General features: G+C 36.9%; 1 long non-coding RNA gene across 3 annotated transcripts; it reads left to right on the top strand.

Moving 5' to 3' along the window:
* Positions 1–24,420: 24,420 nt before the first annotated feature.
* On the top strand, positions 24,421–34,803 carry LOC106920116 (uncharacterized). 3 transcript variants are annotated; one of them, XR_015762696.1, is made up of 3 exons: positions 24,421–24,889; positions 31,744–31,874; positions 33,471–34,803. It is a non-coding gene; the product is annotated as an uncharacterized LOC106920116 (long non-coding RNA). The 3 variants fall into 3 exon arrangements; XR_001418764.2 differs by lacking the exon at positions 24,421–24,889 and adding an exon at positions 31,010–31,612 and having other exon boundaries at positions 31,744–31,814; XR_015762695.1 differs by lacking the exon at positions 24,421–24,889 and adding an exon at positions 31,010–31,612.
* The last annotated feature ends 26,390 nt before the right edge of the window (positions 34,804–61,193 follow it).

Here is a 61,193-nt window from a genome sequence, read left to right as displayed (position 1 = left end):
AATAATTCTTCATTAGTTCGGAGAGGGCTGAAAAGAAATGAAAGAGTTGCTTTGTGAGATGCTCCCAGTGAGCCAAATGACATTGCCTGATTTGTGTGATGAATGTACATCGTCTGTTCAAAAACACTTGTCAGTTCCTTGAAAATTAAGGCTTCATCTCAAGGTTTGGGAATTGGGCTTAATGAATTTACTCCAATTATTGCACAATCTAATTTGACTGAGAAATGACTTGAAAAATATACAAGTATGAGTTTTTCCCTCTAGTTACTGCTTTCATTATTTGAGGAAATTAAGTGCAGAAGCACCTAATGAAAGCAAAATAATGCAATTTTTATGGAATATGTGCTGACTAAACATCTCAATTAAAGTATTTAAAAGCCCATCTATCAGGTTACACTTTTCTTAGGCTTAATAAGTTAGCTAACTGGCAGTTCTGATGGTAAAATGACACTTTATGCTGGCAGTAAATGAAACCTGCTGAAAAGTGCAATTTACTTTGAGCTCCTAATTAGGAACATTTGATTTAAAAATAAGTACAGCACATTCTTCGTGTTAGTTTTTATTTCTATTTGCTGTTATTTCCTGGTGTCTAAAAGCTTCTGAAGCTTTTTTAAATCTTAAAGCAGAAAGAGCTTCTGCTGAAAAGTTAAAAAAAAATCTTGTCGATAATTTTATTTTTTCTTATTTATTATGCAATTCATTCCCATATCTTCTTTTTGTTTCCTGTAAAAGTATTACGTAGTCAGTTTGTTTGCTGAGTTTTATGCCAACAAAAACAGTTGTAAAGTTTCAGTGGGAGGCTTATAATAACTATGTCGTCTGTATTACTGTTGCTAATCTGAATGCTGTTTACTCTACCTAACCTGCTTGATTAAGATATATCTTCAGCAAAAATGAAGATGTCTATAAATACTAAATAATTAGAATATAAAATCAGTGTTGTCTCTGTGTATGATATCCTTGTTTTGCAAAAGTAGTGAGAAGCATTGCTCTATATTTCCTGAGAAAAGATGTCGAACGTCTTAAATGTAAGCTATTTATCCCAAATGGGTTCCAGAGAAAGAGCTTCTGCTGAAAAGTTACATTTTTATTGCAAAAGGTGCAAATGTGGACCTTAATGTGCCGAATCATTTGTACATTTCTCCTTATACATCAGTGCTGAAACAGGGCGTCAAGAGAATTAAGGTCTGCAGAAATCGCAAACTTGTTAATGTGGCATTCCCGTTTTGGACTGCAGCCGGTTACAGAGGGGGTATTACACAGCAACGCCTTCAAGCCTGCAATTCTCACAGCAGCCGTGAGTTTACTGCAGACCTCTTATACAGCAAATGCCTCAGTCTTTCACAGATGTCGGCGGCTCCTCCTGAGACCCCTTTAAAAAAATCCATCACTCTGCAGACGTGCAACAAAATAGGACCAAACCTCTGCAGAGCTATTTTTTATTGATGGCTACGTCTTACCCAACAGTGACAAAACCAGGTCACTGTGTGTTTGGGAATCCTCACTCATGCTTTTAATGAGCTCAGGCAGTAAATGTGCTCCGAAGATGTGACTGGATGCCTTGTGGTGCAGCAGCTACACATTTAATGTATCATCTCTGCTGATGACACATAGATGTGTATATTTAGTAGTTTTTAAACTATACTTTGCTGACCCAGTCTTGGCCCCTCGCATGCTTCTTCCAGTTTCTCTACTCAGACAGAATCTGTGTGTATCAGTGTATTTATAAAAAATTAGCTTGTTACCATTTGGCAAAATTGCATAAAATGAAATATTTTTTGACCTGAATACTCTGTTATTTTATTTTTATTTTTTCCATATGTATTTGGAGATTTATGGTAAAACGAAAGTTTTCACATGACATTTTTTCCACATTCATTTTGTGCTAGGCCAACTTATTGCTGCTTTATTTGTGGCTCATTATCACACACTTTTTCTACCCCTGCGGTAACAAAAAGAGGTTTGAGAAATTAATTTTAAACTGATTACTTTGGTTTTCTGTAGATCTTAAATCTTTCAGTAAATAACTTATGGAAAAGTGCTCCATACCACTAAAAGTTGCCATGTGTGAAATAAAAGGATTTTACTTTTGCTTATGTTAAAAATCAGCCGTAGAAATTTTAATTTTGTCCAAACTTTTTGTTACGTCGGCCAAAATCATAGTCGAAAATATTTGTGGGCCAAGAAAAAACAAAGTCGTCCATTTTTTAAAATTATTTTTTGTGAGAAAAGGGCATTATCCTTTGTAAATCTAAAACTTAAAAATGATTTTGCACTTTTTCTGTATAAAAAGAAAGAGATCTAGTTTTGACTGAACATATTTTTTTAGTTATAATGAAATTTCTTTCAAAAACAGTTGCTATATTTAGCCAGGTTTTAATAAATTACCTAAAAGCTAGTTCAGGTGCAGCAATCTCTGGATTAATATCTGTTTATCCAGAGATTTTTACTCAATCTCTGGATAAACACAGTTCTACTTATTATTAACGTTTTTCTATTACAGTCTAATAATTTTACGCTGATTTAAAAAGAAAAAGTTTTATGAAGAAATTGATGTCTTTCCTGAACTGGAGTTGAGGGCCACAGAAAATCAGTCAGAGGGCCACAAATGGCCCCTGGGCCACACTTTGGACACCCCTGCTGTAAAACATGAATTTAACCATGCAGTTGTTAAAATCTTAAACAAGTGTTAAGAAAAACCTTTTCTTGTGCGTTAACAATTGACCATGTGGCTTGTATTACACTGACATTTTATCTCTTAACCTTTGATGTTTTTTAATTATTACGTTTTTTCCTTGAAAAATGAACGACTCCGAGGCTTTGCGACTGTCAGCTAAACCCGACCCGTGTTATCTTGGACACTGTGTTGTCGCTCCTTATCTGCCTTTTCGCTGCTGGTGATGAGTGGAGTTGGGTCGAGCCAGTCTCTGCCAGCTCGGATCTCGTGAACGCAGCATCATGGTGTGAAGAGGCATAAAAGACCTTGTCATGAGAGCACGATGCACCAGATCTGCTCTAATGAATCATCAGATAAAAGAGGAGTCTCTGGGCAAAGGTGCAGCTTCGGTCCATTCTGCACAGTTAAAGTGATCCGTTTGTTCCTGTCTTCCTCTAAGGATTCGTTTCTCTGCTTCTCAGTGAGGGCTGAGATGTGGGGTAAATGTATGTTTTCTTTAGGAATCAGTTATTTCTCCACTCTCATCTCAGTCACATTCAGCAGGTGTAGACTTAAACTACAAAGGAATTCAATTAACAATTTATGCTTTAGTGTACGAATGGACGCTCAAAACTGACAAACATAGAGTTAAATGATGTCACATCCTAATAAGGAGGAGACATTGACTGTTATGGATGTGAAGATAAATATAAAACAGTAAAATTTTTTCCTACAGCTTAATTTCTTTAGAAAATACGGACATGGGCATGTTACGTTACCTTGCAATACTGCACTAATCAGTTCATGCGGCATAATTGAATACTGTAAGCCTTTCTTACCGTGGCCGCTGTACCTCCTGCTATAATGTAAGGCTTTTGTGAGGTTTTTCTATGTATGTAATATCTCGTTGTGAAACATCTGACATTTTATATCTTCTTCTTTAGGATAGAAATGCACCACAAACCTATAAACAGAAACTTTCCATAAGTAGAAAAGAAAGAACAAAATACATCCAAATTTGGACTATTTCTGGGTTATTGTCGCGGGGTAATAAGTCACCTGACAGTTTTGATCGTGTCTTCTGAATGGTTTAAAGAGATGTTTTCATGTGCAGTTCCATCACAAACGGACAAAAATATGCAGTGAATAAATCAATTTTAAATCAGTTTTTTGCACCAAAGAGTTAAGAATAAACACTGACGCTCTTTAAATGTGCATATTTTTGAAATTTTAAATTGACATTTGTAACTGTATACAAAATAGGCCAGCAAATATTGCAGTAAACTTATTGCGAGGTAACGCAAAAAAATATTTGGCTCCATAAGAAATCACCAAAGTTACCAAAGAGAGAAATTTTGTAGAACAGCTCCTTCAAAATAAATCTAAAACGGGTTCGTTCTAGGTTTTGCTTAATTACATAAATCAAATATCAGTACATAACAGTTGTAGATAATATTATTAAAGATGTAAGTGTAGAAATAGAAGACACTTCTTCTGTTTGTTTCTTGCAGATGTTTCTCTAAGTCGTGGAGAAGAAGTCCAAACGTCATGTCCTGCATTAATAGATGTTAGTTTTATCAAAGTGATGTATTATTTAAAAAATATTAGAAGCAATAGTTGCTGTTGCTTTTTAAAATAAAGGCAAATAGAATATTTTTGCGAATTCTTTATCAAAACACAATGTGGAACTGGAGTGTTTCGACTCCATATTATCATGAGACAATCATTCAGAACTCTGCGTAATAAAAGCACACATAGTCTAGGCCTCATTTTGGATTTCTAATTAAAGTTTTAAATAACTTTCTCACAGCTACATCATAGCAGGTGATAAAACCGTTAAAAAATGGAAATGATGTTCCTCCAGAGAGGGAGAAGAAGTGCTCTTCTATGCATCCCAATTTAAATGTGTTACTTTTTCAGAGATGGGAGAAACTAGCAAAACCTTAAATAAATTTTTTTTAATCTAAAAATAAAACACAAGCTTATCTGCAGAATACCTCCATATGAAAACCATACCCAACTTGAATAATATCCAATAATGTTACACTGCACAGCTTCCAAAACCAGTTTATATTTCTGCAGATGGTGGAAAGAGAGCACAGCAAAAACACAAACTCTAACCAGGTGTTTTTAGTCTAGTTTCTTAGAGCACTTTAAATAAAACAAAATTAACTTACAAGTAACTTTTCAACAAGATATAAGAGCTGGTTCTACGGCCAATAATTTCTTAATAATGGTGAAAAAGTACTAGTTCCACTTTTTAAAATCAATATTAAGGAATTATTTAATAAGATATTTGCACCAGAAACTAGACAAAAATACTTGGTAAACTTTGTAGTAAAATCAGTTCAACCAAAAATAAGCTATAATCGTTATACAGTTCTGGAAAAAATTAAGAGATCACTTAAAATAATTAATTTCTCTGATTTTACTTTTTATAGGTTTATGTTTGAGTAAAATGAACATTGTTCTTTTATTCTATGAACTAATGACAACATGTTTCTGAAATTACAAGCAGAAATTTAGTATTTATTTGCAGAAAATGAGAAATGGTCAAAATAACGGAAAAGATGCAGCGCTGTCAGACCTCAAATAATGCAGAGAAAACAACACTAATGTTTTAACTCAGGAGTTCAGAAATCAATATTTGGTTGAATAACCAGGAGGTTTTCAATGGGGTTCAGCTCAGTGGGCTCTTATGTTTTATATTTAATAAGCTGACTGTTTAGAAAAGCAGTTATTTACAAATAAATCTCCAGATCTCCAGTGTTTTTCTCAAACTGGGGCAATTCCTCTTGCTGACAAAGTTGTCCATGTGAATCTTTGTGTCGTCTTGTGGGGAAACACGTCCAGTGATCTGTCTTCCATCTGCTTTGCTGGCTTCATTTTAAGAAACATCTTGTCATTCTATCACACCTCCAGAAGCAGAAATCAACAAAAGAAACAGCTGCAGACATCTGGAATATCTTTGAATGCTGCAGCATCTCTTATGGCTATTTATATAACACGTGGTAAGAGTGTGAAAGAAAGAGGAAAACAGAAAATACACATAAAAGGCTGGCAAAGTTTCCTTCCTTACTTTCAAGTCTGACCAAAACTAAAACTTTCTGGTCACTGAGCTCCATCCATCAGCTCTTGATCCGGTCATCTATGAGCATCTCTCAGACACATCTCATAGGTTCTGGATGTTTCAGAAAAAAAAGAAGATCGTTAGACCCTTTAAGAGAGAAAAATTGCTGCTTGTTTGAGACTCAATGAATTGTGGAAAGTTACAGGAACAACCAGGGGAATTGGTACTAAAAACTGAATATGAAAAAAGGGAAAAACGAGTCGAGAGCATGAAGGTTTGGATTTGTGAGGTCAGTAAGGGAAGGTTGAGCCTTAGAGGAAGAAAATTAGGTATTAGTTTTAGATTAGATGAGCCATATTGTCATTAAGTTGGAAATTTCTTTTTGATTTCTCCTTGTTTTTTTTTTTGTTTTTTTTTTTTAAAGCAGAGAGAAAAAACACGAGCAAATTGTCAGAGTAAGAATGAATTATTTTCAAATGCTGCGTTCGATGAAAATGACAAATATACAGTTCTGGAAAAATTAAGAGCCCACTGCACTGAATCCCATTGAAAACCTCCTGTTATTCCACCAAATATTGATTTCTGAACTCTTCCTGAGTTAAAACATTAGTGTTGTTGTTTTCTCTGCATTATTTGAGCTCTGAAAGCATTGCATCTTTTTTGTTATTTTGACCATTTTTCAGTTTTTTGCCAATAGATACTAAATTTCTGCTTGTAATTTCAGAGACATGTTGTCATTAGTTCGTAGAATAAAAGAATAATGTTCATTTTACTCTAACATATTCCTATAAAGAGCAAAATCAGAGAAACTGATCATTTAAATTTTTTTCCAGAGTTATATTTCTGCATATGCACTATAAGACCCTTTGTGAAATAAAGAAAATTCACACTTGTAGATGCAAATGTTTTTAAATGTTTTTGTATTCAGTTTATCTATATAGCACCAATTTACAACAAACGTAGTCTCAAGTCACTTTATAAAAAAAATCATTTTAATTCATAATACATGGATTGCAGTTTGTCCGAGTTACCAAACAGAACTAAATGTCCAATTAATCAACGTAGGTTAAAAAGTTTCTGTCTAAGGAAACCCAACTGATTCCATTGAGTTTTATATGTTTTCTATTAAATAGACAGCAGATACATGCTTCACGCTAAATCCTCCTAAAAAGATAAAATTCGCACAGAGCAGGTAGAGTCTGTTCTGATGACGCCTGATCAGCAATGGAAAACAAACAAACAAAAAAACCCTGAATGGTATTTGAGCCAATTCCACCGTTATTTCGGCAGGAAAACGGCAGCATATACTCTCCTTAAAGGAACCAGGCAGTGGAGAAAAACATGCCTTACAGATACACAGATGTGAACATCAGATTGCATCAATATCAAGAAAGGGAGAGTACAGCCCTCCAAGTCCTGCGGGGATTCAAAGAGACTGTTTTAGTTGTAAAGAGAAAACAAACATTCACCATGTGAGTAAAGCCCCGCGCACCAAAAGCGTCAAAACAGACGTCCTCCTTCTGTTCAGCACACACGGAGACAACTTCAAAGAAACGCAGTCAGGGTTTAAGTTTTTCTGCAATAATATTTGAATTAATAAAAAAAAAAGATAATAAATTCAAAGCAATCTTTCTCGCTTGTGATATCTACTAGAAGCTTCTCACAGCTATAAGTGCCAGGTTGCGAAATCTCTGTACCGCTCCAGTTTTCTACTCTGCTGAACTATTTTATACATTTTCCCCCAAGATCACACATTCACTGTTGTGGTTTTATAGTTATTAGATACAGTTTCAGACATTTTAAAGTCATTTTGTGATCTTTAAAATGTCTGAGAGCTTCTACTCATAATAAAATGTTGCATTTTGATCCCATTAAAACAACCGTCTTACTGAAAATCTATTTTATGAATCACTTTTACGTATGTTTCAGTATATATCTCCTTAAATATACCTTCCCTTTATAAAATACAAATCATAATTGCTCAGCTTAGCTCACAGAATATAAATAACCAATAAAAGTTGAGATAAAAATAAAATAAAATGGACTTTTTCTTTTTGTCAAATATGCAACATTAAAAACAAGGTTATTTTAGTCGAGTAATGAAAGTAAAAATATAAAAAAATAAGAGTGAGCAAGCTAAACATTAGGTATCTTAGAACAAGATCCCTTCTTCTTTCATTCTGTTTAATTTCAGTTTTTTTCTGAAATTATCAGGATTTCAGGACTTGAGCAAATTCAACGTTTGCAACTTCTGTTTCATCTGCTTGTTCTTGATGCTGCTGCTGCTAATTATATTGTTTTCCATGCATCAACTCTGGGTATCCTTCAACAAAGCATGAAAGAAAACAAACAGGAAAAGGCAGCCAGGAACCTAAAGCTAAAAGTGATGGTGATTCACAACATAATACATCTGCAACACCAACAGCAAACATTCAAACGCAGCACAATTGCCATCCAAGACAAAAGTGATGATTGCAAACTCTGCTGCTTGAATGTGACTTGAAGTGGAGATTCAAACACTGACCTATTCAATGACGAGGGTAAATTGGCGAAAATGCTGTCTTTCAACTGCGATTTGAAGATTTAATAAACCATCACCCACCCAGTGTCTAAAAGGCACGGCGTGACAAGCCCACTCTCCCTGTAATTTGCTGCACTGAAGACTGAAATTTCTGGATAAAAACTGTAATTTGAATAAGTAAATTCTGGCAGCATTCAGGCAGATGTTGCCATTCCTGCTCAGCTCCTGACAAGCTTCGCCGGTAACAGGCGCTCCCATTTCTCCAATCAAATGCATCACCAAGATTCCCTGCAATACATTCCTTTGAACCTTTCAGTGACTGTGCAAGTCACTTTTTACCTCATAACCACTCTGTGTTTTACATACTAAAGTTGAACTCCACTACAGTAATTTAGCTTTCAGAAAGTTATTTTATCTGTTATGCTACTCAGTTCATTCAACAGTAAATTTTCTTAAAACCTATAGTTAATTCTACACATATAGTAGCTGAAACAGAAATGTTCAACACACAATCACAATTCACCTCTATTCCAATGCTTTTTTCCTTTATTTTGACTCATAAAATATATAACTGAGCACAAATATTGATAGAAAATATGAACATTTGGAAAGCAGTTATTAATTCAATGTGGATTCATGTGATGTTTTACATTAAAAATGGATGAGCAAAAATAAAAACCAAAGTTCATGGAGGTACTTTCTTACCTGATGCACTTTATGCTAACAAACAACACCTTTGTGGTCTGACTGCTGACTCCATGCTTCACCTATCGCTCCATTGATTATGAATCATCACTGGGCCTTTTCACGGGATTATGATTAAAAAACAACATAGATGAAAAATCAGTTTTCTTCTACAGTATGGTTATTTAAATCTACAAGTCTAAATACTTTACAAAAGTTAAGGGGTGAGTTGATAAATATTTACAACTCTAGTTTGTTTGTATACCAACAAATCCATCTTTGTTGGTATACAAACAAACTAAAAAAAAATCACAAACTTTCTTATATTTTTTGGCAAAAGTTTGCATAAGCATTAACACAAGTGGTGGTAATAACTGTGCCACCAAACAATGTGTTTAAAACAATTATTTCATTATTTCTTCTCCATTTAATTTTTTTCTTTTGGTGTGCCATTATCATAAAAATATGACGGATCAGAACTGAGGATATTTTGTTAAATGCAACAAACAGATGTTGTGTCTGAACTGCACAGATGCAGTGTTTAACAGAGTAGATGTTTGGCAAATTAATAAAACGAGTAATTACATTTCACAGTGGTTGTAAAACAGAGACACTCTCGTGCTCTTAATTAAATAACTGTGCTAAATGTATCCCTTAACAAAGCTAATTGATACCTGCTGCAAATGCGAACAGCAGGAACACAGTGGAGCTCTAACTGGTAGATGTCATATTCCAAAACAAAATAATCAGAGCACTGACAAAAATCCTCGTTTCACGGTTTCCTCTTCCTTAGCCTTAAGCTTTCACAACCTTCACTTACTGCTGTTCAAACTGAAAGTTAATATCTAAGTGTTAAAACTTCAGTTGTGAGTTTATACCTTTGAAGAGTTGGTGAAAGATTAGTTTTTTTTTTAAAGATATTTTAGAGGTTGGAGAGAGAGCAACTCTATGTGATAAATCACCCAAACTGTAGATAAGATAGCAAAAAGGCATCAGCTGCCGCTTTCCACACATACTGTGCTGGGAGTGAATATCACTGCAGCAAAGACTTGAATTATTTACTGAGAGTGAAACATCAAAACACTTTGCTAATGAGAGAGCCCACATGTTCAGAAGCGCTTTGAAGGTCATATTTCATGTGATTATGTTTTAACATTTATATTCCTAGCTTCAAAAGTGCCAGTCTCTCAATCAGCAGCCCATCTGGCATTCGTGTAGCAAATCAGCCAATCACAATTAGCGCATGAATCGTTAGGCTTATGAAAACGCGCTTCATCTTGTTCTCCTGTCACTGTGAATATTAAACCCCCCTTTGTAAAATGCTAACCCTAGCTGAAGTTAGAACTTGGCAGGATGCTAATAAGTGCAAGATGGTTTGCCTGCTTGGGAGAATTTGAATAAGCATCAGACCCCTGCTCTGTCTGTCTCCCAACACCTCAGCTCTCTCTACGAGAGATGGTGAAGCTAATGGGAGCCAATATAGGCCAATGGTTAATGCATGAGAGGCAGTACTTTAGACTAATGGCTGCTGCAAAGTGCAAAATCAGGCCGGAAGAAGAAAAAGAGGTGAAAATAAATAAAAAAGGTAAGCAAGGGGAGAAAAAATGGTGGTGAAAGATTGTCCAACGTGAGGAAAGGTGAGCTGACATGAAGCTTGACCACAGGTGGGCTGGAAACAAATAAATATGAAAGGTCAGGTAACTGAGTTTGCATCTTGTTAATTGGGTCTAATAAGTAGATAAATGCATCAAAATATTGTTCTATGCATTACCGTTTATAACAACTGACAAATCAACTGACGTATTTCTCAAAAATATCCAGACTGTGTTGAAATGCCCAGAGAATCAATAACGCATTTAAATCAACTTGATCCTCTTCAAGAAAACAGACAAGAGTCAGGTGTTAACACGCATTGTCATTTTCTCTGCTCTTGCTCTCGAAGTGGATATCTGTAAAACTTGTTACTGTTTCTCAAATATACAGTATATATATATTGGGAAGATAGTTCATTGGGGTCCGGGTTGTGAATTTTTAAATCTTCCATGCTGCATTATTTCCTTCCAATTATTTTTATCACTCAGAGATTCCCTCTGCTTGGCCTCCAGCAGCAGCTGCAGGCTTTGCCATGGCTGCAGCCTGAGGCTTGAGCAGAAACGGCTCTGAAGCTCTGTGGTAGCCACTGACTTTGAGGATTTTTGAGAGAGCACCAGAGTCATGCTATGTTATGGCTGTCTCTTATTTTTCATTTATACTACAAACCGGTTTTGTATAGATTCTCTATACTGCCTGTACTCATTTTAGCTTCTTTTTATAAAATATTATACTTAAATTAGGGTCAGATGAAACCACTTCAGGACGTGACTGTCTGTAAACGTCCTCCAACTCTGGAGAAAGAGACAGACTTTGGGGGATGCAGGGGAGTTAAAAAGTAATTGCCTGCTTGCAGATTTCTTCTCTTTTTTAAATGTTTCAGATCATAAAGCCAATTTCAATATCAGACAATTTGATTAAACGTTTTCCAATTGTAACCAGGATAATTTTTCCATATTAGATTCAGTTTATTTTATTTTCCATTTTGTTAGATTTAATTTTATTTATTTTATTTAAAGATTTAATTTTAAAAAATCCTCCTTTCCTTAATTTATTGAATACAAACCGCGCGAGAACAACATTGTTCTCGCGCGGTTTTAACGTCATGTGACAGCTGCACGTCAGCGTCCTAAATTGACAGCTCCCGCTTATATGGCTGCTCATTGGCACCCTAGGTAGGAGACGCTGTCGGACTCTGGTATGCAGGTAGACTTCTGGTCTGTTCCAAAGCAGTTAAATGTCTGTTGTGCATTCTTCAATCGTGTGCCTCTGTTAACTTGCAGACGTGTAAGCATTCGATCAAACGTTGTAGCGATCACTGTTTGTCAAGAGGGAACTGTAGCGGAGTAAAGCTTCTTCTCAAACAAGACGGAGGCTCGTATTTCCTTTACTGAACCCTTTTGTTCAGTATTTATTGAAGAGGAAAAAAAGGGCTTCAGCCGATAAAAACAGAACAACAGCAACCACAACTGCTCGTAACCAAGCAATAAAATCAACAAAGCAAGATAGTGACTAAACAGTAACAGATCCTTAAGCATTCTTCAAAATAAAAGACTTCCTCTATTCAAATAAATCATGTCTTACACTGAAATATATTTCACTTCGCCTTTGTAATTGTATACAATCATATTCAATATAATAATAATAATCATCATGTAAATTATGCTTAACATATAATTGTAATCAGTCACTTATCATGCAAATATACTGAACAACATAAGTGTAAAAAAGTCACAACATCCTCCCACCCGATGAACAACTGTTCATCTGTGTAGGATTTACCTTTCATTTAAGATACTTCTAAAGGGTACAATAACTGAATAGGCCTGCGTAACAAGCCACCAGTCGAAGTACGAACATTGCATGAACGTATGAGACCATCCCTGCCTGGGAAGACCTCTACAATTCTACCCATTTTCCATGTCTGTCTGGGTGTATTGTCGACTTCTGGTTTAGCTTCAGATTGTTCACAAACTGACAAGTGGTGTTTTCGATTGCACTGTCTGCACAAAATCTTCACTCTGCAGTATTTCGCAATATGTTTCGGGCCCAGGCAGACAAAACACCGTCCAAGCCTTTTCAGTTTCTCCCTGCGTGCACTTATTGTAAAACCAGGACAGTTCTCTGGTTTATGGTCATTACCGTCACAAAACACACAGGTTTGTGGCACGACGCTGGCTGTGTGCAAAGCAGTCGCTGATGGAATGCTCCACTTTCTAGGTTGATCACAGGCATAGGATGGCTTACCCACATGCTTGTGTTGTGGGCTCGGGCTCTTCAATGTGTGGCCTGGTCTGGTCAGCAGAAGCGCCCGTTCTCTGCTTTGCACTTCATTTTGCAGAAACTGAATCAATTCTGGGACTTTCCATTCGTTAGTTGAGTTTTGTTGCCGTGTATAAGCAAGTGCTATGTCTTCTGGAATAAGCTGTAGCAACACTGGACATAGGAGACAGCCGTAAGTATCACTTTGCACTCCAAGAGACTCCAAGCTGCGTATCTGGATCTCACATTCATCATAAAGGTGCCTCAAAGCTGCAACATCAGATGATCTTCTCACAGGTGTCAAGTTCAGCAATTTAGACATATGAGCACTTATCACAATATCCTTCCTTCCAAAACGATTCTGGAGCAACTCTATTGCAGCATCATAGTTGACATCTGTCATTGTCAGTCCTGCAATAGTCCGAGCAGCTGCTCCACTTAGGTAAGATCTCAGGTAAGTGAACTTGTCCGTCTTACATAGTCCATCATTTCTGTGAATGGCTGATTCATACTGTGACCAGAATTCCTGCCATTGGCTTATTTCTCCATCATACTTGATTATCGTTAGTTTGGGCAGTTTAACCGTCTGTTTGGATTGTGATGAAAATGAGCCGTTGTTTACGTCACTCACACGCGCTCTTAGGGTGTCTGTAGCGGTCTCCTGCAATCCAATAACGTTGGTGGTGCGAACCTTCCAAATGAGAATCCGGTCCGTGTAATCCTGTGAATTCGTTATCTCAGTGTCCAAGTCTTCAATTGACGTTTCATCTTCTATGCTCTTGTCCAAATCCAATAAAATTTCCTCCTTAGAAGATAAAACTGCCAGGAACTCACGCAGTCTATCCATATCGGGACTCTCTTTGCCCACCTCATCCTCTAGTCGAGTTAACAGCTTCGTCGTTGCTGTTCGGATAGTCGACCGTTTCCTCTTTAACCGCTCCAGTCCTTCCGTCATGTTGGCTGCTAAACTGAGCCTTAGTTTCACTTCGTTCAGAAAAATCAAAAAAATTCTTATTCCCGGGTTTCGGCACCAAAATGTAGCGGAGTAAAGCTTCTTCTCAAACAAGACGGAGGCTCGTATTTCCTTTACTGAACCCTTTTGTTCAGTATTTATTGAAGAGGAAAAAAAGGGCTTCAGCCGATAAAAACAGAACAACAGCAACCACAACTGCTCGTAACCAAGCAATAAAATCAACAAAGCAAGATAGTGACTAAACAGTAACAGATCCTTAAGCATTCTTCAAAATAAAAGACTTCCTCTATTCAAATAAATCATGTCTTACACTGAAATATATTTCACTTCGCCTTTGTAATTGTATACAATCATATTCAATATAATAATAATAATCATCATGTAAATTATGCTTAACATATAATTGTAATCAGTCACTTATCATGCAAATATACTGAACAACATAAGTGTAAAAAAGTCACAACAGGAACTGGTGAGTGTTGTGTTTGGGAGCTAGCATGCTAGCACTAGCCTTCCCAGCTCGTTGAGTTGGTTATACACCGATCTAAATATAGCACTTTCAAACTGAAATGTTTACCGGTATAAAACACTACTGTTGTATAAAAAGAAATTGAATTTGCATAATTATGTAAACTCATTTAATAAGAAAATACATGTACATGTGAACTGATTATTTAGGCCTGTTTACACAGGCCAGGTGTGTTACAGATTCCCATTCAAAGGACTTTGCTGCAGGGATAAATCATGGATTGTCTGGTATCATGCTGACCAGACTGGCAGCTAACCAATTGGCGGATTCGGAAATGTCACACCACCTTCTATCAAAGAAAACTCTTCCGAATTGGTTGGAGACATCCGGCCATAAAATCTTCACTCTGGACTGACCTGCTCCAGAAAGAATTGGATTATTTTTTTGTTCCTTTCATCACCAGCAAGAACTGTTGAATTCCTTGGATTAAGGAACCATTCTGGACTTCATTAACTGTTGACTAACCTGTATATATTGTAAATATTAATACAATTCACCAATTTTGCACCATCTGGTTGTTTCCGTTTTTCATTTTGCCACTTCCTCTAGCAGATGAACCTAGTTTTTAGAATCACTTGGACTCACTCTAACTTGGATTATTTCTTTAATAGTCCTAGAATGTAATTTAGGTTACACAATCATGGCTATAAAAGCAGGTTTGTCACTCAAACGGTTTTGCAACTATTGTTGGCAAAAAAGGTCATCAAGCTTTTGTGATAATGGACCTCTGTTCTGAGTCACTCTCTTTTAATTTAATAATTGTTTTAAATTGGCCCCATTGGAGGTTTTTTGTCATGAATGGTCTGTTTAAGGTCAAGCCATGGCATCTGAATCACATTTAAAGCTGAACTTTAACTATGTCACTCCAAAAACTCATTTTTTGTTGTTTTTTTTGAGTTGACTTGCTGGTGTGTTTAAGGTCACAGAGTGATTGTCTGTCACTACAGGATATTCTTTTAGAGGGCAGGAGCCATTATTCTCTAAATTATGGCAAGTTGTTCAGGTCCTGGTGCAGTAAAGCAGCCACAAAACCTTAAAGTAGCTCCACTTTGTTTTCCTTTAGTTCTGTTCGGTTCTAAAATGCAGCTTTACTTTTAAGTCAGATGTAACGGGATCAGCACTTAAGTTAATCGTCTATTTTCTTCTTGGTTCTCTTTGGTCCGTAGTGGCCTTTGACCTCTCTAGGATGTGTTTAGATATTATATACATAATTCTGCTTCTTGAAGTGTTTTGAGTTTGCAGTTTAGAAGGTAACCAGACATGGGTGGAAGTAGTGAAATTAAACAGTTTTTGTGGTTAATCACAGAATTTTTGATGAAACAGATATGATCATGTTGGTTTAGACAGCTTTTTTCCTTTTAATTTCAAAATGTTTCTTTTTGTATTTAACTTTAATCAGGTTATCACTGTGTAATAGAGATGTGCTGATCAGGATTTTTTCCCTGCAGATTCCGATTCCGATCACCCATGAGGGCTGATCACCGATACCGATCACATAATTTTTTTTAATCATAAGCACTACCAGTTACATTATGTGGAAAAAGGAACCATGAATTCACCTTAATTTAGACAAAAACTTGTTTTTAATAACTTTGTCCAAGAAAAAAAACAAAACGGGCATTGTGCAAATTGTACTGCTATTGTCATACTATCTTTAAGAGTCTGAAAACATATGAAGGCTCTGAAGAGGCTAAATAATGTAGAGTCAAAATTAAACCTCTCAACATTGCCAAAAAAAAAAATCAAGTACAAAACTTAACATTCAGAGGCACAAACAGGATCCATTACAATAAATAATCCTGAGTTACTGAATGAAAACTTCCTGATAGCATGGTGGCTAGCTGATTACTGCTAGCTCTGATTGGCTGTTTCTGACTGAGCGGAGTGATTATGCAGAACAGGGAGGAGATCGATTATATTATACCCAAACTCCGTCAAGTATGGCATTGTTTTTATGCCATATTAGATTCGTCGTGTTGATGCATTTTGACGTGCTAAACCCCGAGGTAATTTTCCGCCGCAACATGCAAACTTCCCCATTCACTCAGTGCGTTATAGTTCCACATCGCTTAGGATTTGTTGCTTCGCGTTTGCGCAATGTGAAGGAAAAAGGAGACCAGCTGAACAGGCAGGCTGCGAAATGAGATGCAGGTGATCGGTTTGCGTGATCGGCAACAAGAGACCGTGATTGGCGATCACCGATCATACACTTTTTAACGGAAATCGGCCGATTATGATCGGTCGCCGATATATCGGCACACCTCTACTGTGTAACATAAAAATTAGTTTGATCTGAAACATCTAATTATGTAGAAAAAGGCAAAATTATAGACATTTTTTAAAAGGGCAAATATTTCTTCACTGCTGTGTAATTATTTAAAAGGTCAGCCCAAGCACAGTATTTGATGTAAGATCACAACTCATGAACTTATAAAGTAAAGAGATCCAAAACCGTTAAGATGAGACATTTTGTTGTCAATGTACAATGAAATGGAAACGGGACAAGCGGTTCCGATAAAACTCCTAATATTTACAGCAGTGAGTGTCTATGTAACCCAATAAAACTGTTCAAAGTCAGTTTTATTAATATGAGTTTTCTTTATGGCGCAAAGTGACCGGTGGAGGACTGGCCTGTGGTTAAAGTCAGTGTGGAGAAGGGATGTGTCTCTGTGTTCATGAGGTAGAAAGCTCTTAGATAAAAGCTGTTCTTGAGCCTACATGCTGCACCTTTTGCAGTTGAGCGAGTGAGAAGGGTCCTGATGATTGATGTGGCTTTCTGAGTGCAGCGTCTTATGAAGAGCTCTTGGGAGCCTGGAGCTCCTGATCCTCTCAGTTGTTGTGATAGTGCCCTCAAGAGACTTTATATATTTTTAAGGTGCAGCTGGAGTACCATGCTGTGATGCACTAGGTGATGACAGGCCCAGTGGCTCACCTACACAAGTTCACCAGCAGCATTTTTGCGTTTTTCAAGCATTTCAGAAAAGGACCGCCTGGATCCATTTCTTGACTACTGTTGTGGGTTTGTTTGGCCAAGTCAGGTTGTTAATGTATGAGCTTGAGTCTGATCACGTTTCAACGACCGCATTTTGCTGACTACAAGTCACTCAGGAGTATAAGTTGCATCAAAAAATGCATATAAGTTGCACTAATATTTGTTTAGAAATTGTCAAATGTGAGGAGGACCTGGTCCATTTCCATGATATGGAAAACAGTGACACGTTTTGTTCAGTTGCTTTTCAATAAACTGATTCAAAATGCCGACTTTGGCTTTAAAGTTTGGTGGTAGTTTTTAACACGACACCCATGCGCTAATTCAGGATGGTCAGGAACGACTGCACTCCGCCGGTGAAGTGCGAAGATGAGCGGAGACGCATTCAGCGTAAGGTCCATCTTTTTATGCTCCAATCAGACACAGTCTCCGACTCGACGATCTGTCAACACACCACTAGACTTACAAGAGCAAGTACACATGAATACGTATCAGAAATCCTGCCAGCGTAAACACAAGCTGGTCTGACAGAATGCTGCACTGATCGCTGTTTCACTCTTTTATTTTTTCCTGTACTTCTGAAGTTTTATCAGGTACAGTACTTTTTTTGCGAGTAAAAGATATTAGTTTATATTTTCCTCCAAGTCAGATGTGTTTTCCTTTGCCACTGCAGTTCAGTTCCTGTCTGTCTCGCAACAAATTGCTGTGTAGCGCCAAATAAAATGGATTATCTTTGTCAGACTGTTGGAGGCAAAGTCGCAGGGAATCTTGAGCGTTCTGCAAGGTCCCATTAACTTTGACATGTTCTAATTGCAGCAGCTTTTGGATTCTCAATATGTAGGCAAGCCTGCACCTTTATTGAGGTAATTTTGGGGGGTTTGTTTGTAGTTATTATATATAAACTCTGTAATCCCATGGCTTCCATTTTTTTGGTTGAATGCCTTAGCAGTAGGTTTTCATAAATGTATTTAACTCCTTTAATTCCTTAGGTGCCTTTTTGCTGCATCTTTTAACATCTAGAAGTGATTTCTTTCTATTTGTGGTCATGTGACATATTCCAACATAAAATATTAAAGCCTGCTTTTCTAAAAGTAACATTCCTTGTAGGCCTGTTTAGTATTCCATGTGGAAAACTTCTCAGCCAATTGCTTGGTAGCTTCTGCCTCTGATAAGAGATGCCAGAGGTTGCCAATCAGATTTTAACTGAGTCTATGGCTTCTCGTCCCCCCCATAGGCTCTTCTCTGTAAGTTTAGTGAAAAGAAGACAGGGAAAGATATGCACGATGTCAGTCGCCAGCGCTTTCCTCAATGTGCTTATATTTAAAAGATTCATATATCTCTGGGCTGAAATTAGAAGCTGGTGTTGGGACTGTATCACAACTATTTTATGGTAGATAATAGAGCAGAGCGGACCTGCAATAGAATCACGTTGCCGCCTTATAGGCAGAAAATGAGGGCCTATGACAGGTTTGAAGGGGACGGAAAATATTCATGAGTCTGACCAAATGACTTTAAGGGGAATCTTTTTTTTTACACAGCAGCGTTTGTGCAGTCTTAATGAGCATGCAAACGCAAATGCAAACTCTAGAAATGCAAAACGAGACAGACAGATGGAGAGATGGGTTGTGATATAAGAGAAGGAAGGAAAAAAAGAGAGGCAGAAATAGCTATCATCACTATGATGAATGAGGGTGGTGGCAGAAACCCCCGCGGCGACCACTCAGTCACTGATACAGGCTTCTCTGGGCCAAACTTCATTATCATGACACGCACACATCAACACACTCCTTCAGATGAGCACATGTGAAAACGCAGCGCCACAGAGGATCCCTTTAAATGGTTGATGTTTAGTGAGTTCTCACTGTTGCAGAAGGACAACTCAGGCTATAGAGGCACATTGTGAAAGGTGTCATTTACTGGGCTCAAAAACCGAATTGGATCATCTCATTTTAAAATTTCACATCCCACAGCTAAATAAATCCTGTTTGGCAAAACGGGGAGGAGATTGAATGCTGTAAAACTATGTTTTATGGCGTTCAACTTTTTATTTGTAAAAAGCTTTGAAAACCACGAATCGTTTTCTTTGCTCTTGACAGCTTAGTGGTAATTTATATTAGTCCATCACATAAATCCCCATAAAATACACTGAGCTTTCTGTTTGTTTCAAAGTTCAAAGAGAATGAATACATTTGCAAGTCGGTGTAAATGGTGATGAATGATGACTATTGGAGAGTGGTTGCAGCAGCAGTATATATATATATATATATATATATATATATATATATATATATATATATATATATATATATATATATATATATATATATATATATATATATATATATATATATACACACAAAAAGAGAATAAATAAAACTACAATCATGCAAGGAGCATTATAAGAGCACCATTCCTACAGTCATGCACATTGAAAAATGCAAATAAACACATTTGTAACCAAATGGGTCAAATTTGGATCTAACCAACCCTGAGTAGTTTTAGCTTAGCAGCTTTTCTCCAGCAGCCATTGGATGAGAGGTAGGCTGTGAAATATTCTAAATGATGCTTTAATTTAATCTGAGATAGTGGACTTTTAATTAATGATGTCATTAATTAATATGACTTTAATAGGTTCAGGACTACCCAACAAAGCTCATGATTACCTGAGGTTTTCTCTTTGTTTGATGCAAAACATACTTACTATTGTGCCTTAAATACAGCAGATAAAGAAAAACAAGTTAAATAAAAAAAATACTCTGTAATTCAAAAAATACCTGAATAACCTTTGGCAAAGTTTTTGTTGAATTTTATGAATTTTTGATCAGTCGATCAATATGCAGGGGCCAAAACCTCTGCTTCCCTGTAAATAGTTAATCTTTGATTTCCACCTGTTTTTATCAAGCTGTTAGTTCTTTCTTTGCATTTCAAGAGGGGGATTAAATCAAGCATCATGTTAGCGTCACTGCTTACAAAGAGTGAAGGAGCAAATTTACACGAACAAATGTCACCACTGGAAAAGAACATTTTGTATATAAAACCATAAAGGACATTTCCTCTTTTATGTCTTTCAAAGAATCCATTCCCAACAAACGAGCCTATATGCCTGGAGTCACAGTATTTATCATAATCGTAATTCATATCCAATTTTGCACCAGTTGTTTCATCTTTGTCAATTTGGTCCCAGGAGTAATTTTGCCATACATTGATTTCCGTCCTCTTGGGCGATTTGCAGCAATCTGAGTCTGATTACACAGAGTTTGATTGATGATGTGCAGTGGCTTTCTGCAACTTTGGTCTTTCATTGAAACTGATGTAGTTGCCCCTGTAAGATATCTTGACATTTCAAACAGTGGACACTATTTTGAGTACCACAACATATTCTGCGGCTTTTTATGGACTGAGTTGGAGTTTGCAAGGTCAGCCGTTGGGTAAACCTACTTTTAGTGATAATTTCTGAGGGCTGATTTCAAGAAATCCGAACAATGATTACAGAAATAATCTTCTGGGACACTGAGCTAAAAGAATGACATCTTTTACAGTCAATTGAAATGTTGAAAGTTGGAATATAAAAGGGCCATATCAAATATTTACACAGTGAATTAGCCTCTTCTGAGATATGAATAAGAACATTACATCAAAGATGCATGAGAAGACGGATCCCTACAAAGCAACTTTGATCCCTTATTTTGTTATTACAGAAAACAGTAAAATAAATTATACTCATAGGCAGGATATCGTAAAAAGGAAAATGTTAAAATTGCAGGTTACAATATGAATATTGAAATAATCCACAAAGCCATGTGCCTATTTCTGGGGCACTGACATAAATTATGCACATTGCCAGGCCTCATTGAAGGCCAAAATGCCCTGCAGGGATGAAATTAACCACATGTTGCAGCCTTCGTGTCTAGAGTGTCTCCTGACGAATGCTTTCTACATGCAAATGCACGAGAAGTGAAGAAATGCCTATTCCTTCAATTATTCCTTGTTGCAGCAAAAATAAATGACAGTAAATCTTGTACTGTTGGAAAATCTGTTGCTATATTTGTGATGTAGCAACACATCCGTGGGTTAAGCAGCAGAATTATATATGTGGATTAAACAAACACAAAGATATAATAAAAGCTGCCAAACCTTTTTTATCATGTCCAAATTGTCTATTGTTCCCCTCATTAATGCTTAGTGTTATTGGCTCTTGGTGCTATTTAGTAAATTAGGTGAATAAAATTTCAAGAAACTCTAAAATTTAAGTTTATTTACAGAAAGGATTGCATGAGTTCCAGGGGAAACTGCTCACAACCATCACCAGCTTGGTTATATACTGAAGTTGGATGACATCCCAGGCTTTGATCACCATTTTCAAACCATACTAAAAGCCTGCACAGCTGATTACACAAGTGTTAAACGGTACTGAGGTCAGGACTAAAAACACACCGTTACATCCTTTCCACCCCTTAAATTACAAAGCCAGTCTCTGATAAATCCAGCCTGAATGTGGTAAGTTATGGTCATCTTCTCCTCATTGCAGATTCTCATATTGAACTCTCTCCCTATTACTAATTTTCCAGTCGGGAAAGGGTTTCCACCATCAGCAGCTACTTGGCACTGGTAGAGACGATTTAGCAAGTTGCAACAACATACTAAACTCTGCTGTTCAACCCACAAATTTTCCTTGGAAATGTGGGACCATTTATGGGGAGACGAGCCAGGCTTTCTAGCAAAGTTACATTTATTGCCAAGAAGAATTGTTACAACAATGAAAAACATCAACTAAACTCACAGTTCCTTCGTTTTTATGCCAAATCATGCTTGAATTCACAAAATTTGTAAAATTGAGGAAAGTTTGGCCTGATCACCACATCTTGGGAGATGCATTAACATGAATTCATACATCGTGTTATGATTTATAGTCAGTTTAATCACAAATCTGAAAGAGAGCGAGAGAGAAAACAGAGAGAGAATGTAAAATGGAGGTCATAGCAGCAGTAATGCCGTCGGCCCCAGTATATAATTTTGATTAGGACCCCACACAACCACAGGCAAGCTCTTAACATGACAAAGTCTATTCCATGTTTTATTTTGTATTACATAAACGAGACTGTCTCCAAGTGGCAGCAACACACTGTAGTCGAATATCCAGACCTGTGTTAGCCGTTTGAGCATAAAGACCGAGCGGGTCTTTATGCTGTTAGCCTCCTCACAATTAGATTTGCAAGAACTAACCATTCGTTCATTTGTTGTGTTTGTTCATTTGCTTTGCCTGGCTCTAAGTGGAAAGTTTTTGGAAACATAAACAACATCATGTCCACTCCTCATTTAACTGAAAAAGCATTCAATGGGATTTCCATAAGCAAATATTTAAGACCTAACGCCCAAAAAACTCCCAACCTAATTACTGACATCTGTGCAAAGCGGAGAGGGGGACACCTTAGAAAATGCGATCTCCATAAAGCCAATGAGGCGCTCAGACCTCCCAGCTTACTTGTGGGGCAATATTAGAGTTAAAATGAATCGGTTCCATTAAGAGCAGCTGTTGTTTGTAAAAGCTTAGAAAATTAAGGGACTCAGAGTAATCCAAGCAAGCTCTGCTGAGTGAGGAGAACTACTGGGACGTAGTTTACAGTTTTGCTGGAAGTGTTGTGTTTCTGCTCTCTTAGTAAATAGCAATAAAAGCCATTGTTGGGAATCAGAAAGCACCTGTGATCACAGAAATGATATGTTAATTAAAGCTATAAGTCTCAACAATGGAGAAGTAATGCAGATTTTTTTCCGTTATATCTTCATAAATCCTGATGTATCAGTTAAAACTGGCTCATACTATTTACTTTCTCTGGACCAGTCTGATGTTATAGTATACCAGTTCTAATCTGCAGAGCCTTGAAATGATAAAAACTGAGCGATATCTCCACCCCGTCGTGTTCACCGCCGCTAGTTTCAGGAGGTTTAGGATTGTAGCTGATCTCCAGAGGAAAGAAAACACTTGAAAATAAAACATGAAAGGTTTTGAAGGAGTCCTCTTTGTTTCAAATATTGTCAATATGTTTTGTTTCCATCTGATGTTAAATGAAAATTACAAATATACAGCTCGGGAAAAATTAAGAGCCCACTGCACTGAACCCCATTTAAAACCTCCTGGTTATTCCACCATATGTTGATTTCTGAACTCTTCCTGACTTAAAACATTAGTGTTGCTGTTTATAAGTGATTATGAAATTGTTTTCTTTGCATTATCTGAGGTCTGAAAGCACTGCATCGTTTTTGTTATTTTGACCATTTCTCAATTTCTGCAAATAAATACACATATTTTGCTTTGAATTACAGAGACATGTTGTCAGTAGTTCATAGAATAAAAGAACAATGTTCATTTTACTCAAACATATACCTATAAAAAGTAAAATCAGAGAAACTGATCATTTTAAGTGACCTCTTCATTGTTTCCATAGCTGTATTTGTAGAGAGAAATAGGTTCACTGTTGTGTTTCTGTTCTGTTTTTGGTAGAAATGAACCCACATGCAGAGTCGGGGACAGGAAGTGCAGTAAAAAACAGGGAAGTATTTTAATAGCAATAGGGAAACCAGGAACAGACAGTAAATACAACTGAAGGGTCTGATACTGGAGCAACTGAACCAAGAGTTATTTATTCTGTTGAGTGAAATAAGTAAACGCAACACAGGCGAGCAAACGGTGGAGTAGTAAATACAAAAAAAATTCAACATACTCAAATTACAGAAACTAAGAATTTTACTAAAATGACCAAAGTGGGCTCTAAATTATGTTAAAGCAGGAAAAATACGATCTACAATACAGTAGAGCATGATGGAAAGGTATGCCTGTAAAACTCAGAGACAACAACAACAATAATAATAATAATAATAATAATAATAATAAAATAACAGATTGTTTATTCATTCTAACATTTTGACCACAAAAAATCTGCTCAGATGTGCTCAAAATCTGCATTTTTGTTAAAATGCAGTGAAACTTTAAATAGCCTTGAAGATCAACAACTGGGGAGAAACATGGGTGACCAAATGACAGCAGTTCTCATGTCATATATAAGACAAAAGAAAAAGATATTCATCATCTCAGTAATGAACTGAACTGTGGAGGCTATTTCTGCCCGGTTCAAGTGTGTTTGATAAATGTTATGTCTGGAATAAATAAAATAAACAAGAGAGCGAGGCCGAGCTTTTAGATTGGGCTGGTGTCACACCTGAGGTTAATGAGCGTGATGCATGACGGGAGCTGCTGCAACAGAGCAGCTAGGAAGAAAAACGAAACAAATTACGGTGCGGGAAGGCTGACAGAAAAATAAGCTTCACCTTGGGACGGATCAACCCGGAGGGGAGTGTCCGGTTTTTGCCCGAGCTGAATTTTTTTTATTTAAATTTTTAATTGTTATTGTTTTGTTTTTGGAGAAAAGCAGTCTGGGCTGTTGGATTGCTGCCCCGGGGAGTTTGCGCGTCTGCTAGCCACAGGGGAAGTCCCGTTTGCTGCGTTTTTGGGAAAAGAAGAAAAAAACTACATGTAGAAGATGAAACTTTTGAACTAAGCGTCTGGTGGACTGAAGGGCTGGTGAACTTTTCAAACAACCCTGAACCGACACAGAATAAGGTACGTACCACCTCTCTGTGTTTTCCTTCAGATGCTTGTTTTGTTTGCTACTTTTTTTCTCTTTTTCCTCTAATATACACACCTGTTGTTGCTGCTCTACTTCCGGAAACAGTCAAAGTTGAAAGCGGTAAACCAGGGCTGTCCAAACGCATCACGACAGAATTATTTATAGACCAAAAAATATTGAATTTCTAAAATCACAAAGAAGATTACATTGTGACCTTTTTCACCTGCTGAACAATGAACTAAGCATGAAATAATTAAAATACATAAAATAGTGAGATATTTTGTATACCCAAAAATAATAAAAAGGATTTTCCACATTTCTCTTATTAAAAAGGGAAACATACATACTACAAACTGGATTTGGGACGGTTTTTGGATAAAATTTTGTTTAATTTTATTAAAAGCAGTTTTTGAGTAAAAGTCACTAAACTATATCTCCATCACATCCAGCGATTAGACAACTGAGGAGGCTCAGGGAAAGGTAGACGGCACACGTCTGACCCAGTAAGGTTCTGTTTTTCTTCTGTATCGGAGTCCTGGTGCTGAAAGCCGACGTTCAAAACTGGTTTCAGTTCTGTCTCAGTTTTACCTGCCCTTTTAGATTAAAGTAGGCCAGATGTCTTAGAAATAGGCCACAAAATCCCAAACTGTTTGCTAACACACTAACAAACCCTTGATAATTTTAGATTTTAATCAGTGGGCTAACGGTTATTTCTTAAATTTGTAATTGTGGGTAAGTGATTAGCTCTTATCAGTCTTTTTCCCTGATGATTAATCTGTTGTTGCAGCCTGGCTCAATGACTGTAGGAAGTAGGACAGACAACACTAGGCGCTAACATTTAGAAAAATATCATTTGCATAAGTATAAAATAGCATGTTTGAATTAGGACCATAATTTATATATTATACTGTGATAACATTCTTGTTTAAAGCAACTGTAGGACCTTTTATTATTCAGCAAGAAGGTGCTGATGCATCCCAAGGAGAATGTGTGCTTAACAGGACATAGCAAGCACATGAAAGTGTCAGAAGAAGCATTTAAATTATTTTTGTGAGCAGTGCTTCTCTGCTTTAAACCCTGTCTTTGTTGAAGGCATCCAAAGCAGATCTGCCTCACTTCAGAGGTATAAATCCTGCTTAAACCTCGCAACAAACAAGTGGGGACCAGCGAGACATTTTCTCATTTTTTTCCCATGTCTGTGACAGCAACAGGAACATGTACACACAGCCAGGCTGAGGAGGCACATTGTGTGCAGCTGCGTTTTGCTGTCTGTCTGAGAAAATGGTTGTAGGCCAGTCAATGGATTTCTGACGGCTAACGCAGAGCCTGTTTTCTCCTTAAAAAGAAAAAAAACATAAGATCAGCAGAGCCTCTAATCAAGTATTACTGTCAGGCTGAGGGACAGAGTCGAGACAGTTTCTCCTGTTGCATCTCAAAACTTAACAGGGCTCCTCTGACATGTTTAAACCCAAAGTTAGAGCTTTTGTTGAATTACTAGCAAGTCCAAATGTTGGTAGCAGTGAAGCAGGTTTAAGCATTGACCACTTCCTGGTAGCGAGGCATTGTATCACGATATAATCGTTTCTTCTCAGCCATTATCAATAATTATTGATTCATTTTTTTTGTTTTTATTTAATTATCTGAAATATTGCCAAGCTGGTGGGATGAGCATTTTGTAAAACTGCTAAACTTTTCTCTTCTGCCTCTCTGATATGCTTCCAATGCCTTTTGATGAGATGCCAGAAATCGTTCCAGAGTGACTGGAGTTTTATTATTACAGTTGATCTGGTATTTTGTATTTTTATCTTTTTATTATCTTTTTATTATCTTTTATGTTCTTTGATAATCATTCATTTATTATTTTATTATTCATTCTTTGATAAAACTGCTCAGGGTATTGTTCTTTATAATTTGATCTTTCTTTGTCTGATAAAACTTATTCTGCTCAATGTATTATGCAAATTGAACATGCTGCATGTTCGTGCAGAGCACGTGAACAGGGCGTGCTTGGCTCTGGTTGACTTGGGTTGGGCTCTGATTGGTCTGCTGGTTCACGCTCTCAGCCCATGATTGGCTCATGGTCGGAGAGCGGCTACCTCTGATTGGATGGCTCGCCTGCAAGGATGGAGATGGCCACTCCCCCTTTGCACGTGAACATTCTTTTGTTTAAGAGATAAAATACGAAAAAGCCCACGGTTTTGGTCAGAGTCTGCTGTGGATCGCGTTCGAATGCCCAGCTACGTTGATGCTACCGCTCTATCTCTAGGCCGAAGGCTCTCCGGCCACGTTTCACGAGGTAAGCGCTGGTAACTTGAATGAATCGAGCATCACGTGTTTAGTCAGAGTGTTTTGTACTGTATTCTGTGGGGAATAAATCGAGCATATTTGTTCTAGCAGTAACAGTGTTTGATGCATGTTATTTCGCTGTATTCTGTGGGGAAATAAATCGAGCACATTTAATTCTAGCAGAAACAGCGTTTGGTTTCGTTATTGCCGCCGATCTCCTTCGACCCTGATTTAAAATTTCATAAAACAGTAATGCCACGTTCCTCCCTGCTTACCTGTTTCTTGTCAAACACATTCAGTGAACAGCTTGGACAGCTTCAGTTGTATGACTGATGGTCAAGGGCAGTGCTGGTGCAGTGAGAAGAACTCACCTTTGGAAAAAGGAACACTAATTAAAACGTTTATCAGTTTTGTGTTGCTTTTCTAGTACAGTTCAATGATACTGTTGGATCAGATGAGACTAAATCAGTGCTACTAGTACTCTAGCTTTGGGCTGTAAATTTAATTCTTGTTTGGAATCACTCGGCAACAGGAACTTCAGTGGACACAGTTTCAGTGAAGCGAGAAACAATATAATATCCGGCACATCTTTTGGACTGGGACAGTGCATGATTAGTACCATAACTGCAGAAAACGTGTGCTGTGATGACCCAAAACTGGCCTGTAGGGACACCCCACATTATGCAGGTGCATGAGAACAAGAGATGTCTAAACGCTGAATTTTACATTTTAAGTATGACGATCCTTTTAAGACGTACCGAACCACAGGAAGCTTAAATTTAGCATGTGCGTCAGAGTTTATTGACTGTTCATTGCATGACATGGGCTGGCTGTAAAAAATATGTTAAAGGCATTGCAGCTCAAATTGGGAACCCTCTGGATGGAGAGGATTGCAGTAAGCTTTAAAAACTAGAAAAATAAATGGTTCTGTGCACATTTTGTTAAGGGGAATCTGTAGTGTTACAATCTGTCATGTAGTCTGTGTGTGGCGTGGATGAGGAATTTGCACAGGCCCTGAATTTACAGCCTCTCAAGGTAATAAAGTGTACAGAAAAAAACTGAATCAAGCATGAGAGGAAGGTTTTATAGAAAGGATTGTCCTGACCCTCGATAACAAAGGTTACTTTGTGCCTAACTTGCTCTGTCATGCAGGGTTGGTTGAGGTCAAGTTTAGTTTTTCATTTAAAACTCTTGAGTCAATGCAATCAATAAGAGTGTGATCCTGCACCTCAGGTCGTTGCATTATTTGAATGCAAAATCCTAATGCAGATAAATCTGTGTTGAACGTTGAGGTTATATTAAACCCACTCATCATGAGCCGTGGTAAGTGGGTGTATTCATGTTTACGCTTCGTCTGTTTCCTAAAAACAGAAGGAAATCACTAAAACTGCTGTGATATTTTCTATGCTGCAGCATAGCAGTCAAAGATTATCTGTAGCCAACACTGCAGTCACTTCTATAATGTCTCTTCACCTGATCCCCTTTCTGCAGAACCTATGCTCAGGTTACAACCATGAAAAGACCCTTGAGTGAAACACTGACCCATTGGGTCCACAGCTGAACAATTCCTCATCCCTGAAAGAAGTGAGATGAATTCTGAACAGGCAGGGCTGCGGGGGTTTGTTGCTGCTATCCAAGGTGAAAACAGCCAGAAGCTGAGGTGGGTGCATTTAGTGCTGCTCAACTTGTGTGCACCTCCCAGCCTCCCCTCTTCTTTTTTTGACTTGATGCCAGTTTTAGAAGAATTTTTTTTTTTCTTTTCAGCTAAGGACCGTGAAACCCAAACACTTCAAAATGACAACAATGTAAGACGTCCTTTGGTTTAATGCTATATGTGAGGCTAAATGAGATGAAAACAATCTGAGTCCAGCCAGAACAGAGATATATCCAGTACAGATTTAGAAAAGATGCAGAGAAATAAGTTTTCTCTTGCCTCATGATAATCATAAACTTGTGCTGATGCAAACTGACTGAAGGAGAAGTTGAACTCTAAACAACCTCATACATAAAGCAAACATTTACATATTTAATCTTGTTTTCCCAGCTAAGATATATATTTATGTTTTTCAAGTATTAAACAGCAGTGTAAACATACTGGCTTATTATGCCAAACTTTGAGTGCTTGTCTATAGATTGTTGCAGTATCAAAATATTAATATTAGTCATTGATCTCATTGATGAAGGGTACATAAGAGAAAGTACACAAAGAATGCAAATGCAAATAAAAAGTATTTTCCCCTTACAGATTTAGCTTTTTGGCAAACTAAAATGTTTCAGATCAAATTTAAATGTAAAACACATAAACTAACCTTATCAATACAAGAAGTATTTGTCATGTATTTTATTTATGAAGGACAAAAAGCAGTGAAAATGTCAAAATACAACGATCCCTATTGTTAATTCAGACGGTGCCTCAATTATTTGTAGCACTGACTCACAGCAAATGTCTCAATGGAATCTACAATATAAACAAACACAATCTATAGATCTACAGACAAAAAGGATCAATCACATGCATAGATTTGAAATCAATTACATGTGCTCCAGTTCGATCCTCGTTATAAAACAAGTTTGTTTTATTATTCAAACTGATATAAAAATCGACAAGGTTCAAACACTGTTTTGTTTATTGTTCACCTGAATAATAAACTAGGCTGGAGCAACAGCTGATGCTTTTTACAGGAACGGTCAGAGCAGAGGAGACTTTTCTGTGATTATCTATGTTCCCATTTACCAATTTGCTGCAGTGACGCTTGAATTTCCCCACTACAATAAAGGATATTTCTGTTCTACACTTCTGTTCCATATTTGGTTAATTACAATGCTATTAAAAGGCTAATTTATTCTAGTAATTAAATTTACTACAATAAACGGATGTTGTTGAGAATCATCAGCTGTCACCTGATGATTTCAGCTGATGTAAACACAACATTTAAGAGTAGCATATTGCATCAGAGCTGTTGAAAAGCATTTTTAGTGCAGTCATTCATGTTTACTTCAAATTCAGAGCCGGCTTCACAAAAGGTCTGCTTCCTGTTCTACTTTTATAATAACCAACCTCAGTTTCTGGTTAAATTTTACTATTGTGAATTCACCAGTGTGTTTTTTTTTAAATGGCTAAATATTATTATTTTCTGTTCACATCCCACATAAAATTATTTTTAAACAGTTTGATATCCCAGACCCACCATAACAATTATTATGCAACTTTACAAATCCCAATAGCTGGAAATGAACTTTGATATCTGCAATATTGCTGGACTAAATACTTTTTTTTTTTTTTACATTTGTAGATCATTTCATGCAAAAAGGATTTAAAACTAATGAGATTGCTGCACAAGCTAGAATTACATAATAACATTGATGGTGGGAAATTAGTCAAGACACCATTTTAGTGCTCTCACAAGGCTGAAAGCACCGTCATACCTCTGAGTGATGGCCAATTTAGTTGAAATTATTTAAATTAGCTGATCTTGGTGTGGAGATTTTACTGTAACAATAATTTTGTGTAAGTTGTAAAACAACCACTCATCATGTTATAATTAAAATGTGATGGCCCTTTCAACTTCACCGCATGATGAACAGTTGCTGCCACAGTATGGATGTGAAAGTCTGGCTCCTCCACACCACACTATCTGCCTGCCTGACATTCATTTTCTGTGCCCAACATTCATCTTGCCGTCTTCACTTTTCTATCTCTCAGCTGTCAGAAGCCTCCAGTCAGCCGTCCCATTACTGTACATCAGCATTCATGAGGTCGTTTGCATGGACCATTTCTGGTTGAATGTGGGCTTTTAAAGGGCACGACATAAAGCAGTGAACTTTTCCAGGTGGCTTGGTACTAAAGAAACGAACGCAGAACATGAACATGTGCACGAGATTTCAGCAACCTGCTTGTTTATTCATTTATGAGTAACTTGTGGAAAGTCGTTTGCCCCACTGGACACAGATATCTGGAATGTTTTATTTTATTTGCAACCCGTGTCCTAACACCTGACTTCACTTCACTTTGTTGTAGAAAGTACTGACTGCTTAAAATTTAAATGCAGTTATGAAGACCTTTGTTGTACACTTACTGGTCACTTTATTAGGTACACCTTGTGATTACTGAGTTGGATCCCCTTTTGCTTTCAGAACTGCCTTAATCCTTTGTGGCATAGATTCAACAAATGTTCCTCAGAGAGTTTGGTCCATACTGACATGATAGCATCACGCAGTTGCTGCAGATTTGTTGGCTGAACATCCGTGATGCGAATCCCGTTCCACCACATCCCAAATGTTTTCTATTGGACTGAGATCTGGTGACCGATCAATGAACTCATTGTTCAAGAAACCAGTCTGAGATGATTCACGCTTACAACATGGTGCTGGAAGTAGCCATCAGGAGATGGGTGCATAAAGGGATGGACATGGTCAGCAACAATACTCAGGTAGGCTGTGGCGTTATCAAACTCCAGCGTGGATAAATCACAATACTTGCATCTAGAGCTTGTTTTCTGATGATTGATCATTAACTAGCAATATTTCACCTTTGATGTGTGGATTTTTTCTGTGTGTCTAGGTAATGAAATCTGAACGGATGAAAGGTCCTGGAGGACAGAAGGAGTTTTGGATGTTCTCCTTTATAACAAGGTCAGCAAACTTTGAAGTCATGCTCTGAACAGAAGCCCTGAGGCTCGTGCTTCATTAAAGGTGAGGCGCATCTATTTTTAATGTCACCAGAACAGTCAACAAGGAAACCTTTTGATGTGAGTCATCAGAGTCTTGTTTCCAAAAATGTAAATGGTGAGCAGAGGCTGGCCTAGGTAAATCGCATCACACTGGATTAATGTCTTATTTAACGGCTGGGTTCATAAATTGTGCCACATTCTGTTTTGAGCATTTTAATGAAAAATGCTGTGCCTCAAGTGCAGCACAAAGTAACCCTGCTTTGTTATATCTCAGCAAAAAAAATGTTAGAACCCCCTGAGCACTGGTTGTCCAAACTTTTTGTCATGTGGGACAAAATCAGAGTCAAAAGTATTTGAGGACCAAGAAAAATCATCAAATCATGAAATTTTTTATTCTTTTTTTTGTTGGAAAGGGATGTTAATCTTAAAAAATATTTTTCACATTTTCTGTATAAAAATAAAGATGTCTGGTTTTGATTGAACAAATGTATTCAGTTGTAATAACAGAAAACAAATTGCTATATTTAGCAGAGATTAATAAATTGCATAAAAGCTGATTTGGGTGCAGCAATCTGGATAAATCTCTGTTTTTCTCAGGATAAATCTCCATTTATTCACATTAGTTTGGTTGTAAAAAGACAAATTATTTTTCCATTGCAAGAAAATTACATCTAGTTTTCTGTACGCTGATTTAAAAATAAAACATTCAGAAAATAAATATTTTTAAACTGGAGTTGAGGGCCACAGAAAATCAATCTAAGGGCCATAAATGGCCCCTGGGCTGGACTTTGGACCTAAGCCATTTTTAAGCAACACACTATTAGAATCCGTTGAGCTTTTATACTCATTTCTTTCTACCTGATGCCTGACAGTATCTTATAAAACAATATCTTCATTTTTCACTCTTTTTCTTTATTTTAGCTACATGTTGTTATTTCCAGATGATCAGGTAATGCTGATCTAAAGGCCTAATTTTTATTATAATTGCTCTTGGCAGTTATTTGTAGTTATTTATAGCCAAACCAAACCTAATGCTACGCAACACCAGAGGGCAAAGTTTAATAAACATCAGAAAGTTTTATTGGGGTTTCAGGTGTTCTTGATTGTGTTTTTTGTAATCAAAATCACAGATTCTGTGATGCTAATTTTATTGCAATATTTGGAAGAAATTTTGACAATATTTGTGCTAATGTGACTTTTTCTTAAGTTATAGTCCGTATCGATCACGGACTATAACTTGACATCAAGTAAGGCTGATGCAGCAGTCACTTAGTCCAAATGTTTTTGGTCAATTTTGAGAAAAATTTGCATTAAAAATCAGAAAAAAATGTGGGGACGTGTTGATTTTGTGTGGATTTTCTGCATTTGTGAAAAACTTGAGAGACTTATTGATACAATTTGGAGTCTAGAGGGCCACATAAAAAGCCACGGCGGACCAGATTTGGCCCCCCGGCCTTGAGTTTTGACACATGTGATGTAGGACAACATTGAATAATTACTGGAAAATAAACAGACAGGCAGCAGTTCAATGTTTCATTTGGCTTTCAGAATAAACAGCAGGGTTATTGGATTTAAAATAAATGTCTAAATAAAAGCCACTCCTTCTCCATTCCCACAGGACACACCTGTACAGGGTAATACAGGTGTGTGATGCCTCCTCAGCGATTCTGTGAAGCTGGATATGTGGTCCATTGTTGCACAGAAATGATGAACGTCAATCTCAGCCTCCTCTCCAACACCAAAGAGTAAATTTTCTCAGGGAGATTGAGAAGCACTACACCATTTCTCCAGTCCCCGTTGTTTTGTAAGTTATGATCTCAGATCTGCAGGTAGTTTTTTTTTTTTTCCTGACTGCGTCAGACATTTGGTCATTGTCTCCCAGTTCTCCGTCCAAACTGGAATCTTACATCCCGGTCTTTATGCGACAGCGGCCTGTTTTGTTCAGCCTGCACCGCGGGTCCTGGCGGCTTCATGAATCCAGAGTCTGCTGTTTTATTCTCATGATCAAAGCCTCTGTAATGTCCATGGTGAAATATTCTTTGACATAATGCATACAGCACGACTGTGCAAGCTGGCTGTAAAAAAATTCAGACGTTCGAATGCTCTTTTTAAGATAATTTTCTTGACAGTACTTTTGATTTGCCTCAAAGCCATACTTCTAGAGTTTTTATATTTCATGGCATTCGCTGATTTCTTTTCATCCCTGATTAATTTATTCATTTCATCAAATAAATGCTAATAATTTATTCTCTTCTGTATTCTGCGCGTGACATTTTCTGTCCTTTTCAGAGTTTCCACTCTGCTAAATCAGGTATCTGCCTGCTGAATGGCGGAGCTAAAAGACTTTGTGATGGATAAAGAAAGGAAGAGCAGCATTATCAGCAGACCGGGCTGCAGGTCCTTTGTATCTGCTGGCAACGCAGAGAAAATGAGCCCAAGTTTGACAGACAACATAGTTTCTAAGGTTGTTCCCTCAAAAGGCCTTCGCTCTTGTACTATTAATACAGTTTTGCACATTTCTCATCTGTTTTAAGCTTCTATGGCACCAACACATTGATGTATTTGTCATTATTTTCCTCCTACAGATAATACTTTGTAGTTCTGTGCAACTTTCATTATTTCCTTCTGTTATGTGGTTAAGTTGTTTCCATTTAGAGAGGTCGCCTTCAGTTTGATTATTCTAGTTATTTCCTGAGTTTCCCTTTCTGCTGTTGATTTTTTTTTCTTTTGAGTCTTGCTTGGATTTTACTTTGGCTTTCATAAGTTTACCTCCTTTCTTATCTCCTCCACACATTACATTGTGACAGCAGCTTTACTTTAATATTTTCTACATTGAATCACCTTTTTTTTAATTTTGTCCAAAAGAAAGTTTGCTTTGGTAAATAATAACTTAAATGCTCTAGTTGAAGGAATATTGCTTATATAAATAAATAAAATCAGATTATAATACATAGTGTATGTGATTTGTGAATTTCTTTATGAATTTGAACACCTACAACTACTGGGGTTTACTGGAATCACATTTTTCAAGTCTTGGAAAAAAAACTCTGCTGAAATATGAAATCCAAATGTGTAAAATCTGTACCATGAAACTCATGCAGTGTCTGGAATATTGTAGATTTATCACAAGTTTTATTGCAGTGGCATTCATTGTTGATGTGGAAACTCTGAGCTGCTTTGATCACATCACATATTTTTCTGCATCAGATGCTGCTTTGTGAGGACAAAAGACACACCAATAGGAAATAAAAGACAACAAATTGGATGGTGCAAAAATAATTTGGTACATTTGATCCATTTAAACACTGTTCGGATGTTTTGCTGTTGGTTTTGCACACAGCCACTCCTCAGTAATAAGTAAGCTCTGCAAACATTTTATTCACAATGAGAGTGAAGACTACAGTGGAGAAGGAGCTTTTCTGTTTTTTCTGGCTCTGACTCTTGCTCTGTTGAGAATGACAAATGATGCAGATTGCAGCTCATAACAGCTGCCACCGTAACCCCCTTGGCACTGGACAAAGAAAGCACTCCATGCTGTCTAACAACGGGCTTTTGTCTGCCGTTTGAAATTGCTCAGTCAAAATTCCCATCGTGTGTGCTGCACCTGTGGTTTTAGGGGCCGATAAAGACTATGTTTCAAAACACGTTTACTAGCCGAACTGCCACACAGAGCCTCCCAAACTGACAGGAGGATGAAGTTGTGGAGGCTAACATCCCACTCTTTATTGAGCTCTGCAGGACTGGCTCACACTGTAAAGCCCCCCAAAATGATAAAGTAGCATAATCTTGTCAGAAAGTCATGCTTAGCACAAATCCTTTCTCAGGAAGGCTAAATGCAATGCTTTCCTGAGGTTTGGAGGATTGTTTCCAGGAGCAATAATTGGAAGGCGTTTCCTGTCCAGAGCTGTTTCCACACATGTTCTGAAGGGCCTCTGTGTCAATTTGTTAGAGAAAAACACGGCTCCTCAGTAAAAGCTTCTGGGGGAAAAAAAGCTAATGAGACCATGCTTGACATGTGACATGTTGCAGATAATTTCATGGAAAGCAAGAATGTGAACAGTTCTGCCAAACTTGCTGCTGCATGCAGTTTTCAGCACATCTGTACATTGCTTTTAGCTAGTTCTACAATATTTCTGGGTTGACCAAAAGTTCTTCGGTAATGATGTCCGCCCAGAAGCAGTCCTTTCTATGGAGCTTCATTTGCCATTCCTGACATGATTTTGCGTCATGTCCAGCCTCATGTGAGCTCTGCTCAGGCACCAGAGCAGCTCTGCTCAGGAAACTGAGCAGACATCCAATTTCAAAAAATAATATATACAGGTTCTTTGGTATTATGGGGACAGACTCATTCAATGTATTTAGTAAGAACTGCCAGCCAACTTCTTCCTATGGGGTCCAAATAATATCTACACAATAAAGATATTTTACAAGGGACTATTTTATTATTAATGGTTTATATTCCTGTGCAATATTATTTTATTCACTTGTGTCTTATATTAAAACTTGGGCTGTCAATGTTGACACATGATTAATCTGGAATTTTAAATGTATTAATGTTACACAATGCAGATTAACCAAACTACCTATTTTGACCTAATTAAAGCCGCTCTCCTGCAGAGGGTTGCCTTGTTCGCATGTTGCCTCTTTGCACATGTTTCATTTTAAATGAATGGAGAGGGACATTTTTAAAATGTCTAAAACAAAATTACTTCCTTTAAGCCATCCTGCATATAAAAACCTGGAAAACTGAGAATCTTCAGACATGTTTGGTTTGAGGATATTTGTATCATCTTGTCTTTTGTACGTTTTTAATATTGCTTCGGTTTAAGGGGAAACTCTGGTTATGACAAAGTGACATAAATCATGTGGTGTGAATTCAGGCGAAGTAGGTAATTTGATCAACATGTCAGGAGGGAGGAGGTGTGGGTCGGTTTGTAAGCTAGCTGTTTCAAGTAAATCCCGCCGTCTACGACCCCAACCAGGTGTGTTACATTCACAGATAAATTGGCTCGACTCAAACAAGTAGAAGCCATGAATAAACTGGCAAAAACAACTTGGGGAAAACAACCTCAGTTGCTCTGTTCAATACTCCAGTCCCTCATTTCCGACGTCCATCATGGCGCCTCGAATGAATAAGTGACATAGTTGCAAAGCGTCAATATAGGCAGTTGCCCAGGACGGCATCAGAAAGGGGTGGGTCACCCAAGAACCAGAAAATGAAATATTCTATTTGCCAGCTGTTCCCTTAATAAGTTTGCTACTATTCTGCAGTGGAGTAAGTTTCCATTAGTTTGTGTTGAGTACTGGGAGATTACGTTACCTGCTGTCTGCTACAAAAACAAACAGATGATTGGTTGTATTTTAGTTGGTTCGTTGCTCGGGGCGTCGTTCCTGCAAGAATGTTTATACATCAAACTTACAAAGTTAGGCACAGTGATTAATCACAGCACTAGAGAGATTAATCTGATTGAAAATTTTAATCGATTGACAAGACACTTTGATCAGATCTTGAGGTTACTACCTCGTTGTCTCAACACATTTGTTTTTACAGTAAAAACCAAATTTTTTTTTTTTAGCTTTTAGGAGTTTCAGGACTCTATGCTTGGATGCCGTCCTGACAATTTTAACAACTGATTCACACTGAAAATGTCAGATGGCAAAAAATGGATGGCCTAATGTCTTTAGCAGCTACTTCTCCCACTAGGCTTCATTTGAGCTGCTGCTGGCGGAAGTAGAGAAGTGCGAGTTGGTCATCCTGTCATCTTGGCCTAATGTAATAAGAAAATGTCTGCCCTAATAACTTAACAGCACTCAAACAAGACCAGACAGTAACGCTTTCACTTTTTTCTTTACAATAGAGGAGAGAAAATTGTGATCCGGTGCACCAGACACCTTTTAAACAACTCTATTGACATCACTGCATAACAGAAAAAATATTTCAGTATCAAACAAAATAAACTTTTTTCCATCAAGAGAGAAAGTCATTTTATTGTTAATGTCTTAAATTTCTTCTTGTTGAGCAAAAAGAAATGGCAAAGATAATAAAAAGTGAACACATATCTCCAAGTTAGACTGGAAACACTAGGAGGTTACAAAACTCATTCAGCACAACACACAAGCTGTTCATGTCACATTATTCTTTGGTAACAGATTAGAAACAGAGAGGAATAATTTTAAACCTTGCATAAGCACAAATCCTTTCTATTTAGCTTGTTTATGCCTTATATGAAAACAAAAGCGGTTGATAAAAAGTCCTTGACTCGGACCAGTGGAGCATGCAGGAAACCAGGGGGTGCAGGTTGTTCTGGATGATGGACAGCCCACAGTGCTGACCTGAAAGCCCTGGACATGGCTGTGTTTGACTGTCTGTGAAGTTCGACACTTGTGTGGGCAGCATTCCCACTGGCCGTGCAGACGCTCTCACCTTGACCGCCTGCTTTGCGCTGCCTGAGGTCTGCCGGCTGCGCGTTAAGCCGTGTGTTCGTATCGCTGTCCAAGGTTCTGAATCATTACAGGACGGCTGCTGCTGCTTTGAGTGGACCGACGGGAATACTCTTAATTTTATGCACTTTGAATACAAATATTATATTGATGTTCTAAGAAGCTCCTTACATATTTCCTCACATTTTGCTAGCATTGAATCGTATGTTATTTAGAAAATAACGCCTGAACGTTGCCATCTATGCATCTGATGCTGTAGAACCGGGGTGTCCAATGTGAGGCCTTCCCTCTGCTGTTCAAGAATTACAAATTTGACCCGTCCAGCAGAATAATAATGGTGATGTTATTACTCATGTAATTTACTTACTTTGTGTTAAACATTTCCTTTGCATTTGTCTTTTTTTAAACAAAGCTTTTGTAAGTAAAACCACATTCTATAAAGAGAGTTTTACTTGAAAGCAGACTTTGCTGCACCTAAATCAGTATTTAATTGATTAAAATTGGCTAAATATTGGCAAACATTTTGAAAGAAAGTGACCCAAATCCTGTTTTTACAACTGAGAATACATTTGTTCAATTGAGCCCCAAATAATTTGAAAATAAGATGCCTTTCTTTTAAAATGGCAAGCATACAAAATACTTTTTCAAGATCCAGGATGAATAACATCCCTGTCCTAGAAAAATATCCTCCCCGTCTAAAAAGAGAGGAAAAAATTTGACTAATTTATTATCTGATTTGAGTTTTATTTATGTTTGATAATTTTAAACCTGCTTCTCTCAGTGTCAACTTGCTCACTAAAGAGGGAACCTTTTCTCACAGCCTGACGACTATTAGGAATGTTAATAAATGTAACTTTGGTCTGTATACTCCCAATACTACAAAAAACATGTCTCCTCTCTCCACTTTAATTAAGTAATGAACTAAAAGACATACTGTCATAATAAGTTACTAGACTTTTCATTCTTGGTCCCGGTCACAAATCTTTCCAAAATTGACGTCTGATCATTTCCCACCATGTCAAAATGTTTAAGATGAGCTTTGAACATTGTTTGTCCACTAAGTTTCCTTTTAACTGATGTGATGTATGAAACGTGACATCGCTGATAGAAAATAAAACCTAGCAGGTATTTTAAGCTGCATCCCAACCTCCGTTGCTTTGGTAAAAAACACCTTGAGTCATAAAAACATGATTTATGTGGTGAAAACTTTAGACAGATGGGAAGCTTTTCATAATTTGTCCAAATCAAAATGTAATTTTTTCCAATTCTTTTGTGGTATGAAAGGTTTGTTGTATCTAATTAATTTTCAGTTTCCAATAGAATTATACAAAACAGGACATAAAACCGAAGATCTGAGCAAAGATCAAAACTTAAATGCGTCTCAAACTTTTCTTTTCAGGTCTGTTTTAATTTTATTTAAGTAAAGAGATGGAGCCTGAGTTTAGCATTTAATCCAATATACATTTGAAGCCACACCCTAAATAATCTGTGAGAATGAAAAAGTTACTACAATCAACTTTTTGTCTTTGCTCAGTTATTTGTTTTTCAGAAACGTACACATGCAGAAATCCTGCATTAACAGGCAAGTAACCACATTTATTACCTGAGGAGGCTTCAGATCTCCAGGATTGCTCATTTAATCAAACGCCAGACAATTGTGCTGTTTACTTTTATTCAAACAAAAAGCCCTGCTAAAGGAATGATTTTTATTCTAATCCAAGCAGCCTTTGAATGCTTCCACCAGCTTTATGGGAGAATGATGAATATTCGACAGCAAACCCCAGTGGAAGAAGTCTAGTTATATTCAGGAGGCAATAATTTCACAGAACAATACCACCTTCATCTAACATGGCTGTTGTAAGCCACCAGACAGAAAGGAGAAATCAAGGATTTCAACAAAGGAGGACGACGTCCATGCATCTCTGGAGAGGAACAAGCAGCTGTTAATTACTAATAAGGAAGGAAAAACTCACTGGGGTTTCAGACTCAAGGTCGACTAAATGGGGGAAAAGAAGAAAAGGAAGGCCAGAGGATATATTAGCGTGCGATTAAACCAGACATAATGAAAGTAATGGTATTGATTTAATTAAGATTATTTTAAATTACATATAGCCCATGAACTGTTGAGGTCTACGTATAGTCATTAAAAAAGCGCTGCTGTTATTCATTCTTTCAGCTGCAGTAAAACAAATCTCTTAATTGAAAAAATGTGTCAGTGCAGGTTAAGAATCATTACTATAACAAGAGCCGACCGCACTGCGAGCAGATCCTTAACGTTGCTCCAGCAGTGGCACTAAAAATTTAATTAACTTTTTCTTTCAGCAGTACACTTTGTTGACCTGATAACTAATGACAGTTATAACACTGTCATAAATTATTCCACACAACTCTAAAAATGCTACAATAAAAATAATAAAGTTTAGTGCAAACCTTAAAATGAGATATTTTGTTTTTAGTGCCAAATGAGATGTAAAATAAAACCAGAATGTCAACTGGCAATGAACTAATGAGGCATATTGAATAAATGTTATATATACCATAGCATTTTTAAAAAGTAGTCTATTTAAAATGTGCCTTAAAAGCAGACAAACATAATTCCATATATTCTGAATTATAAGTTATTTTTAAATCGTTTAGAGTCCGTTATGTTTTATAGACATGTGGAACCAACAAATATTGTTTTATAACGTCTTATTTCTTAGTGTTTGCAATACTGTTCATTATTCTTTATTTAACAAACTTTACGGCTTTGCAGAACATCTGTATTTATATTGAAATTAAATTGCCGCTAACGTCTGAAGACATCTGATTGCACAGGATTTTATAGTTTTTCTCAGTTGCTTTATTGTCATTTTCACATCACTATTAACATTTGAACATCAGCTACTGCATTTCTCAAAACAATTGAAAACCAAGTTGATGTAAAAATTGATAGTTTATTCCTCTAAAAGTAAATATTGAGGGAAATGACAACACTAAGGTAGTCAAATGTCTTTGTCATGTTTTCATTCTGTTTTCTGATAAATGATAGAGATCTTGGTGACACAACCTGAAAATAAAACGGACATTTGAAATACTCAGTTACTGTAAGTTACTGAATTTAGCAACGGGAATGAGAACAAGACGCTGAAAAGTTCACATTTTTACTGCATGTGCTCTTCGTGATTCTAACTGGGTCACAGCCTTGTGCAAAAGCAAACAACAAACTTATTTACAGCATAAGAAACACCTTTTGACTGAAGCTGTGCTCAATTGTGAATCAGAGAAAGCTGAAGAGAAATTATTCCTTTGGGAGACATGATGGAGAAATTCATACAATGTTCAGATTCCGACAAGAAGTTCAATATTTTTGTGTGAAATTACTCAAGCAATGAACTGAGGACTATTAGTTTTATAGGGAATGATTATTCAGCATTCAATTTATACAACATAAATGATAATGTTACAAAACAGCAGACAATAGTATGGAAGCAATTGATGCATGTCTGGCAGCATTCACAACAAAAAAGCTGCTGCTGTGATTTGCACCAATAAAATGTTGTGGAGGCTGAACTAGTTTTTAATTCTGATGTAAGAAATGCTTTGAAACAATTGAGGAAAACTGTAATTGGTGTAAAATGAGTGCAAGGGGACACACTTTTCACAGCTTTCTGTTGGCCATGACATGCAGAAAATATAAATAGCAAAAGTAAGAGTAGGAAGAGTTTTGCAATGCACTGTGTGGGCATCATGCAATCCTGCCATGATAACTGATTCTCTGAAGCGTATTGGTGTTAAGAGTAAACATACTGCACTGCTTGAAAAACCAAAAAGCACCCAAACACCTCTAAAGCAGCTTCTTAAGAGCCTTGTCAGGTTTCTCACCACTGAATGAAGCTGCTTCTGACGCTTCAGTGTTTTGAGCTGTAGAGTTTTCCTTCAAATCTCTGCTAATTAATTTCCCACTGAATCGCTTTCATTAGTTTCCAGTGTGTGGACTAGTATTGCATAATTTGATTAAAATGATTGACTGATAGAAATTCTTTTGTGCGCTCCGGATGGAGGTGGAGGGGAGGGGAGGACGTCTCATTAGAGTGACAGATAAGGCACAAACACCAGAACAGTTAATAAGGGGGTCTGCAGCGCGACGTTTCATTTAAAAAAAAAGAAGGCAAATTAAAAATCTGACTTTTCATGAACTGTATCACACAGTGAATCCACTGGTGAAATAGGAATTCACAGCCAAGAGACTCAGTTTGTTAAAAGCATCAATGAAAGTGCTAAATGATAATTTCTCTTGTTTTGTGCACCAACGTGCTCAAGTCATTAACATGGATGCTGAAGTGGTGCGAGGTCTAGACGCTAACAAGAGATGATGGAAAACACAATCTAAGGGGAGTTATATGGCTTCTCTTTGATCCAGGCTCATTATTCTGCAGTCATTTACATAACAAGAGAAGATATATATATAATCTCCCTAAAGCCTTTGATGGATGTTTACTAATTTCACAGCCCTCCATATTAGTGAAGGGAAAGCTTTAACCTTTGACCTTGCAGTTCACTACCTCACTTTTTCTCAGTAATGGCTGTCATGGGAACAAGTGCCAGGACCAGAAGTTTGCATCATACATAAACATGAATCCGTTCTCTAACCGTAAGGTTCTCTGTTTTCGTTTAGGAATCTTTCTGCAGAGTCGCAGTGAAAGAAACTCCCTTCATGGCGTAATGAGTCTGCTTATTAGATTTAAGATTAATTTGAGTCTGGATGCTAAGTGAGTTATGTACAAATTGTATGAATTTTTTGGTTGTGAATGGAAACCTCCTGAATTATGTTTCATTTCATATGATGGTGACTAACATGGTGGATACGTCAGACTGCTAAAATACAGATCTGGAAAAAAAAATGAGATCACTTAAAACGATCAGTTTCTCTTATTTTGCTTTTTATAGGTTTATGTTTGAGTAAAATGAACATTGTTCCTTTATTCTATAAACTACTGACGACATGTCTCAGAAATTCAAACCAAAAATTTAGTATTTATTTGAAGAGAATAAGAAATGGTCAAAATAATGAGAAAGATGCAGCGCTGTCAGACCTCAAATAACGCAAAGAAAACAATTTCATATTCATTTAGAAACAACAACACTGATGTTTTAACTCAGGAAGAGTCCAGAGATCAATAATTGGTGGAATAACCAGGAGGTTTTCAGTGGGTTCTGCATTTTTTCACAATTAAGTGAACGTTGATTTAAGCTTAATATTTGACAGAAATCAATACTAAAGAGCTCAGATAGAAAACGTTCATCATTTGTAACTAAAAATCTGTGAGCTAAAATGGTTATGGCGGCGTCATGAATCTCTTTATGTGTTTTTATTTGCTTGTAGCATCACTTTTTCATTGACTTTGAAGTCCAGGCATTTTGAGGTGTGGGTTACTGTTGCAGTTTGTTTCTGCCAGTTTAGCTCATTGTTGAAACAAAGAATAATGTCGTAAATTAAGACAAATTAAAATAAATAAATCCTAAACTTTCTTTAACAGAGGCGCATTCAAATGTAATGGGGAGGAGTTGATAAACTGCAACTAAAACTAAGGAGCCAATAACATTCAACTATTCATAGGGCACTTCTAAAGGCATTAACTTTAAATTAAATTGGATATGTAGTGTTTCAATTTTAGGATCTTTTGTGCCAATAATCCTTAAACATCATATAAACCAAAGATTATCTGTGGCCCCAACTGCAATTCAAATATCTTTCAGAGTATTGCTAATTTTTAGGGTGAAAAAATATAAATAAAATATCTTCTTTAAATGTAAAGTTTACAAAACATTTGTTATCTACTGTTGTTGCTTTCATTTTAATACGATAATATGACAAAAACATTCAATTAATTTTGCTCCAAAGCAGATTTAAAATGACATTTATCCTTTTCTTATTTCTGAGACGTTTCAAACTTTTTCCAGAGCAGCAAATGGGGAAACTGCTTAACATTGTGTGCCTCTCTCAGCAGAGCAAAGGGCCTCTTGTCCGACAGCGTGGATGATTTACAGATAAGTAAATCTTTCCAGAATTTGATGGTTTTGGCCTGGAAAGCAAAACATTTGGACACCACTGATTTATCTCTCAAAAAGGACTTCTCAGTTTGACAGTTCATCACTCAAAAAGTTCATCAGAGCCAGAGCAAAACCACAGCTTTGAACGTGTACGATTCAAAGAGCTCCCACAAAAATGAGATTTGTCTGAAGATGCAGAAGTTTTTAACCAATGGAAGAAACTGAAGTTGTATTAATATAGTTTTGTCACAGAGAAAAAAAGCCAGAACAAAAAATGTCTAAATTTGACAGTTGGACATATTTACAGATAGAACCAATGACAAAAAACCTAAACATGGAAAAAAAAACCCAAAACAATTTATGCCATTTATGCACATTCAGGTAGAGGAATGGCTAAATATAAACTGCTAAACTTGAGTCCCTAGGTGGAGAAATCAAACTTTTCCTCAGCTGAGTGGCGAAACACAATACCTTTCTTTTCATCCAGCAAAAACAAAAAAACTTAAAGAGAAGGATGAAATTATCACACGACTTGTGACAGAAACTTCCTGTGCATTCAAGTTTCCAGTAAAGTTTTAATACGATACTTAGAGAATTAGAAATATCCAGTCAGGAGACAGAAGCAACAACAAATTCATAAACGTTGTTTGCCAAGTTTCTGAAAACTTGTTCAGTTGAGTTTTAAAAACTCTAGCAAGTGCCAATTAATTTTAAAATGACCTAATTTTAGTTGAAACAAAGTAATATTGTCTCATGTTTGAGAAACCTGCCAAGCATCTTTATCCCGTTCAGTAAAAACTATAATTATTAAAACAAATGTGTGTGCTTTACATAAAAACAAAATCCATTTTATACAGTGACAAACTGAAAGTGTTTCAACTAATCTGTCTTTCCTGTCAATACAAACAACAACAGTGTTAAAAAAAAAAGCTCGATAAACTTAATGGAGCCCTACTGCTGAAGCGTTGGGCGGATTTGCATGACAAGGTTGCCATGAGATGCAAAGTGCTTTCCAATTAAATTCATGCTGTTGTGCTGAGTCAACATTCATGACCAGACCCATCTATCCAGTAATAAGCCCTGGGTGCATGACAAATGAGTCCACATTAAACAGGGAATGCTGTCTTTGACACATGGAGGAGTGTCTCAATGTTTCTCTGGACTAATTGTCTCTCATTAGTATGAAAAGCATGACAAGCTGTGGTTTATGTTGAGAGGCAGCGGAGCGTGGTGGAGCTGTTTACCCAAATGGCAGCTGCTTCATTTGCTTTAATTTATTTTCTTTACTTTAGAACGAGTTGTCATGTTTAAATTTTTGGAGGGCTCTTTAGCTTAAAACATTTAAAACTATACAATTCATGTTTAAAGTAAGAAACCATCAACTTCAACACAAAATAGAAAAAACATTTTTGTGGCAGAGAAGAGAGAGAAATTTGATTTGGTTGATGACATTTAAGCACATTTAGTGTTTAGTCTAGAATCTATAGGGCCACATGTTTTTACTTTTTGTCTGTTCGAAATAAATAAAAAGAAAACAAATAGAGATATATTTCTGTTCTACTCTAAATAATTCAATAACATAGACTGTAGCCTCTAACCATGCACAGGTACTTTGCTGTTTTTCTGTAAAATTAAATGTCTTTTGTAAGATTAATGGCGTATTATGAATCATCTGAACTGATTATGAATTTTAGGAAGGATTTACTGTTGCCGTCATGTGAAAGCTTTCAGAAGATCAAAATATTCAGCATCGATGTTAACAAGTCACTGGTGATTTTGCAGGTTTGCTGACTATTGAATTCCTTTCAATGCGACAGACTTGAGGGAGAAGCTGTGAACATAATTGAAATAGCCACACATTCTAACATTTGTTCTCTTGTATGGTAAATTAATCAGTTGTTGTTCATTTTGGTAAAGGAAACCTTTCCTGCTATCCTTCCTGGTCTGGTTGCTTTGCAGATTTTTTTTTTCCAGCTACCCAGAGGTCATTATGTTGCATTCAGCTTGAGCTGAATTTTTTAATGGTTTCTCATTAAATCCAGTCCCTAGAAAGCTCTGTCTCTCAGCAAATTCCCTGCAGCCTGAGTAGCTGTGCCAATATTTAAACAGTGGCAGGCAGCTAATACTTGAACTCTAAGATTTTAGAATTACAATACAACATTAAAATGCATAAATTGTGTTTGTCTGCTTCCACTCTGGAAGTCATGCGGATCTTCATGGCTCATAAACATGAATAATTTTGAATAAATATGTATTATCCCCTAGAGCACAGTTGCTGGAGTATATTCATTTGGCATAGTTGATTGCCTTTTTCATAACCTTCGTTACCCTCCTGTCTGTGTTTTGAGGCAAATAATAAAAACTATGGCAAACCGTAGCCTTAAGCACTGCAAAAAGACATTACATTCCTTTATCTCTCATTGAAAACTGATTTTGAAGACCTTCTAAATGTCTATGTTAAAGTAAATCTACTTTGTTTTTCCTCAACCACACTTTCAACAACCTATTAGACTTCAGTAGCTGCTGAAATAATTGCTTATTGAATAGTAATGAAACATAATTTGAAGCTATTTACAGGCTCCTGTCATTCTGTAAACAGCTTTTCACCGGACCTGGTCAGACTCATTTTCTGGACCCCATAAGGCACTGCTATTAGTTTTATTTAGATGACAAAATTACAACTTATAATATGGTTCTGAGGACAATATTCTGTAATAAAAAGTATTTTTGTCTTCTTTCTCATCCTCACATCTAACTTTTTATGCGTCCTTTAATAAGCTCGTGTGAATTTCCTGCTGATAAGCCTGCCATGAATAAATTAATAGATTTGAAGAGAGTTCACTTTGGTCCCACAGTTTCTCCACAGCATCAATTTAACGGGCCCCAGTTGCTGCATCAAACAGGGTCAGGCTAATTACTATTCGCTTTTTCTAGAACTAAATAATACATAGCCTAGATGCTTATGTAACAGAGGAGAAGGAAGATCATTTCTATCAATAACAACCACAGACTCCTGCAAATAAGAGAGAATATACACATTTTAAACGCAGTGTAACCTTAGCGAGGTTGTTTTCATACTAGGTTACAGAAACTATTTAAAATGATCATTCTGTGGTGAGAATGTAACATAAAAAAAGATGCCAGCCTTTCTTCCTCTGCCTTTTCAACGAAACAGAAACAATAACAACAGAAAAGAATAATTTAAATCGAGCCCTGTAGATACAAAGTGCAGGTTTACAAACATAATTTTCTGCTTTTCAGTTCAATTTCCACTTCAAATAAAAGCTGCCAATCTGCTCAATGAAGTAAAATGCTTGAGGTTTTCCCTTTAGTCGACTTCCTATTACTCACCTTGAACAAACCACTAAAACACATGCTGCTTCCAGTTTCTGGTTCCTCTTTGTCAAATAATCACCACAATCTGACCACCTATAACAGTTTAATAATCTCAAAAACAAAAAGCTGCTGTGTTACTTTAACTTTTTGTCGGAGTGTTTTTCTAAAAACACTCATTGTGGCTGGATAAATGTGACAGGAATCTACAACATTTGGTCAAACCTTCGTCGAAGAAGCGGAGTTGGACTCAAACGCAGACATGAAAACATCAGCCTGACTTTAAACATTAAAACTGATTCCAGTTTTGTCAGATGCCAGAGCAAATGTGGAATTAAAAGATCACACTAATCCATATCGTCAAAAATAATTGACCAATACATCAGCACTTTCTGGAAATACCAGAAATAACATCTGGGTACATTTAGGCCTGTCACGATAACACATTTTGCTGGACGCCAAATTGTCCCACAGCTTACTGCAATAAACGATAATGTTGTTGTTTTGAGGCCATTTTCAAGTAATAAAAGAGTAATAATGGCATAAAAATGCAAGAACACGTTTTCAAGAACCAATAAACTATAAATTCAAATGAACATTCAGACACTGGAACTGAAAGACATTTGAAATATCCAAATTAAATAAAGAAAACAGCAGAAGCAACAAATAAAGTGAATTAGGAAATCTCTGTAAACAAAACTATCTTTCAACAAAAGAAATAGTTATGACCAAAGCACCAGACTGAAGACTTTTATCATTCAGTTTTTGGTAAAAAAGAGAAAAATGATAAAAAAATGTTAATTTTTGAGTTTCTTTGAATTTATCATGTGATTAATTGATTTATTGTTTATTGTGACAGGCCTAGGTATATTGTGGTACTAAATATTTGTGTTAGAGTTTGGTTTGACCTTAAATCACGTTCTGGTTGACTCTACCTCAGCGACTCGTTACTGAATCCTTTTTTAAACTTTTTAATTCTGTTTTAGAGTTTTGTTTATAGATATGGTGTTAAAGTTAGTTTAATGGTTATTTGAAATACTGTCATTTCTTATTTTGAAGCTCTATTAAAACCTTTTTAAGATCCAACAATGCAACATGTGAATTCTCACCATTTTTCAACTGATCTTAAAATGTTAATTCAAATGAGAAAAAAAACGTAAAATACTCGCAGATCATGAAACACTCTATTCTTCAAGTAAAAGCTCACAGTATTGATGCTACTTTGTGATGATTGTCAATGTTAAAGTTTGAGATAATAGGCAGGAGTCACATATTGCCTGTAAGGCAGGAGCAAGATGACAATCTGAAAACGTGTCGGAGTCGTTTCCCTGAAGGAAGCTGTTTTTGTGATGAAAACAGGAACAATGACGCAGAATTACTGCATGTTCAACTGTGTTGGTGTAAAAGTATTGTCTTTACAATCAGAGTCACAGAGCTCGGCTGTCATTCAGAGCTTGTGCTCTGTTAGTCGCCTGATTTCTCTTTGTGCAGTGAGAACATGACATTTCTTCAAATTATCTTCATGTCATGCAGAAGTTTGTGCAAAAAAAGTCCTGAAACAATGAATGGAGAGGATCTCATAAGGCGCAGGCTGAGCATTCTGCTTTGCTTTTTATTTTCTTTGAGAAAGATGCTTTCTTGTTTTTTTAAACGGAAAATGGATGAACACTTAATGTTTCCTTGAAGCTCTATTCTCTCCCACGTTCTCCTGCTTCCCCGCTCCACATTCGGCCTTCACGATCCATTTCTCACCTACTTGGCTCCGGCGGGTTTGCCTCGATGGAAACACCGCGACCCAAGGACCTCTAAACCAGTCCAGTAATCTTTTTTATCCATGCATGCAAGGTGGTATTCAGTGTCTGTGTGAGAGCAGTAAATTCTGCGATAGTATCTGGTGATGATATCAGAGACTGCACGCTTCAAGCTCACCTCCTGGATGTCACCTTGCACAGATGGCTGGGCAGATCTCATGAATGAGGTGTAGGTCCGTGTCATTCTTTGCTTGAGGCAACTCGGGCTGCATAAAAACCTGAACAGGTGAAAGACGCAATAAAAAAATAAAAAAAATACACAAACGGGTTGAAAATCAGTCTGCACAGCTATGTGGACATCTTTGCATCAGAACCATGCAGTCCAAGCTAATCGTTGATTGATTTAGAGCTTCAATGCAGTCCTTGGTTTTTAGACACACATATTTTTACTAGACTGTCATATTAAAATAGATCATTTCACCATGAAGCATACACTGATTATTTGGTGTAAATGAATGTGAACTGGTTTTAATGGTATCGCTTTATTTGTTAGGGGTGTGCATAAGACCCAGCTGTCATGAACATGAAGAGGCTTTATGAATGACAATGACTGCTGTTATGAAGTGTCATATGGTAAATAGTTACAGTTTTAATACAAAATTGAATCAAAACTTGCATTGAAAGTCAATTAAAAGAGCCAACTTTGCATTAAAAGTGTAATTATTTATCAAATGATACTTCATGACAGCAGTCGTAGACATTCATGAAGACTTCTTTATGTTAATCACAGGTGTTATGCACATCCCTTCAAATAAAGTGTTACCAAACTATTTAATTCACTGCAAATTCCTGCAGAAATAAATCTGGTTTCACAATTCATACTGAACTGAGACATCATTGCATCATTTAATTGGTTAAATTTTTATAAGTTACTGTTGAGTTTTAGTACTTTTTAGGTTTATAGTTTTTTAAAATTCTTCATGGTAGTTTAGGAAGTGTTACCAGAATATAATTTGCTGATGTTTAAAGGTTAAATTCTTACATATTTGAGAGAAATTGATTGTATTTATGTGTTGCTGTTCAGATAACATTTATAATCAATAACCGAGACTGAAACATTTGTCTAGTTTTTGATAATCGATTTAATTTTGATGTATTTTATTAATAAATATCTTAAGAAATCATTACAGTTATTCATAGCCAAAACTAGACTCCTATTGCTGCGCAACAACTTTGACTGGAGAAATGCTTGTCCACACAAACGAAAGAGAGAAAATTGTTAAATCGAACACAAAAGCAGGACAAAATCCAAACACTTCAAACCAAAGACTTGCCTGATTTATGTCGTGTCCAGTTGTTGCAGTGTGAGGACACATCCTCTGGCCATGCACACACCTGGGACTCTGCTCGATGGCATGAGTTTCAGAAAACGAATCTGACATCCACAGGCCCGAGCATGCATGTTAGCACCTGTAGCGCTACATGTCACTATGTGTCACCCTCCGTTTCTGAGACAGATGCACACACTAACTGAGAGGCATCAGCAGATTTTACATTCACCCACGTATGTTTGAGTATTTTTAGTATGTGTGACCTGCCATGTGAGTAACAAGCTTCTGTTTTCCCCCTGGCTATTGTGATAGATATTTCAGGAAGTAGTGATAATATTTAGTCTTCCACATGTTCAGATCATTTTAATGAATGTGACACAGACAGCTGTGCAAGTGTGATAATTTTTCTTTCAAGTCGTTGTTACTTTTGTGATATTTTCTTTTCACTTTTGTTGCGTCAAATGACTAACTACACCAATGAATTTAATACCAGCACTTAAAATCACACCAGGACAATTATTAATGTCTTTTTAAAGACTATAGTTTGGATTCTTAAGCTTTCTGGTTTAATTGTGCTCTTGGTTCAGTTGAAGTAACTTCAATAGAGACGATTGAACTGCAAATGTGTGTAAAGTGCCTTTGCTGGACAAAGATCAAACAGAGTAGGAAGTTGATGCTTTTCAAAATAAAATACTCCACAAACTGAAGTTAAGACAAACATCTTATTAGATGAGTCAAGGCGCTGCGAGCTGCACAGGACAGAGAAAAGAGCGCCAACCACTCCTTCCCCAACCTTTATGTAGAATTTGATTCAAGTATTCTCTGAAAATCATAGCTTTTTCTTTCAACAGATCTTGCATGCAAGTCCAAGGACTTTTTCGTATATCTATCTTTATAATTTCCAATAACCGGTTCTCAAAACACCTGTGCACTACAAAAACTGTGCAGAGATGGAAAAAGCACTTTTTTTTATTTATTTATAAAATAGCCTTTGCTTGCTCTGCAGGTTGTAAAAGTGACTTCATGATTCTGAACCATCACACTCAATTTCACATCAGTTCTTCTCATTGTCTTTCTCAAGCCTCTCATTAAATTTAATTTGCATAAAACAATAGAAAAGAAAAGTGTGTTTCATTTGTAGGTTAAATTATAAAGTTTTCAGTTTGGATGCTGTACACTGCAGATTAAAATCTTAAACCTGGGAAGGACTGGTATCCTGCACGTTTTAGTTCTTTCGCTGGTTTGAAACACCTGGATCAAATTATGGTTCATTAGCAGAATTTTGTCAGACACACCAAAAAGTTTCTGGCACAATTTCACCAACTCCCATGGTGCATAGGGAGGGTTTCTAGGATTTCAAGTGTTGCTGGAGTCTTTAAAACATCTAAAACAGACCAAAAACATCTATGGATGCACATCTAGGGATGCTTTTTGCAGTATGGTTAATATCTGGATCAACTGATGTCTTTTAATTTTGCTTTTTTTTTTTTTTTTTTACATTTTGAAGCTTAACTTACAACTCGGTAATGATCCAGCGGTGCAAACTGTGAATATGTCAAACCTTTTCTATGCAGGGTTCATCATATATTTATAAATAAAACTCCAAAGGGTTTAATTCCTTCACAGCAAAGATGTTGAAACCCAATAATCCCAAATTCTGACTATATGCAGCTGTGAAATGTAAATTGGACTGGAAGAATATATAATCCAATAATGGTTGATGCTGCACTTAATCTTCACCCAGTGACAGATTCCCTCTTGATAATGTTTTATTAAATTTATTTGAATTGTAGCTTACAATGAGATGGAGCTGTGTTGTATTAAAATGGAGGAAATAAAACAAAAGATATTTTTCTTGTTAGGCTAAACAGAAAAACACAGTAAAACAAGATGAAGTTTTAAGGGTATCATACTATCAGGCTAATTGGAGAGTGAACTCAGCCTCTCTTCACTTCTGATTACTGTTGCTCATTTTGTTTCAAATATTGGGACTAACAATGTCAGGAGGAAATCATGTCACTTCCAGAACTCCCTGCCAGTTCTACAAATCCACTTGGTGTTTTTTAATCGTGTTGCATCTTGAAATGTACGATGATGGAGAAACACGGACACACACAAAAAAACACGGCACTATTTTGGTAATGGGGTGAACTGCCTCCAGCAATGTCACTACAACAGCTTGTTTGTCAGATATATGTCCTCATTTATCACTGCGCGCTGAATGTGAGATTTTGTCATCTTTTCCTGCATCAGTGGAAGGTTGCTGTTCACATAAGGTGGAGGGGAATGCTGTTTGTGATGCCAATATGGCAGAGAGGCGGGGGGCCGGCAAGGGGGATGTATAATTATCTGCATCATTGCATTAGCCTTTGGAAACAAAAAAAAAAAAAAAAAACAAGGGCAGAAGAGAGAGGCGAGATGGTGGAATCTGTAATATACTGAGCCAGGGAGAAACGTGTTGAGTGATAAGGAGAGAATGACAACAAGATGTGATATCTCTTCATAAACGTAAAAGTGCAAAAATATGTCAAGGACAGAATTTTCCAGTTTGCAAAAACACCTGGACAATAATCATTAGGATGATGTAGTTTTCCTGTTTTCATCTGTAATTCGCTCACAAGCATGGATTTTAATTTCTTACTGCCTGACTGAAATAAATGCACACCGCACTTTTTAGATTATTCCTGAAAAAAATGAAAACCATCAATCATTAGCCTACCATTTTGCAACAATGCACTTTTTGTGATGGTCTGTCACATATGTGTCAAATCTGGCCAGATGTAGCTTTTTATGTGGCCCTCTAGACTCCACATTACATCAATGAGTCCCTACAGTTTTTCACAAATCTGCAAATTTCACACAAAATCAACAGATTCCCACAATTTTTTCTGATTTTACAGATTTTTTTTTCTCAAAATTGGCCAAAAACATTGGGTTTTAGTGGCTGCTGCCTCTGCTTGACATGTCAAGTTATATTGTGTGATCAAAACAGTGATTCATAAAGTCACATTTAACATCATACAATGGCACAAACATTGCAAAAAAATATTTACAAATATTTCTAAATTAGCACCACAAAATTTATGATTTTGATTTTAAAAAATCCATAAAAACAATCATAAAGTCCTAGATGAACTGATCAGTGTGAAAAGACGTCCAATATTTAATTTTATGCTTAAACAAACAGCTGCTTATTGATATTTTAACAATTTAATTGACTTTAAAAAATACATTAAGGCACACCCGGCCCTTTAACAACATTCAGATGTTTGATTTGGCTCAAAATGAAAATTAGTTTGACACAACTGATATATCGCATCAAAAACCTATAAAAAAACACAATGAATTTGAAGAAACTTGACAAGATACAGAAAAGTAAATATTTTTGCAAGAAACTGTACCTGCAACACGGCATCTAAAGTTTGAGAGGCAAATCTGTCATGCACAATAAACTACAATATTGTTGAAAAGTTTGTTTATTTCATAACTCCTTCGGTTAGGTATTAATTACAGAAATATGGGCTTAACAAAGGACCACCTGCCTAAAATGTTCTCTTCAAAAGATGCATTTGACCTCCCAAACGAGCCTCACTTGAACACATCTTCCAATTTACTGAGGTGTACCTGAAGTCACTGCAGCACTTTAATCTGTCAGAGGCAGCCAGGAGCCTCGAAGCAAATCCAGGCATTTTGTTAACTCAGTTTGCGAACATAAGAGAGGAAAATCAATCAAGAAAATCAAAATCAATACCGAATTATTTTCTTATCGACACTGGAGCAGACGTAGCAAGAGACACAGGTTTGGATTTAATGGTTTTGTTCTCATGGTTCAAACTGATGAACAGTCAGTGACGGTATTGAAGTTGTGTGGAAATTAACATCTAATCAAAGCAAGACATGAGTTTTATTCGGTGAACATGTAACCACTGCTGAGCCACTCTGTAAGCCAGCCGCAGTGTCTAGCCTGCAGCTAAAGATAGCACCATTCACCACCGATGACATGAGATTTGGAAGAAACAAGCAGAAATCCAAATGGCCTGGAGATAACACTGTGCCTGTTGTTCACAGTAATGTTTCCTGCCACAGCAATGAGTCCAGGAGAGGAAAAGACAATCCTTAACAATCCACAGGCAGCAGTATCAGGGTTGTTATCAGCAAATGCAAAAGTCCAATGGTTTGTATTTATCACTAATGAGATAAATAATACAGCTATTTGTCCACAGTTTAGGCCTGGAGAACTACATTTTTATGTGCAAAAACAAAATAAAACTGAAAGGGAAAGATGCCACAAATACAGATGGGCCTCACACAGGTAAACAACAGAAAAAAAAATCCTCCCACAGACACTGTAAAAATACAGAGCTAAAACACTAAAATCATGTGGGTGGCCACACTGTAAAACATCTGAAGGTGGTTTAACTTGAAAATGAAAGTCCACCTGCTGCCTTGAAAATGCAATTTAAGTCAACAAGAAAATTGTTTTGCTTTTAACTCAGAAATTAAACTTCATGAAGTATATTTAACAACAAGAGACACGTTCGCTAAACATTGTTTTTTAAGTTCATTAATCTTGAATTAATGATGCTGCAACTAATGCTGCAGTTTAAACCAAATTAGTTCACAATATACAACAAAACAGCAGCCCTCACCGAGTGAAAGAGCCACATTTCACTATTATTTTTACTCAGAGCAACAATATTTACTTTAGAATAATTACAATTCTTGTTTCAAACTGCATGAACAAAATTTCCGATCTGATAATGAATTTTATGAAACATCACAATGAATTCTGCTCAAAAACATTTAGTGTCAACACAACATTATCCTCAAGCTTTGCTAACTGTTAGTTGCATTAAAATGAACATTTTCAACAGTCGGATCAATTTAATGCACTTCCAAAAACACGCCGCTCGGCATTCTGGGAAATAGTTCCCACTCCTGTCTTTTTCTTCTTTCAGTTTTTTTAAGTGTAAAAACTCTAGTTTATTCAACTCTTGGATGTTTGACAAAATTAATAAAAAGCTAACACAACTTAGCTTTTGTAAATTCATCTTTAGCAAATTCACACATTTAGTTTCAGAATCTAAAACTCGCTAAATTCATTTGACTTAAAGAGTAGATGATAGTAGACACAACTAAATGTGGCTCGCATGTTTTACAGTGCAGAAAAAAACAGACTGCAAAAATTAAAGGAGAAATATCACCTGTTAGCTTTCAGATCATGTTACATGTGACTGGGAAGCAGGATGTAAATAGTTAACCTCAAATTGCACCTGGATAAACCTCAATCATTCCAACAGCTGCCACTTATGTGACTGATACATGTGATGAAACCAGTAAGAAGCAGAAAGCAAATACTTGAAGACTTTCAGCTAACACGTGTATCTCTCTGGTGTTGCCTTGGGAGCCGAAGCTCTGCAAAATTTCAGCACATACAAAGAAACACGGAAAGCTGTCAGATCCATTTGTGGGTGGGATCCATGTCTGTTGTTCCTATAACAAGCTCAGTGTGTACCACGTTCCCCACAGATTACAGCTATTACATGCTGTCTTTTTTTATTTTCACTTTATTTTCTTCTTCTACGCTACTGTTAAACTGCATGTAGCTGTTTAATGGGGTGCTTGACATGCAGAAGGGCTAGAGCAGCTTCCAATTAGGGTCGGGACTTTAGTGTATTAATTTTGATTATCAATTACATAGATTTTAATGTGCTTAAAATTTTACTGCATGTGCCTGTATGTTATGCGTGTTAATCTGATGCACAAGTGACATCTTCAAAGAGCAGTGATGGACAATAAAGCTGCTCGCCTTGGTCCACTGACCGAGTTGTTGCTTCAAAGACAACCAGATGAGAGGCTGAAAAATAATATTATTGTGTGGAAGTTGTGGAAAAAGGAGTTGGCCTATCACCAAAGCTAATGGTCAAGCTTAAAATAATGCAGCAGCATAAGTTTAAGATAATGTCAGCTTTTTAAAAGAAGGTACTTGAGTCCTGAATCACTTAAAAGCTGAATAGTTATAATAGCACCTTCGTAACAGATAAATACAAAAAATATATTTGTTGGAAAGCTCATTTGTCTGTTTTCTTACTTTACCCCACATTTATGGGGGAACTTTACTGCCATAATTTGAGAGCACACATTTTCAGTTTGAAAGCAGGATTTCATGCCTTTCTTCTCAAAACTTGTAATCCTTGCACTCAAAATTTCTGCTCTCTTTCAAATATTCACTGTGATTTCTCAAACCTTTCTCCTCGCTCTCAAAACTTCTCTGCTCGGATCAAATCTCCGTTTGCAAACCTCTCTGCTCGCTTGCAAATCATTTTCTGCTTGCACTTGATACAAAAAGTACCGGCGCCTGGCAACCTCTCAGCCAACAGAATGAAAGCGTTATGCTGGGTGCGTTTGTTTCCCACTAGTGGGTGTGCAGAATATGCTTAAAGTGAATTCACTTTACTCTGATGTGTTTCTTTGTTTTCATACCATTTTAAGTTCTTAATCAAATCGAGGCCTTTATATTTAGCAATATAAGACGACCTTTTGCACAGGATATTCAGGAGATTCAGAGAAAATCACAATGCTTTCTGGCCCAATTCAGATAGTTGCACTAACATTTGAAGGTCTATCGGATAAAATCTAAATAATACACTTGATTGTTTTTACGTGGCAAACTCTAGATAAGTTCAAGAGGTATGACAACATAAGTCATATTTACCAGGTATGCATAATTGACTATATTTAAATAAATTTACTACTTTTATGGACATTATTAGGCACATAAGGTACAAAATAAAAAAAACAACAAAAATATGGAGCATTGCAGTGCAGACCAGATGGAGTTCAACAGCATTCAAGTACACTAGCTGACATGCTGACCTCTTTAAGTGCTTCTTGCTGGTGTGACTGAAGTAAAAGAATAGAAATAAAAAATACTATACAGAAACCTGCTGGAAATAAATTAAAAACCTTCTGGATCCTGTATGCAGTGCTGTAGTCGTGTTCTCCCTGAGCACATATGACCTTTTTGTGGCGGCTAGGCCAGGTGGGAAGACACAGGACCAATTTATTGGCAGGAAAAGGCTGGGGAAACAAAATTAACCAGCCGAGGACCAGCCCACCCAGAACAAAACCTCATTTCTACACAGATGTATACACACTTCGCACCTCCGTGGCCTCGGCCTTTCTGTTTTCCCGATTTCATTCTGGACGTGTCTTGACCTTCAGTGCTGATCTACTGCATGCGTGAGCCGGCAGCAGCTTAGTCATGCATGTCATTACCCTGTATGGATGTTTTATCTACTTGTAGTTCCTTCCCCTGCAGGAAGGAGAGAGACTGGCAATCTTGGGGCCACAGTGTGCGTGCGTGCGTGCGTGCGTGCGTGCGTGCGTGCGTGTGTGTGTGTGCGTGTGCGTGTGTGTGTGTGTGTGTGTGTGCGTGTGTGTGTGCGCGCGCGCACAGGAAAAACATGCCGTTTTAAAACTCCACTTTAAGCACACCGCTGTCTTTTTTCCTTTCTTGCTTATTAGATGAGGATATGGGGGATCAGCACTGGGGAGAAAACTGCAGATAAAGAAGAATAAAACACCGGAGGTGAGGTTGTGTTTTAGAATAAGTTCTCCTTGTGAACATTTTGATGAGTGTGCGGACTTGGGAGGTGGGCTGTAGGTCAAATGCCTTGTGGTAAAACCTTTGGCCACAAACTGGAATACTAAAGAAAAAATAATCGCAGGAAGTGGCTCCCCACAGTGTTTTAGTTTAGAATAAATTTTCCAGAATGACAATAGAATATTGTAAAGCAGTCAAGTTTCACTATTTCACTATTTTTAAGGTAAAATATACAAAATGCACAGACAACAAATGTTTATTTTTATACATATACTGGAGACTTTGTTGGATGTATCTCATCAGTGGAGAGTTGGACCCCCTTTACTTCCATAACTGTTTTAATTATTCATAGCATTAATTTAAAGAGGGGTCTAAATAGATTATGTTCCATAATTACGTGACAGCATCATGTAGTTATTGGAAATTTGTTGACTGAACACCAATGGTGCGAAACTCCATTAGTGGACTGAGATCTGGTGACTGTGTAGACCAGGAGAGTCGAACTCATTTTCATTTTGAGTCAAATCAAAAATCTGAATGTTCTTAAAGGGCCGGTTGTGCTGGAATGTATTGATAAAACCCATGAAACATCAATAAATAGTTTTTGTTTCTGAATTCAATGTGCTTCTTAAAATTAAATATTGCAATTTTTTCACACTGATCAGTCTATCGAGAATTTTGTGATTTTTGTTTTTGTCATCAAAATAATAGATTTTGTGGTGCTAATTTTGAAATGTTTTAAGGAATTTTTGTGATATTTGTGATAACGTATGATGTCACATTTGTCATATTTTAACATCATAACATCTTTAACATCTTATTTCATGAAACTGAAATAAGATATCCAACAAACAGACTCCGCCAGTTTTAACTCAGCATTAAGTTTGAAGTTTCAACGATTCAATCAGAAGGGATTGGTGCAAAGTCAATGCTTGACCCAATGAACATGATTTCCTCAGATTTATGTATAAATAATAAACTGAACTTGACTGAGTTGTCAAGTTGACTAGTTGTAACTAGTTGTAACTAGAATCTGTGCAAATATGAATCTTTCTGTATGATTGAACTAAGCTAACTATGTATTTCTGAGTATAAAATGATTCTGCTTGCCTTGTAAACGGTCTTGAGATAACACTTGTTCTGAGACGGTTCTCTACAAATAGACTGAAATCAAATTAAATTACAAATACATTTAGATAAGCATCCCAAGACCTTTTGGACCATTTCATGCTCAAAACCTCTTTCCGCTCGATTGAGACTGAATATTCTTATTTAAGGTCGACTTGTTGTCATGATTTGAATATGCTGGGTTTAACTGTATTTTACTTTCATGGATTTAGTCATTCATGCTATGATCTTGTTTTATGATCTAGTTTCTGGTTCCGTTTTCTTCCTCTGTTCTGTTTGTTGGGTTAGCATGTAATCTTCCCTTATTAAGGTGTATTTAATATTGACAGAGCATGCAGCTGCTAATATCTGAAGCGCAGTGTAAGAATCTTTTCCTTGCGGATTTCCATGGAGACTCTTTGCGTTACAGAGCAATAAGTGGTGAGAGTAACCTCCCACTGTTTTCAGATAAAACGTGGGTTGATCAAATTATAACACATGACCAAAGATATTCTACAGTACTTGAAAGTCCGCTGACACTTAATAATGTTTACACTGAACCACATTACGATGAGAAATATACCTGCCCCCGCACTTTATCAATAACGCGTGTTGCCTATGAGGGCAATGCGTTGTGCTTTTGTCGAACGCGCGCTCCAGAGGACAAGAGTCATTTATCCTGGACCCAAAGCAAGCTGAACTCCCCGTTTTTGTCTTCCAGAGGTGCAACTTTCTCCCTGGTCTCAGTCAATGAGAATTTGATCAAATGCACAACGCCTCTGCCACCATGATTAATCTGTGTCATCTTTTTTTTTTTTTTTCCCCCTCACAGTTCCTATTTGCCGCCCACTAGCATCCTGGCATCCCTGTGAGGCTAGCCAGCTGACAGCAACATAAGTCACATAGCTGTATTAAAAACACATTAGACCAGCGGAAGAAATTAAGCTTAGGTTTATCTGACAGAAAATACTTCCTCTGGAAGGAACTGAGAGTGGGCATCTTCATGCATCACCATTGCCACTCTGACAATGTTGTGACTTATGGACTCTCTGAATGCACTGCCAAGCACTTTCTGAGAGTCTATTCAATATGAATGTATTGGAGTTATGAGATCTCAAAGAATTACTGCAATGTTTTCTCCCTCTGTGGAGATAGTAGAGATACCTTTGGACAAGGCATGGAAGAGGCAGATGTGGGCACAGTGGCTGGCTATTTAACACCCTGTGCACACATTTCTATGCCCTAATGCCTAAAACCTGAGCCTCTTTTAGGCAAAGTCATATTTCCTGTTGGAAATCTAATGATAATAAATATGCAAACTTTCTCCAAAACAGAAAAATCTGGATTGAACATGCATCATGTCTAAAAAGAGATATGAATACAACCCAGAGACACACCTAACATAATACAAAACACTAAAACAGTATCAAATAAGACACAACGTAATTTAACCTGTTCTTATTTGGATGCAAACCAACACTTTTAACTTTACTGCTAATGACTGTTTAATGGGTGCTTGATCCAGTGATTCTGTTGTAGCTGTCTTTCTTTGCTGGAGCCCCTGAGGTAGAGCTATCAAACTCTAATTTACAACAGACGTCACCATAATGAAGCTAAAAAGACAGACTTAATTTATTTACAGAAATTAATTGTCAATTAGTTAAGAAACAATGCATTTAAGTTTAGCTTATCATGTCTCTTGGTAACATAAAATGTTGCAACCATTAGACTCCACAGAG

The sequence above is a fragment of the Poecilia mexicana genome, unplaced genomic scaffold, assembly GCF_051168715.1.
Source record: "Poecilia mexicana isolate PSO_F unplaced genomic scaffold, ASM5116871v1 scaffold_4, whole genome shotgun sequence".
NCBI lineage: Eukaryota > Metazoa > Chordata > Actinopteri > Cyprinodontiformes > Poeciliidae > Poecilia > Poecilia mexicana.
The sequence above is the reverse complement of the archived record's forward strand: the minus strand, read 5'-3'. Positions and strand labels throughout refer to the sequence as shown.